Raw genomic sequence first — 72,089 nt, 5'->3', positions numbered from 1 at the left:
CATAGCCATCACTGCAACGGACTGCGAAATTGACTTCCACGTAAGACGTCTTTGTGCTGTGCTGTCTGATGCGTGGTGTGCAGTGTTTTCTGCCTCACCATAGTCTGAACTGGGCCTGCCTTTTCCCCCTTTCGTGGGTTGAGAAGGAGGCTGTGTTTTACCTTCTCCTCTCGGGGGTGGAAGTGAAGATGACAAACTTCATTGAACTCTCCTGGCCTCCACTGTTTTTTTTTTCAGCAGGCAATCCTGGGAAGGCCAGGACATAAAATGCGAGCGCCGAGGCGCTCCCAAAAAGCTCTCACAAGCTCGCAGAAGTTCCTATCATGTAACACGCTACCTGTATATAGGATAAAAAAGGAATGAGTTTTACTTCGCAATTTTGTTTTTTTGTTTCCTATATCTCTTCAATGCGACTTTAGCACCATGATTGCACCAGGATTGTGTTGCTTTCTATAAGCACTCAGGAGGCGATTTCTCTTGTTGATCATTTGTTTGATTTCCGGAGTAGCCCTTGGTTTATCACAGCGTTGTTTGGCAGACAAATGTTTACTCGGAACATGTTTGTCTACCATCTGCTTAAGTGTGAAGCAAAATGTATCCCACAGGGTGTTGCAATCTGCGGACTGTGCTAAATGATAAAATTCCTGCAGAAAAATGACAAGCTCATTTGATAACAAACTCTAATTTTCTTCAATCAAAAAGATATTTCTTCCTTGGCCGATCATGCGCACAAGGAAAAGGTGTTCATCTGAAGGTGGGCAACATTACAGTCATGATCTCTAATCCCAGGAGTAAAAGCGTTATCATGCACGAGTGATGGTTCATCTGATAAGAGCAAATCTAAGACGGAAGATCCAATGAGGCCACACCTAGTAGGTTCAGTAACAAACTGATAATTTCATTGACAATAAGCGCCTTATGAAAAGCCATATATAGGGCAGATGAATTACCAAGGAATGGTTTGTTGTCAACCCACCTGGAATTGAGCATATTTAAATCGCTGTCCATAAAATCATCATCATCAGCCTGACTACGTCCACTGCAGGACAACGACCTCTCCCATTTTCCGCCAGTGAACCCAGTCCTGTGCTTGCTGCTGCCAATTTATACTCGCAAACTTCTTAACCTCATCTGCCCACCTAACCTTCTGTCTCCCCCTAACCCGCTTGCCTTCTCTGGGGATCCAGTTAGTTACCCTTAATGACCCGCGGTTATCCTGTCTACGTGGTACATGCCCGGCCCATGTTCATTTCCTCTTCTTTATTACAACTATAATATCCTTAATTCCCGTTTGTCCCCTAATCCACTCCTATAAAATAGTCATTGTTCATTGTAGAGAGAAACTTGGAAGTGGATGTGAAAGACTCAAGTGATGCGTAGGTGGGGCAAAGTAAAAAAAACCAATCGTCAGAGACTGTCAAGTTTTAAATCTGATATTGCACCAAACTAACTCAGAACAATCAGATGGAGTTAACACGGGAGACAACTGTAAGCACGAATCCACAAAAAAGAAAGACATCACTTCCATGCGCGTAGCCATCAGAACGGTACGCGTGAAAACCAGATGGAAAAACCTCTGAGCTACCAACAGAGTCCTCTAGCCAGAATTCCGTGCCTATTATCATGGTAGGTTCGACAGAAGAGGTCAGACAAGCAAGTTCATTGGTCTTGTTCTCTACGCTTTGGCAGCTAACGACCAAAATGGTAAGTGCAGAATTCAGATGAGTAGAACGCCTTCTGCCGTCACGCAGCCTTGAGGAAACATTAATCGGGCACCGCCCTTTTTGCTATTTTCCCATTAAAGCGTGAAATCCTGCGTGCAGTCATACACGAGCTTTTTTATCAACAATTAGCCTATCGTATCGAAGCTTTCGTTTAATTTCCGATGAGTCGATCATGCGCACAAGAGAAAAGGATTGTCTGAACGTGGGCCACTAACAGTCATTCGAAACTCATGGGAAAACCGGTGGGTGGCCGGCCGGCTGCATGGGGATCGAACTCGGTACCGCACGTAACAGAAGCTGACACATGGAGCGCTTCGCCACCACTGCGGTCCCCGTCTGGCCTCATGTTCTTTTTTAATACTAATACTAAGAATATCGGAGGCTAAACATCCGCACACAACCATTTGAATATGAGAGACGTCGTGGTGGAATTCTCCGGAAATTTCGACCAACTGGTGTTTCGTAATGTGCGCTGACATCGCACAGCACATGGGCCTCCACCGTTTCTCATCCATCGAAATGTAGCCACTGCAGCCGGGATCGAGCCCGCGACCTTCGGGTGAGCAGCCGAGCGCCTTAACCACTGCTCCACCACGGCGGAGGGCCTCATCTGTTTTGTGTGGCCAAGTTGTCTAACGGTAAGTGCCAACTAGGCCTAACGGAAGTTCTCCTGCGGCATTAACTGACGAGGCCTTCTAAGCAGGAGGGCACTCTGTCCTTTCTTTTTGTGTGCGACTGGCTATGTATAAGCGCAAGTGTGTGTGTCATGCGAAGTTTGTGTACACCTGGCGATGCCAAACAAGGTGCACCTGCGACAGGCTGTGGCTGGCTGAAGGTTGGAAGAGCAGGTTCGTATCCAGCGCAAACTGTACCGCTGATTTCCAGCAGCGTGAACATAACACAGAGAGGCACACTCACATGGTGTGGTGATGGGGTTAGAATGTCTAACTTTAAATTATTTAGAGTCCTGTGAGACGCTGCTACCACGCAAAGGGCTACTCCTCCGTTTGGAGATGTATTTATGAAGTATAATTATCTCCAAGAGACATAAAATTTTGCGCTTATAGTTTCAGTTTACTAAGAAAAGAATTGACTAAAATATTCAGCAATTCATTGATCACAGAAGTCATTTATAGGGACCCTCGCCTTACCTTATCCACAAAGTTTTGCTCACTTGAGGATGGACCAACGGATGCTATGATCATCACCTGACAAAATCATGACGGTGACTTTTGAGCCAGAAATCCAGATACCCCGTGGGGCCTTATTTGCTATACATTTGCGACTTTCATACTTTTCTGGAAAAAACCCATAAATTCACATCTCACATTTCTGTGCTTCAGTGTAACAGTTGAGTAAACTTACTTTTTGTGGGGATTCGTTCTCTTTCTTTCATCCCGTAACCTTTCTCCATCAGTTCTCCAACAGTCCAGTGAATATCTCTGCACCAAGCATGGTCTTCATCTTCCTCTTCTCCTCCTCATCTCGAGGCTCTTACCCAATGCAGGGGATTGGCCGAGTGTTAGCTAATTTATTGTTTTTTTTGCAATACTACTCGTATTTTCCAGGGATATGTTACACAACAAATATTTGCTGAATAATAATGTTTAAATGTTTAAAAATATGAAGAATTCAGCTCTATATTCTCTTAGTCTCATAAATTCCTCCGTGGCATATCAAACATCCCTGTGACGGTTTACTCCAGTTTACTCTAGTTTTGAAGCTCTGCTTAAAAACTGGAGTAAAACCAGGCAGTCTCGCTGAGAAGGACGAGCAAAGGGAATCAGAGGCAATGCCTACACCTGCCTTTTGATTATTTACCGAAGCATCTGTGGCTATTATATCTTGTTTTCTGCATGCTCCAAGTAATCTATTGATATGTTATTTAAAAATTTGAAACACTGTAACTTGGCGTTTTGGGGGAAAACATCATCATATTCAATTGCAACGTGACAATTTGTGTAATTAGTCTCAATTAAATTTCTAATGTTCACATTTATACTTTGTAAATTCCTTTGTACAAACAATATCTAGGGTGTCTGAAACCGTGGCCGATGAGCCTGAAAGAAGGCGTCTGGGTGTGCGATAAAAGCGTATTGAGATCTTCTTGCCGATAAGCTATAAAATTTTAAAAATGCTTGTACTGTCAAAATGCGAAATCAACAAAGTAGTGTAGGCAGGCGCGCTTCCTGGTACAGTACGTTAATAGCCACAAAGCTAGGGAGTCTTTTCTTCTTCTTCTTCTTCTTCTTCTTCTTCTTCTTCTTCTTCTTCTTCTTCTTCTTCTTCTTCTTCTTCTTCTTCTTCTTCTTCTTCTTGTTTGTTTGTTTGTTTGTAGCCTCTAATCCATGGCTCGTACCCACTCTGAGGGATTGGCCAAGAGAACATATAGTCTCATACGAACGATAACTGCATTGTTGCTTACAACGAAAAAAAAAAGGGGGGGGGGAGATGTATAGTGCAGACAGTATGTTAAAAAAAGAAAGAAACCAGAGATTTAGATAGTGAGAAAAAAGAATCAACAAGAAAGTAGACACTAATAGCTATAACTTGATTTTGGGAGCCGACCAGACAGCTGGTTTTGCCAAACCCGATTAATTTGGTATGTCACGGATTTATCCAGATTTGAAAAGTTACTTTTCGACGCGGTTTTTTTAGTACCTGTTAACGTTGACCTAATGTTGAAAAACGTTGAGAGCCTTGAATAAACTTACACACCACATCAAATGCATCTCTGTGGCAATTTCCCAAAACAGAGGCACCTAAACTTAAAACAATTTCTCTGGTTAAATTTAAACCTAGCTTCGCAAATGGAATATCTAAATGTCGTTTCCTGATTAATGCATAGTTACGACATGCGCCAAATTAACTTTCAATAGTTTCTGATTCTTCGCAAAACGGACAACGGGGGGAAAGTGTCAGACCAGCTCTGTGTAAATAAAAATTTAATGGGGGACACGGCACCGGAATCTGGAGATTATAATTTCAAGTTTTTTTGACGGACTCCACAAGGCTTTCTATGTAAATTTGAGGTGCTGATAATCTGTCCATTGTGTGATATTTTCTAAACTATCTGTAAAAATAGCGAATTTCCTATATCTAACCCCTGATAAGTAGTCTAACTCGGGATGTACTGAAATTACTGCTCCATCGCGTGATGCTCGTGCCTAAGCATCTGCCAATTCATTTAATTGTAATCCGCAGTGACCTGGGACCCACACTAATTTGAGGAGTTTTAAATGCGGCAGTGCTAATGTTTGGAACGCTGCTAGGGCACGAGATTGTTCGGAGGTTGTCAGAGCTGCACACACCGAAAGTGAGTCTGTTAGGATGATTGCACTGGCCTCAGTCGTAGGAATTTTACGAAGAGCTAAAATAATTGCTACTAGCTCGGCTTCAAATAAAGGAGTGAAATCTGGAAGCCTTACAAAAAAGACCAGCCGAGGAAGTCAGACGCAATTCCTACGCCTACCTTTTCATTGTTGACAGAAGCATCTGTAGCTATTACATTTTGCCCCGCCGCGGTGGTCTTGTGGCTAAGGTACTCGGCTGCTGACCCGCAGGTCGCGGGTTCGAATCCCGGCTGCGGCGGCTGCATTTCCGATGGAGGCGGAAATGTTGTAGGCCCGTGTACTCAGATTTGGGTGCACGTTAAAGAACCCCAGGTGGTCGAAATTTCCGGAGCCCTCCACTACGGCGTCTCTCATAATCATATGGTGGTTTTGGGACGTTAAACCCCACATATCAATCAATCAGCTATTACATTTTTTTGTTTCTGCATGTACCAAGTAATCATTTAATGTAGTGGTCAAAAATCTAAGAGATTGCAACTTGGCTTGTAGGGGAAAGATTTCATCGTACTCTATTCTAATGTTGAGGGTTGAGGAATTAGTTTCAATTACTCTGCTGATGTCTACATTTATGCAATTCAGTTTCTTTTTAACGAAAATTATCTGAGGGGTATGAAATCGACGCCATTGTGCAAGAAAGAAAGAGTCAGGGTCACTGATAAATGCGTACTCTGATCTTCGCGCCGGTAAACTGTAAAACTTTAAGAAGGTTTGAACCGTTAGAATGCGGAATCGACAGAGGAGTGCTGGCAATCGCGCTACTTGATACAATATACTATTCGCCACGAACCTGGGAAGTCCCAGGCATATTCGCAGGGCTTCTCGCTCTAACATTACTAGCGGTTTAATTTTATAACCAGCGGCCCCCGAGAACAATACACACCCAAATTCCAATACTGGTCGCACATACATTTTATATATCATTAACATCGTGTGTCTGGGCAGCCCGTATTTTCTGTTCCTTAACCTGCGTAATAAACCTTACGCCCGTTGTGCCTTTGCTGGTATGTATTCAATGTGTGGGCTCCAATTTAGCTTTTCATTATAAATCATTAAGTACTTGATTGAATCTACTTGTGGAATAGGTTCCCTATTATACAATACAGAAATTGAAACTGTATTTGCTATAGGAAACATCAATAGCGCACTTTTACTGATGTTCAATGACAATGAAATGGATTGCAACCAAATTTTTAGTGCATTAATATATCTTTGCCGTTTTTGATGTAGTGAGTAAATGTCGCTCTCTGCAGCGAAGAACGCAATATCTTCTGCATAAATGTAGACACTAACATCCTGAACAATTGGAATAGAGCTCATCAGTATATTGAATAATGCTGGAGATAGGACTGACCCTTGGGGAACACCACATTTCTGTTTGAATTTATCTGAACAACAGCCATCCTTCACGCAATGCAATTACCTTGATCTTAGGAATTCCGCTATACACTCAGTAATATACTGAGGAAACTTTAGACTCTGCAAGGTGGTCAGTAGAATAGAGTGCTCGACACTGTCGTACGCTTTAGATATGTCGAGAGTTACTAATGCGGCGTACCGTTTTCCTTTACGAGCAAGCTGTATTCGACTCTCTAAATCCGCATGGGCGCACCAAATTGGTCCTTCACAACGAAAACCAATTTGATTTGGCTTTAATATGACCTTATTTGTCATTCAGGAGTTTATTCGGCCCTTTAGGACCCTCTCTATGAGTTTCACCATGTTCGAAGTTAGCGAGATGGGTCTGATATTTTCTATGGTAAAACCTAATCTTTGCTTTTTTATTAATTGGATTACCTTAGCTATTTTCCAGTCATACGGTATCCAGGCATTCTTTAAAGAGTAGTTTATAAGATTGAGGACGTCGCCGGGGGATAGCCTAAATGAAATTTTAATCATAGGAACTGTGATTCCATCTGGACCAGGAGCTGACGATAGTAAATCTCGAATTACTTTTGATGCTTGAGACAGCGTTACGTTTTCCAAATCAGTGCTTATGCTAGCTTTTTGCCAGTTGAAAGCCATAGTCAAAGAAAATCTAATTTCTAGACCTCTTCCAATTGACTCTAAAGAGTTCTTCGTTTCTTCGAATGATAATTTTTCATAATCAGTATTTATTGTAGACGGTAGGATTTTGCGAGATCGCATATATTGAAATAAAGTTTTCTTATTTCTAGGTTTCGAGAGAAAATCGAAATGTCTTTTATTATATTCTTCTTTAGCTTGGGCCACCGTGTGTTTAAATACAGCGGCAATAAATTTATAATCTGACCAGTTCTTAGGGGACTGATTATGTATTAGCTTCTTCCAAGCTGCCTGTCTTCGTCTGTGGTCTCGTGAACAGTTGGAATTCCACCAGGGGCTATAGGATACTCTCATCGCCGATTTAACAGCAAATTCGGTGTTTTTGTATGCACTTTTAATTACTGCGCTTAATTTCATAGCTTTAGTGTCATCTCCATCTTAAAAGGGAGCGTCTAAATCAGTTTTTAGGTCGTGTTGAAATTTTGTATAATTTATATAGGTCCGGGCATGGAAGCATGAAGGTTTGACGTGGCAAGCGATCTCGAACATTATTGGAAAGTGGTCACTGTTGGAGGGGCAATCAAGGGCTGTCCACGATGTACTAGCAATGGCCGAGCTTACAAAGCTTAAATCTAAGGCGGAGCGTGAATGACCTCGAATAAATGTGGGAGTTCTAGCGTTAAGGCACAATAAGTTGTTGTCTACCGACCTGTCCCACGACCGTTGTCCACACTTATCTGTTCTAAAACCCCAGCAAGTATGGTGAGAGTTAAAGTCGCCAACTATACTTTTTTCTTTACCGCATGAATTAGCAGCCATATCTAACAATCTCGTGCCTTGAATGCCTACAGGAAAGACGACGTTTATTAGCGAAAAAGGCAAGTATCCTGGCAAGGTAATATCTAACGCGAAAATTTCACAATCAGAAGGCATACATTTGTATAAGTTTTTGACTTTTAAACTAACTTTATTGTTTATAAACCTCCACCTTTGGATGGATGGTCTAGACGAAAGATTTGGAAGTCGGGTAGGTGACATAAATGAAGTTTGGAAAGCCAAGTTTCTTGTAATGCAATAGTAGCTGGATCGAATTTGGAAGAAAGGTGTGACAGATCTGTTATGGCTGAGTGAAGAGATCGGCAATTCCAATGTATAATTTTAAGAGACCCTATGATTTCGTTAAAATGGTTTCGGGAACTACCTTATCCAAAATACTTTCCGTTAGAAAATCGGTTTTTGAAAGGTTGTCTTTCTGGTATTTCTTGCTTTTTACTTGTTTCGGCGAGCCAGGTTTTTTCGATACAGGGGATCTAGAACGCTTTAGGCATTTGAGATCTGTGTCCATATCTTGTGTGTCCTGAGAAGCTTCCTGTGCACCCTCGCTTTGCCTCTGAACGCCTTCTCTAGAGGGGTCTGCAGACTGTGCATCCGGTGGAGTTATCTCAGATTCTGCCTCACTTGTCGGGTGTGCAGACTCAGCATTTTCTACAGCCGTACTTATATCTATCTGTGCTCCATAGACTTGTGCGATTTGGTTATTCACAATGTGCGACAGCGACTCACATAGGGTGGTAGCGAGGCATTGCATAGCCTTATTCACAGCCTTTTCGATCGATTCCGCAATTAATAGAAAAAAGGATGCTTCCATTGCTACGTTATGGCGGGCAGCTGCTCCTGCATACCCTTGAGTTCGGTCTTGGATTTCAGCAATGGCATCCTTTCAGGAGCATCGCCTTCTGTCTACAATTTCAAGGATTTGGATTTCACGTGCCTTGGCTTAGCAGTTTGGGTTATCAGCGCAGTGCGCTTCATGGCAAAAACAGCACTTTTCTTCATTACTTTTACAGTCGTTTGAGTTGTGCTTCTCACCACAAATTCTGCATCTAGGTACTGACCTGCATCCTTTCACTGTGTGCCCATAACGCCAACATTTGATACACTGTAGGGGACGAGGTGATAGTGGCTCCACTCTGTATAATAAAGGCCACGCTTTGATCTCGGTTGGGTGATTCGACCCGGCAAATGTAGCAATCACGGACTCCGTTGGGACCTTGTTCTTGTCCACAACTCGACTACATCTCTAGATAGCTATCACACCTGCTTCTGAAAACATATCTAATATCTCAGTTGAGGTCAAGTTGACATCGACACCCCAAACGAGGCCTTTGACGCAAGCTAGGTGAGGTGGAATGAATGTGCTCACCGGGTTGGTAGCGAATACCGAGCATTTTAGTAGGTCTCGAACACAGAGCTGGTCAGGCGAGAAGCAAAGAATGCCACCCTTTGCCGAACTGCCTGACCTCTGTGATGCTTTGGTAGTGAGTTGTAGCGGCTCTCAACTCCGTCTGAATCATTTTTAGATTCTTCATCCGTAAATATCATCGTTGTTTGGGACCAATGCCACAGGAACGGATGAGACGCCATTGCGTAAAAACAAGTCCACTGTCAATTCCTGCGAAGGAAGAGAAGCAGAACAGAGGAAAGCCCCTGGTCTAGGTGAGGAAAACGGCATCTGCCTGGTCGTACTATCTGAAAATACACTCGCTAATCAATTAGGACACTATAGAAACGCTTATGAAAAAAAGAATAACCAAAATCAATCACAACTACTCAATTCTTGGCCAAACCCTCAGAGCAGGCAAACGTCAGTCGCTGATCGAGCGCGGGTCTCGAGAATTCTTCTTCTTCTTCTTCTTCTTCTTCTTCTTCTTCTTCTTCTTCTTCTTCTTCTTCTTCTTCTTCTTCTTCTTCTTCTTCTTCTTCTTCTTCTTCTTCTTCTTCTTCTTCTTCTTCTTCTTCTTCTTCTTCTTCTTCTTCTTTTTCTTCTTCTTCTTCTTCTTCTTCTTCTTCTTTTTCTTCTCAATACTACTCGTAAATGATAGGGATGGGTTACACAACGAATACTTACTGAATAATAATATTTAAATGTTTAAAAGATAAAAGATGAAGAATTTAGCTCGATATCCCTTCAGTCCAATAAATTCCTCTATGGCATAGTAAACATCCTTGTGACGGAAGCCTAGAGTAGAGGCGCCGAATGATAGAACAACTTCATCCATATCCTCCAAAATACCCACTGATACGTGTTTTCACATCACTTCATTGTCGATATACTTCCCTATGCATGGAGTCTTCTCGTAATCATTCTCGTTAACTGTTTTCTGATAATACAATTTCAAACACCAGTTTTTCAGTGAACTTGTTTTGGTTTGTGGCCTGGGAGAAATTATCCACATGAGCGGTCTGCTAAACTGTCAATTATAAAGAGAAACCTAAATATAATGCAAAATTAACGGCATTATTGTGACAATGCGCGCACCTGCCGTGGACAAGAAAAGATAAGGAAGTGAAAAAAGAAGTTTGATTCCAGCCTTTATTGGCGGGTGAGGATGTCTTTACCTTTATCTAAAATTTCGAATCTTGCGGGGCCTCTTGTGTTTAGAATAATCGGTCAGGCTATTTTTTGCGTATCTCGAATGCCACAGTGAAAGTACTGCTGGGTACACGCCACTTTACCGTGTCTAGGAGTAACGACGGCGTTAGGCGAATGCATGCAATAGCCCGAGTAGTACGCATGGAAGCACACTTGAATACGAGTGATATGAGCGCTTGTGCGACGGCGAAGTGGCTATAATAATAATAATAATAATAATAATAATAATAATAATAATAATAATAATAATAATAATAATAATAATAATAATAATAATAATCTTTCATTGACCTTTTGAAAGAGCAGCCAAGTTCTCGATGTGCTATCGCTCTTACGACAAGCAGGTTTTGTTCACTGGAGATGACGACCGTAGATAGCGCTTTCTGTTTAAGTTTCTGTACATCTGAGTGATTCATAAGTAGAGTTGTTTGCGATAAGCGGGTTAGGATTTGTTTAGGGAGCGTCTGTGCAGAAAAGTGGGCATGCTGTTTTTTGAGTCCATAAGGAGTAAAGAGATGAGTAACCTCAACAGGGGCCCACCGTACTCGTTTCGATTATAGGCTTAGCATCATCACAGCTTGTGAGCATATGCGTGTTTACAAGCTTTTTTCAGCTATGTACTTGTTCGTGATGTCGTCAGTTACAACAGGTAACAGTGAATCGGGCAACGAACTTTCGCATGTAAGTGGACACAGACGGACGAGTTTTTTGGAAGCGAGAAGGTTTATACATGACCATCTTTATAAGCTTAATTTGATATCCTCTCCTTTGTGCAGTAAAAAAAGGAAAGCTTGAGGGCATTGCACAAGCACTTTAGTGTAAAAAATTGTCACGTTTCAATTTTCCTTAGTAGGTATTCCTTCGTTTTACCCTTGTACAGTCCGGAAGCCTTCAGGTCGCTAATGGAGCCACTCGACATGTGGGGCATCATCGGCCTATTCCTGGATGTCGCATTTTTGTTCTCTGGATCTGATGCCATCTCTAGGCCGACGCTGTTGTTGACGTCCAGGCCTGAAGGCATTCAACGTGAGTAAAGGAACTACTGCAATGAGCTGTCTCATTAAACTTTTTCGTAATAATAACAATATAAAATAATATTACGAATAATATAATTGTTATGGTTTTAACAACTCAAAACCACTATAATATATTAAGAGACGCCAAAAGTATCAATCCTGCACTTATTGAAAGAATGACTGCAGAAAATGCACGGCAAAAACGAAAGCTCATCGCATCTATATATGTTATTTACTACATGAGTGTTACCCGCAACTTAAACTTGTGTGCTCAATACCACAGCACCACTGAATTTAAACATGAATTAAAGTTCTGGGGTTGTACGTGAGGAAATAGCGGTACTCTATTATGAGACACAATAGAGTGGGCAACTCGGGATTGTAATATTGGCCATATGTGGTTTCTTAACGGGCACCTTAGCGATAGGTTCAGGACCTTTCTAAGTGCATTTCTTTGATGTAACATTCCTGCGAGCTCAGCACTTCAGCGGCATTGCTAACTAGCAACCAAGCTGGTGTGATAGCGTGAGCAGAGTGTTATCGTTTGGACATGGTTCAACAAGCTATGTTCCTGTAAGCATGACAAGCGGGATCTTGTGTCTCGTTGAACGCATGTCATCGTAAAACTAAGCTGAGTTTCTCTAATCCTCTCTTCTATGACTTTTTTTCCTTCAAGTTTTTCATTGCTCATTTTTCATTCGTCATTCGTGTACATACACCGTTTAGTTCACACTTGAGAAATGAGAAGTATGACACAAGCGGAGTTACATCACACACCTAAATTTATTATTTCAACTATGTTTACGAATTATTTCTTGTTATTCGAGGAAACGGAACGAGGGATTGGGAGCAAAAATGAACGACCTCATACTCGGTTGGTGATTAAATTATGCACCACAAAGCACCATATAGAAGTATTTCCCCATTAAAGAAGAAAACAGTGAGTGCCTGAAGGTAGTGAGAATCGATCCCAGTAGTTACGAAATCGGAGTCGAGTGCTCCAACTACAACAGTGTTTGAAACTCTCTTTTAGAGGCGAATCTTTTTATGGCATAGGCTAGTCCCGAGTCGGCGTAGTAGCCACCGTTAATACGCTCGCATAAATGCGCTCGCACTTCATGGCGCTGTGGTACTCTCACCACTAGTACTCGAATCGCTCACTAGATCGTGCTGCCGCACTCTCTCCACTCCAAGGCGTGCTCTAGTGTGAAAGGAGACCGCGTTCGCTCTTGCGTGAAAATGCGCTCGCTCTTGCCGCGCTTCCTCTTTCGCCGGCAGTCTGTGTGCTTCGAGTATGAGCGACGAAGGCAAGGCGGTGGATCGGAGGGCCCAGAAAACGGCTGCAGAACGTGCTTGCTGTCTTTACATGGTGATCGACTGGGCAAGATTTATGGAGGATTCATGGTTTACCTATATACCACCGGAGCTTACCGGTTTACCGATATACCACTGATCATCATTCACTCCGTGCATACCCTGCGACTATTTATTTATCATATTTTACTCACCTTCTCTTTCACCCTCGTTATGACGAGATGCGGTTCCATATACGGCTTGCTGAAATATGGGTTGTTTTTTTTTTTTTGCTTTAAATTACTAAGCCTCCCTTCTAATGCTTCTAACTCAAATATATTCCTCCACCTACAAAGTTTAGGTGAATATCTCAAAAAGCTGTACATGCATTTCTTGCAAAAGGATTTCTCGAAGTGCCAGTTGGTACATGATACTGAGGGGAACGGTGCCAAAAACGGGAAGCATGCCACATTTCGAGAGCTCGCTCAGTAGAATTGCTGCAAGGCGAAACGTGGTTCAGGACGCACCCAACGCAGGACCTTCTGTTATCCCTAACGTACACGGTGTGAGCCATGCACTCAAGGAGATTGTTAGCAAAGCAGGCGCAATACTCTTTTTCTCGGTTCCTCGTAAGCTCGGCCGTCTTTGCAAGAAAGTGAACGACGACATTCCCAAGGAGCATGCGTGTGTCAAGAAACACAGGATGCGGTGCGTTGACTGCGTGAGCAACGTAGTGTACGCTATTCCGTCATCCTGTGGTCTCTTCTATACTGGACGCACCGTTCGCTGTTTGAACGACCGCCCGAGAGAGCACGCAAATATTCTCAGGACTTCAACAAGCAGAATTTTGGGAGCCCATTGCTCCCTGTGCGGCTGCGTTCTACTCTTTCGTGAATGCAAGATACTCTCAAGTTATCGTAACAAGACAGAGTGCGAAATTAACGAGGCTTTTGATATCAAGACGAAAGGGACATGTGCGTAAGTGAGCCTTCACTCGCTCTACTGGAAAAAGAGATAATGTTTTTGAGTAGTTAACTTGCACTTTTTAACTCGTGGCACATTCCTTTTTGCCTTTCACTCTTATCTGCACGCGATGGTTTTTGTTCTTGTTTTCAGCTATATATTTCAAGGTGTAATAAATTTACACACAGTTGTTCGTCAGCGCTTGTTCCGTGTGTTCAATCTTTCTTCGTCCCATTTTTTGCGCTCTTCCCCTCAGCAGCATGATGATGATGCTCTTACGTGTTCTCTGTTATTTACCCTTCACAGGAAGTGTAAGTGGTTGCAACGTGACGTACTTCGCTTTCTATCGTGAGCAATGCGACGTGGCGTTCCGGCTGAGAACTCGACTCGCCGAGCGGGAAACCAAGGCTGCATTTGCATGCTCGTGAGTAGTGGTGCGTATGCGCTAACAACAGCGAGAATTTTATTAATTGGTTCTCCATGCTTAATATTACTGAGCGCGAAAACTTCCCGGCAAGAGACGACAATGAACACTAATGAGTACGAACTACCAAAGCGTAACCTTGCTGCGCATGCCCACGTTCGAAACAGTTTCTCACGTTTGGGTTTTCAATAAGCTATTCATTTGAAATAAAAATCACTTCTAAGTTAACACTCACGTGGGTTTATTGCTGCCCATTGTCTAAGAGCTTTTGCTTTCAGTATTTTTGAGTATGCCCTACAGCTTGGGTCGTGCGTACTCCTTGAAACTCTTGCGCTTACATCGCTTCAGGAAAGAAACTTTATTGCGTTGTTGCCGAGTCGAACGGTCACATGTGATCACATCTGACCTAATCCGGATTGAGGCACCTTATTACAAAGTCATCTCACGCTAGAATTGTTCGTAACAGTTTTTTTCGGCCAATCATGACGCTTGAAGTGCTATATTCACAAGTCAACGGGACAATAGTCATGCGCACATAAAAGCGGAATGCTTTGAAACGTCCACGCCGAATTTGTTATACTCGATAAAGGTTCATACCTGCCACAGGAGCAAATTTGCATTGAGTTTCAGTGAGCTAAAAAAAGGAGTGCTAATAGCGGTTGCATGCTACTAATCGAACGTTACTATACACCTAAGAAAGCTCTTGACACACTAGTCTAGACAGTACAAATGCTATTGCGGTTTCTTTGATTGAAATAGAAAATAAACGAAGGAGTTTTTGTCACCGTTACTTGGCGACGGCTACCCCTTTTCACCTAATTGGTACAAATAAAATTATGAAAAAAATAATAACATACATACATATATACAGTCCTACATGGGTGAGAGGAAACGTTCTCCTATATTGGCAGAACCAACACGTAGACGAAACGCTCACTTTTAAGTTTTGTACGCTCAGTATTCGTCACAAATCTTTGTTTCTTCGAAGAACTGTTGCAGCACCTTCATTGCTTTGCTTTTTGTTTTGGATGGCCACGGACCTAGTATTTTATTCAACCCGAATGGTCACTCAGGATCTAACCTATGCAGTTTTTGTTCTGGTCGCCTTCGGTGCGTGTCGTGTTTCGGACAGTCGAGCAAGAGGTGACAGATATCCTCGTCATTGTGGCCACATGAACATTCTGACGATGTTGCACGATTAATACGAAGTAGGAAGTGCTTTGTGTAAGCAGTTCCGAGTCGTAGGCGATGAATGAGTGCGTCGATACGTCTTGGGAGGTCACGGTCTGATTGGCATTCAAGATTAGGATCAACAAAATATAGGATCAATTCATTTGTTTTGTCTGTGAACCAGGTAGCCAGGCATAATTCACGTTTTGTTGTTCTTAAAATTCTACCTGCATCATATTGAGATACCGGAATGAAACACGTTTGCGTAGAATTTTGAGCGGTTTTCACCAACTCATCCGCCATTTCATTTTCCTTAATTCCGCAGTGTCTGGGGACCCACTGAAACGCCACTCGATGATTCGATTTAGTAGCTTCTGAGACCTCTTTTAGTATAGCGTATACTATACGCACATCAATGTGTCTTGAAGTGGCACTTTCCACACATGCTATTGCTGCCAGAGAGTCTGTAATGACCACCCATTTTCTTGGTGTCGTTGACAGTTTCATAAAGCTTATGGCTAGCAAAATTGCTACGAGCTCCGACGTTGTTGAAGAAGAGAGGTGTCCCAACCGACATGCATATTCTTTGTGCAATTCCGGAATTATGAATGCTGATGTCGCTGTCTGTTTGGGGGCAGAGCCATCAGTGTACACGTGAGTGTATCCTTGGTACCTGTCAAACATATGATGTGATGCCAACTGCTGAGCGGTAACGGTTGGCACTTCATGTTTGCTGCGAAGTCCTTCTATTGACGTTTCAATAGTTGGTAGCTCAAGCAGCCATGGGGGGTAGTTTTGGTCCAGTGGCCAATGAGTCGACACAGGAAGCCGGGACATGTACTGTTGATACACATGGTGTATTTGTGCTCCAGCATGGTTCACGATGTTGGATATGAGCGGATGGGAAGGGTGCTGCGTGACTAGACGAAAGAGGTGCGGACATGTCTCCACATTTCTAATTACTATAAAGTTGGGTTCTCCTGCCTCTTCCAGTGTCAAAGAACTTAATGTTGCCTGTGGAACCCCCCGACATATGCGTAACCTTCGTGCTTGTAACAGCTGAAGTCGGTGTAGTGACGTCTGAGAGATGTTGGGGAGAACTGGCGCAGAGTAGGCAATTTTCTGTCAGATTAGTGCACAATGGACGTGGAGGTGGAGGAGAGACGCTGATGTACCGCCCCATTTTGTTGTCGCGATGCAACGTATAACATTTATGGTGCTGTTCACTTGATTTTCTAGATCAGCAATATGCTGACTCCATCTGAATCGGCTATCCAAGGTAACGCCAAGGAAGCGATGCTTTCGTGCGAATATTTCTCTGGCCATCCACAAAAAGCTTCAAGTTTTTGACTCTTTCTCTCGAGAATGGCAGAACTACAGATTTGGCGTGAGAAATCTGCATGCCTCGCTCTTTGAGGTAATCACTTGTTGTGTCTAGTCTTTGTTGAAGCCGATGTTCGATCACTTCCAGTGATTTGTGAGACGTCCATCAGCATATGTCATCTGCATACATGGATATGTTCAAGGCTTCGGGCAGTACTTTAAGAAGACCTGCCATTGCAGCATTGAAAAGAAGCAGACTTAGAACGCTTCCTTTGGGTACACCTTTGCTAATGTTGAAGCGATCGCTGTCTCCGTGATTTGTTGAAATGTATATTTGTCTGTTACATAGGAAGTTGGCGATTCATTGAAGGATACGACCGTGAACACCTAGTGAGGTAAGCCCGTGAAGCACAGAAAGGTGGCTCACAGAGTCGAACGCCTTCTTAATATCTATGAACGCCGCAACAGCCATGTTTCCACAGCTCATCTCATGTTCTACAAACGTAACGAGGTCGGGGACACGGTCCATGGTGCATCGCCGTCGTCTGAAGCCAGCCATTTGTTCTGGAAGTGAGTTTATAGCTTCAATCCACCACTGTAATCTTCTGTTAACAATTTTTTTCATTACTTTAGATACACAGCTATAGTGAGGCTGACTGATCGGAATGAGTCTAGCGAAAGCAGTGATTTACCGGGCTTCAGTAGTGGGACGATACTCGCAACCTTCCAACATATTGGAACGTACGCCTTCGTCCACATGTCGTTATATAACCGTAGAAGAACTGGCGTGCAGTTGGGTCCTAGGTTTTTCAGAACACTGTACGATACGTTGTCGGGACCAGTTGCCATTCTTAAGCGGGTTAGTGATAGAGCAGCACGCAACTTTAATAGAGAATACGTGTTATCGAGTTGAACATGTGATAAAGTGTATGCGTCTTGGATTTGCTGCTCTGCAGAACTAGGCAGTGCAGTAGTGTTATGAACCATTTGCCCAGTTCCAGTCAGCATTGTGCGAAACTTATTGGAAACATTACGTTGGGATAATCCAAGAGATAAGGCCAATGCTCTGAATGGGTTTCGCTGGGATACTGGATGACTTAGGGCAGTGATTGTTTGCCAGATTTTTGGAAGTGGAGTACATTAGGTCAATGAGTTGCAGAAAGCATGCCATTTTTCCAACCTAACTTTTGCATGTGTCGGTTATATTGGATGTGGTTGGCCTGACTCTTCTTATAATCTTCAAGCCTCCCAGTGCGGTGATAGCGACGTTCTGCTCACCTTCTAATAGCTCGTAGGCGCTCATAGTCTGCATCCACACTGGAGTGGCCTGCTGGGACATCTGTAAACCTTGCCGCAAGGGAGTAACTGCTTTTAATGCAGGACATAATTGTATCCAATTCATTGACTCCCATCAAGTCACGTCCAGTATGTTCACGAAATAGTTTCCGGTCAGTTAGCTTTGAAATCGATGTGGTCGTTTGCACTTGCATTCTGGGGTGTTGCATAAGAACTGGGTAATGATCACTCCCTCGTGCTTCGAGGTCTGTACACCAGTTCATATCTCGTGCAATGTCAGGAGAGGCTATAGCCAAATCTAGACAGCTGGCATAATTATTACCTCTCAAAAACGTTACTGATCCATCATTCAGTACAACAAGACCACATCGATCAATTGCTTTTTCGAATGTTCTCCTACGTGAATCGGTATGAGTACTGCCCCACGTGGTATTGTGCTCATTGAAATCTCCGCAGATGAGGGCAAGCCCCTGGGCTTTATTGAATAAATGAACCAGAGATGATTCGGAGATGCGTGTCGATGGTTGCAAATAAACACAAATTACGGTGATGGTAAGTTTCTGGAATTGAATTTTGCACCCTACAAATTCTGTTACGTCCGAGTCCGACGAGTATAAAAAAAAAGACGGTATGTCACGCCGTACACATAACAGTGCCCTGCTTAAGCCTGGATTTCTTCTTGATGCATATGTCACATAGTTAGAAATCCTAAAGTCAGGGCCAACGTTGGTTTCATTTAGACACAGAATGGGGAAGCTATACTAGCAACCAGCTTTCTTAAGTCTGCGCTTTTGGACCTAAGGCCATTGGTATTCCACTGAAACACAGCTGTGTTGCGGAAACGGTTGGTCATTTGTAGAGCCATTTTGCTATACAGCAATTTTTTGTTGTACTGCTAGTGGTTCTAATGAAATGACTGCGCTTACCTCTGGTGGGTCATTGGCCTGTGGAAATATACGCAGGATTGCCTTCAAAGCAGGGAAGAGCATCGACATACTCATATCCACATCACTTGTTTTCGGTGCACGTTGCTGTTGTGCCTTTGGCTTTGGCGGGGTGAAAGGTGTAGACGCTTGGTTATTCCGAGCTGCTGACAGTTTCGGTGTCCTGCTGTCGCTTGTCTGCCTTTGAACGCTTGGCGATTGTCCTTTATGGTTCGTTTTGGCTGTACGTTTGTTTTTTCTGAGCTGAAGCACGCTAGGCTACCGTCGCATACGACAGTGTTGACGTACTCTTTTTTTATTTTGAAGTCACAGGGAGTGGATGCACAGTTTCAGAATTCGGACAAGGTGAACCCTTTTTTGGAGCTCTTCCAAGCAAAATGTCTTGTCGCTTTAGTCGAGTAGCTGCCTGGTGTTTCGAAAAACCAGCATATGACGCTACGTGGTCTCCATTGCAATTTGCACATTTGGGATGATTTCTAGATGCACATTCTTTGTAATCATGTGCTCCTGCACAATTTTTGCAGCGAAGTTGTCCATGACACGATTTGGCAACATGTCCATATTGTTGACAGTTGTAACATCGCGTAGTGGGCTATAGGTACTCTTACACTGAATGACTTGTGAAGCCTAGAAGAATACGGGGCAGCAGTGGCTTGTCAGGGGAGAACTCAAGAATTACACTGCCGGGTGATAGTGGCTCTGCTGAACCATCTTCACGACGAAGCCATTTAGTCTGTCTCCTGACTGAGATTAGACCGCTGTCTCACGAATATTCAAGCAGTTGATCTTCACTGTATTGCACTGGTACTTGTCTAATCTTTTCAAGGTTCCTCACGTATGACTGCGGTATACACGGTGCTACGTCAAGACCAGCAATATGGGTTAACTCAAGAAGTCTGGAGGATGCAGTAACTGTAGAGAAACTTACGGAGAAGTTGCCATCTCTGTTGACACGGAACGACTCCACTTCCTCTTTAGCAACAGATACTACTTCACTGGCTATTTTGTTCGGATTGACTTTCCAGAACGAGGCGCTAGGATCTGTCAGCTTGAAAATTATGGGGACCTTGCTGGTCTGTCTTTTTTGTACGTGACTGTTGTGAAAGGCCTGTCCGCTGCTTCTACATCACAGTTCATTTCCGCGGAGTCGATGATTGTTGCATCGCTGTGATCCTCTTGACTATCAGTTCGCGCCTTCTTCGGAGTAACACACTCGTCGTCGGCGTTAGGTGTTGTTGAGAAGCCGTCACAGTCCTACTCGGGTCCACGAAACACGGCACTATCTTGCTGTTCGGACGCATTCATCACTTCGTCTTCAACTGATGGGCGCCGAGAAGAATGGTCGCCACCAGTAGCCGAAGCTTTTGGACGTCGTGGCAGCCTAACATAAGGCTTCGACGCCTTGGAGACGTGGCGCCTGGTGCACCGTGAAGCTGGTGGCCGAATCTTGGCAGTAAGATGCAGAAGACGAGTAGGAAAACTTACAAATTTGGCGAAAGAACAGCAGCGCTAGGAAACTCACGCCCAGTGATTCTTCACTTCGTCTTCCTTCTTCAATTGCGGTTGTGGTTAGTCTCCGTCATTCACTGATCGTATGCAACTTACAGAACATCTCGGGGTCGTAGCTGCAGAGGCCAGTTTGCAGAGTATGCACAACATTTAATATTACTTCAATTTCACACCGTGTCCATAACTTAACGAAGTGCTGTACATCGGAGTCATGCAGAAAGGGGGGAGCGGGTTAGTTTGACTATAGAGCACCCGTACACCATCACATGCAGAGCATCACGAATGTTACGCAAGAGAACGGCGTACTCTGTTTTTGGTGTTATGCGTCGCATGCTCATCGGCGAGTACAAGGACTGCCTCACCGATCTGATTCGAGCAACGAAATGTGCCAACAGGGCTTTCCTCCTGGACCAGCTGAAGCCGATGCGACGCCACAATGAACTGAGCCACAGCCAGTGCAGATGTGAACAGAGGGGTACGCTCCACGCAGCCGTATTGTATTAGCCTGTCGGTTTACAGCATAGTGTGTATCACATGCTCTGCTATGCTATAGGGGAGGTAATGCTTTCAAAATAGAACAAAGGGAGAAAGAGGTGAGCCCCGCAAATGCCTGCAGATAAGTCTGACACCTCATTAGTAGCTCATGAGTGAAGTTGATAAAGAGCGACTAAAAGGAATAAAGTGAGAACTAAATAAAGAGAAAACAGAAAGATTGGAAGCTGGTCGAAGGAGTTCGATGACGGACGGGCCACCAATCGGCGAGAGCTCAGAGCCTCAGAAGTTCACGGACGGTGGGTCGATCGGCGAGAGCTACGCTGGCGCGTAGGATATCGTGGACGACACAACTGTTGAGCACGAAATTCACCGAGCGAGTCCGCTATGCTATAGCCTGTGGGCCCTACCATCATAATCACCGTCACCATCACCCTGAATGCGCCAACTGCATGCAAGGCAGAGGCCTCACGGGTGTTTCTCTGGAGTAATCCTGCCCCGTTCTTGCTAAGGCCACACCACAAACTCCCTATATCACTGCGTGTGTGTGTGCGTCACACGGAATGAAACCTCTCGCCGGAATTTAAACGCCTGCACAGCTAGCTGTTTAAACTTCGCCAGCTCATTTGCCGACACACAAGGATCAACCCTACATAACAAAAAGTATGATCGAAAATTTGGTGTTATGTCCCCCATTAACGTTGCACATCTCCGATGAAACTTTGTCATGACACACTTCCTCGCACTCACTTGAATCTGAAACCTTTTCTGTGCCCTGTCGGTGTATACAATGAAGATCACGTTGGCTGGAATAGAGGAGAGGGATACGTAATGCCGTCATTACTTATTCCATTGCAGGAAAGCAAATCATACTTGTGTCATGCTAATCTATCAGCCTGTCTGTCTTTCTAATGACAATTAAATAACTGTTTTACTATGATTTACAAAATAGATTGATAAACAACACTAATTTGCTATAAGAAACATGCTGATTTACGTTATTTTTTGTTTCATTGAACATAAGGTGTACATGGCTACTGCGTTCTTTTATTACGAAAGAAATTATTTTTGATTCACTAGATTTTTTCGTGTGTTTTCCTTCCTCCATGTTTGCATAGGATCATCAATTTTTCTGCCTGGAGCCCGAACCCTTGTGATGCTAGCAGGGCGGCATCCAATTGATGACACCAGTCACACATCACAATGTTCACAGAAACTGTGATCACGTGCTCAATAGGGTCACCTTTAGCCGGGATGGAACATTCTTGTTACGTGCTACGTCAATATTATTTAATAATAAATAACAAGTTTTTTTAGTGTGGACCAATGTTTAAAATCAATTTACAAAAGGCCTACTCATGGAAGGTTACGTTTTGCCAACAGGCAAAAAATGAGTTTTCCACACGCCGTGATGGCTAATGGTGGCCCTAACTGATGCTCCCAGATTTGAATGCACGTAATATATTATATAAATGGGACGAATAGAAGACTTCCACCGTAGCTCAGTGGTAGAGCATCGGATTCGTTATTCGAAGGTCGCAGGTTTGGTCCCTGCCAGCGGTAAGTTATTTTTTCGTCCACTTTTCATTCTTCCCATTCACATTGTAATTACTAATGACATTTCTGGTTGGAGCCATTGCCTGTTCTCATTGTTATTGTGTCTAACTAAAAAATAAGCCCTGAATTTCACACTTCGTTTCGTACGGAAGATCAAGTTCTCATAAACGCCTTGGGCGTTTGTTGCTACACGTCACCTGATAAGCTGCTTTAGCGTGCTTCTGACAGCGAGCGTTTCGTGGCATTCAAGAAAAGGTGTAAAATGTAATACGGGCTTTTAACGGTGCTCTTTTCAGAAGCCAGGCTCAGAGGCAGAGTTTGCGTGAACCCTGAATCGACGAACCGAGAGGTAAAGACATGGCTGGCGCAATTCCTCTGCGCCGAGAAATTCCAGGCCAACCTGAGAAGAGGCAAGCGTGGTGCCCCCGTGGTCGACACTCGTCAGATTTGCTGGTATGCAGGTACAGATATAAGATGCACTAAACGTACCTTTACAGTAAAACACCCACTAGTTGCAGTTTCTCATGCGGAAACCCTGCGGTACGAAACACGCTTTTCATTGGACCACTCTCTGGCAGCAACGGGTGACTCTTTTATTGTATTCAAATCATATTTTGTGCAGCACAGATGTTCGGTTTTCCCCATACAAAGAAAGTGGTGGTTTTTGATCAAGTTAACAGTTGGGTAAATATTAGTCACAGGATAAGTCTTGGATACAGTTGGATATTCAAGACATCTCGCAGCGGAGCTTGCACTGATAAAGTGCTGATTACTTTAGGGGCCTGTGGTGTCGTACGCTGTCGCAGTCTTATGTAGGTTAGCGTAACGATGAAAAACTCGCGTACAGCATAGCAATCCGAAGCATATTGAGAGCGCGCTCGTACCAAATAGAAGTCTTCTTTCTCTTTTTTTTTCAAACACCTTCATGATGAAATCAAATACGCAACATTTTAGGGGCTCAATTTACTGGATGCTTTCGTACGCTGTCGTTATTCAAAGTCACTTATTATTCCTAAAGAATAAAATGCGGTTACGCCATTATGTTTTTGCTTCTTCCACCTTCTCAAGAATATACAAACGAGGGTCCCATGGGCGAAGACTGAAGCGGGACCCTCGGGTGATAATAGTCGACAAGAAGTCTAAAGAGAAAAAAACAGCGAGCAGCTGAACAACAATAGACGAAAAACTCTTATACCACATAAGTGATTTTGCTTGGCGTAACGCAACCAAAACCACTCCATAAAATAGAAAAACAGGGGAAGCAAACTAGAATTACAAAGCAACAGAACGAAAAAGAACAAAAATAGAAATAAACGGAAATTAATTCCAAATTCAAACATAAACATGCGAAAAAGAAAGTATGGAGATGATCAAAGAGAAACACAAAAAGGCTACCTAACTCCGCACTTCCTTCATGCTTCGCGAAAGGAGCGTGCAGCTGCCATAGTTATTGGAAGGTATGTGTTATTAACTTCTAGGATGATTAATTCAAATAAACTTGTTCAGTTAATTGCAAGAGGTTGGGAGTAGCGGGGTATCATTGTGGCTCCCGACGGCACAGAGCTGAGCAACGTGCTTTTTTATGCATCCTCTGAGATTCGTTTCGACGCTCTCGTTTGAATAGATCATTCTGCTTGGTGTTGGTGGGTCATACTGGATACATGTAGTGAAGAAGCATGAGTGTAGTTAAGGTAAGTGCCAATTAACTGCCAGAATAATATGTGTAATTTACTTTTGAAAGAATGTGAACAGCTACGATGATTGCGACACCTGCAGGATCGAATACGAACCCCGCTCCCATTTTTTTTTGCGTGGCCCTTGCTTTGGCTACATTGTACTAGAAGAGGGCAGTGGAGTGAGCGAGGCGGCCGCGTCGCATCTCGGCTGATTCTCCGGTGGGTGACAGTAGCGTCGACGCTGTAGTCGCATGATACCGAAAATCTCAGGGGCGTCTGCATTGGTAGCGCGCGCGCCCAAGCCTGCGAAAGCGTGTAATTGCTCGTTTTTAGCACGTTTAATGCGCTTCTGAATCTTTATCAGTGGATGCACCAGCTATGCGCCATGGTGCTCGAGTGAATATGCAGACATGCCTAAATTGCGTCGAGATATTGACTGTTTCAAAAGCCTGCCGACCGAAAAAGAAAAATGTCAAGCGGGATTTGCACAGATCCGCCTGGCTTCTTACTCAATCAGCGCTTTGAGCTGCGTTACATCATGAGTGGCTACTGGTGAACTACAAAAAAAGGAGAAGTATCAAAACGTGATTAATTGATATGCTTGTTTTGTTGGTTGTCTCTACGATATCCAGAGCAGAGTGTCCCTCACATGAGCCTACATGGACTCGATTCTTTCATGAGAATCCCGAATATAAGTAACGTTGTCACAACATTAATCTGTGACGACTCTGTTTTATCATGCTAGTTTTGCGGAAGATACTAATCATTGCTTTCCGAAAGGCTTAATATTTATTAATCTTATTAAAACGACACAAAAACATATTAAAAACTGCCAATCGTATATTGCCGCCCACACGTAGTGGGTTGACTGCAAGAGCGGCTCTACCATCTGGAGAAAAGAAAGAAGATTTGCGTGTCACTTCTCGGCTCGAGAGCCAGCCACGACTGAAGCATCGTCCTAGAGCTAGCTACCCGGTCGTTCAATATATCCCCCAGTACTAGTGACTCATCGTGACAAACTGGTGGAAGGTGCTGGGTAGTCTCACGGATGCTGCAGACCCCCCAGGAAGCCGTAATACGAGTCCAGTGCCAGTCAATACTCCCGTGCATCGGACCAGCCACCGAATCAGGGAATTGCCTCCGGAAGTCAACGATACTGCTCCCACCACGTCAACAAACATGACCAGCACTTCGGTACAAAACTTGCCAACCGGCACGGGAAGCACGTCGTCGAACCGATATACGTTGGAAAGCCCACGGGCACCGACGACGTTCCACGGTACAGAGAGCGAAGAGGTTGAGGACTGGTTGGCGGACTTCGAGCGTGTAGCCAACTTGAATCAGTGGGACGACGCGGCGAAACTGGGTCGTGCCTACTTCTATCTCGAAGACGGGGCTCGCACGCGGTATCAAAATCGAGAGGAGCAGCTGATGACGTGGCCTGAATTCTCTTGTAGACTTCTGCAGACATATGCCAGCGCTGACCGCCAAGAAAGAGCTGAACGAGCTATTCTTGCCCGCGTCCAGTCGCCAAACGAAACTGTGACCGCGTACGTCGAAGACATGACGCGTCTCTTCCGACAGGCAGATTCAAGAATGACGGAGTACAAGAAGTTGCGTCACTTGATGCGTGGTGTTAAGGACCAGCTTTTCGCCGGCCTCGTGCGAAGCCCTCCGAAGACGGTCGCGGAGTTCTTGTCTGAAGCCGTGACAATGGAAAAAATGCTACAGCAGCGATCAAACCAATACGACAGGCAAGTCAGTGGCATGTCCACTGCTGACATTTTTGCCACCGCTGGGACCAGCAATGACTCCTTACGTGAACTCATCCGTAATATCGTACGTGAAGAGTTTCAAAAGGCTGGTGTAACACCTCATCCTACGGTGAGCTCTATTGCAACGGTGATCAAGGATGAGCTGCACCAGGCCCTCCGGACACCTTGCCTCCTGATACAGCTGCGTCAGCTCCTGCTGAATACCACCGCAAGACAACCTACGCGGAAGCCTTGAAACGCCCTGCTGCATCACCGCCATTGCTCGTTCATCCTGTCCCTGCAGTTTCACACGAGTCAGCGCAGCACATATCATACTACGAAGGCACGTACACGTTGTTGCGGATCCCACCGCCGAGGACCCGTTGTTGCGGACCTCGGCGCTGTTCACCAGTTGTTGCAGGTCGAGGCTGCCCGGTCTCTTGTAGCTTCGTATCCCACCGCTGCCACCAGTTGTTGTGGGTCGGAAGGAAGGTCGCTGGAGGATACGAAAACAAGCAGGTTTATGGCACTATTTACAATTATTTACAGCATGAGGTTAGGAGTTCACAAAGCACAAACGTGGTGGTTGAACCGTTACATAGTTCAGAGCCACGTCCTGCACTCTGCGGCGTCGTTATAAGCCCTGTCGGGCTCCTCCTTCTTGAGGAGAACACCAATCACACACACACAACAGGCGAGGGGTACGAGCACACATGGCCCACGTGAACATCCAATATTGAGTCGTGATCACTGCACTGCAAGGTGGCGCCAGAGGGGTTCTTCCTCGTCGTGTGTCTGCCGCTGGTCGAGGGGTCCCACGCTCCTGACAGCAGGCATCAAACGGTCCGCCGATTTGTCCGCTTAATTAGCAGGGCAATTTGTGGCCGCGGCCGCGGTTTCTTCCAAGGAAGACGCTGTCTTTGTTGTCCTCTCTAGAATGTCTCATCCTCCGGCAAGCAGGGACAATACCTGGCGGGCATAGGCAGCCGGCCAGTCGGCTACTTGTTTGAGGATCAAAAGAGCGCTGCTCCCCCGTCAGCTCTGGACGCTGGTTCCGAGAGAACTGGGATTCCAGGCGTGGGAACACTGCCCGGCTACGCTTCTCAGCGATAGCATGGCGCCTACTGACGACGGTCATAACAGCTTCCCCCTCGCCAGATGAGTCACGGAGGGCAGCAGTCACCGCTGCTGCTCGCAGGGACGACGAAAGGGTTCGTAGTCGAATCCCAGGAACTGGCCTTCGCTTGTGGCATGGTCTGGGTAAATGCCGAATCTTCGACACCGTTTCTGAAACTGGACCACATGCACAAGCAAGCACTCGGCACCCTTCGAACAACCGCAAGCCAAAAGAGCGATGGGAAACCAATTTTCATTTCCTAGCTTTAACAAAAGCTCACACTCAAAACTCTCAGGACTCACTTGAGCTGAAAAACCAGACGTGCTACCTTACAAATTTACATAAGATGCACGAAAAAAACTAAAATATCAATTTCGATACATCAAGAGCACCCCAGATCGGCTTAGAAAGAGCGGCTGAGCGCGTCAACGTTTTCATTCAATTTGCCCTTCACCTGATGCCAAAATTATGTTTTCGAAGAATCAAGCTCTGCCTCACAAGGCGACTGTTCTTTGATGTCACGGTTTGCAGCCAAGTGAGAGGAAAATGGTCTGTCCCTACTTTAAATTTAGCCCCTCCGAGATAACACTGCAACTGATGAGTGGCCTACACAATGCAAGCGCACTCCTTTCCTGAAGCACAGCACGTTATCTCACGAGAGCCCAAATTCTCGCACAAGTAAAGCGCAGCTTTGCTTGATACCACTGTCGTCGTGATATAAAACAGCAGGCTCTTTTTCATCGCTGACTACTTTCATCGGTTCTGTCCCGCTGAGAGCATCAGTCCGGAAATCGGATTCAGCGAGCGCTACGAGTGTTCTAACGTCAGTCTTTGTTTACGGCTGCCACTACTTGTCGGAAACATTGGGCTATCTAGCTTTTCTGAATCTTTGGCCTACACTGTGGCCAAAATACTCTTCGTTTGCTCAGCATTAGTAAAAACTTACTGTGCCGCTAATATGATCCCTTGATCAATCTCTCTTCAAAGTATAGCCAACAAAATATTGGAGACAAACAATGCTTTCTTGAAGGTTCATTTGGTTAAAGTTACCCGCCTATGCAAATACTTCTGAGAGAAAAAGAAAAAAAACCACAGGGCTCACCTGAGCTCTACAATTACCCCCATTACTACAGCATTGCAAATTACATGGTACTATCAGCGAAACTCTTAAGCCTTCAAAGTTTATCTAATTACTTATCCTTACGTTACGTTTCAACCCACCGTGTACAACACAAAAGTAATCTTAGGTGCAATACTCATCAAAAGCACCATACTACACTTGCACTGGTTTATGCTAAAACCGTGCACCAATGGCTCTCAGTTCTTATATCGCGCTATGACACTCCACTGTGTTGCGCCGAACTTTATCATTTTACGAAATCATTCGGTTCATTCTAACATCATCCTCAATTGCTCATTTATGCCACATCCACATGACAGTGAAGGCATACATTACCCTTAACCTTTGAAAATACTAGAAAAATAACAATATTCGAGTTTTTACCTTCGGCACATATTAGCCCTAATGATTAAAGCACTTCGATGTTAACTTTTAGCCTTCGGTTCGGCGGTTTTCCTTTTAAAAAATGTACACCGCATCACGTTACTTACAAAATTAAAAGGACTGAAATTACATCTACAAAGTAAAACTAAGTAACCATGCTGAATACGCATGTGTTACTCAATCTGACCACCCCCTTTTCTCAACTAGATTCGCTTGAATCGCACAAGATGGGGTCGCGGTCCTGGCAATTTTCCAGCAGGCCCGAGGCTACTAAACACACGAACGTTAGGCTGTGTTTTGCCGTCGCATCTCATTCTGCACTTCGGCCGGCTTTTTTCGGTAATGTGAAAGGGGTGCCAGGAGCAGGAGGGAAGCCTGTGCCATTTTTCTTTTGTGTTCTCCCCTACGCGGTATTTAGCCACTCTGCCCTTTCGACTCTGACCCTTCGGCAAAGGCCGCTTTCCCGAAGTTGTCGAACTGAACTGCACGCTGCGTTGGGGTGGCGTACTTCGTTTCCTCCCTCTACACCTGGCTCACCGCTTGTGCTTCCCTGAACGCCACCATTGACGTTTCTTGAAACGGATTAATGGCCTACCCTCTCGTCTTTCTTGCGACTGAGTGGGGCCTGACCTAGGCTTGCGCAATGACGAACGCCTCCGCTTTTTTCTTTTTCTGCGATGTTCGCAAATCACCTCGATAATAGGGCTGCACTGCTGAAGCATGGCGTTCTTGCTCTCACCAGCCACTGCGCTATCCATGCCTACATTTGACCATGTCGAAACGTCCTCTTGAGGCATGAAGAAGGTTTCCAGCCTCTTACTGGGCCCATTAGGGCTGCTGGCACCCTCTTCATCCACGCAAGGAGCGTCTCTCGACATCGTCCCCACCTCCAGACCAGCCACGGCCTCGTTCTCAGCATACTCTACCTTGATGGATTCTAGAATACGTGGGCCCTTCTCTGGCACGATCTCTGTTTCTAGCGCTTCATGACGCGCCTCAACTTCCAGTGCTTTGTGACGCACCTCACTTTCAGACTGCGGTGCGAGTCTTTCTTTCTTTTTGCTAACACAAGTTCCGATATCTTCAGATCAGCTCTGCTTTGATAACTTCATAGTTGTTCGCGTGCTGCTCACTGAGTCGCGCAACAACAACCGCTGCCTCGCAGGGCAGAACCGTGCGTAGCTTCTGAGACCAGGTTTCTCGCTCACATTTCAGTTGACTACACTTTCGTTCAAAGAGTCTACGATACAGGCCCATATCCCATGATACCTCATATGGCTGCCTGTACCTAGACATCTCGAACTCTGCCTCATTTTCGAAAAGTACTCCTCGCTGGGGTCCCAACCTCATACTCAACTCATAGTCTTGTTCGAAAAACTTTGTCTTGGGGCCTTCTCTTTCGTCTCCACTATTTCCTTCCATCTGAGCTGCTCTTAGTTTTCTTTCGATGATGAGGTCCCATTCTTCGCTTAGTTCCTCATCATCAGCCCCCAAATCATTAATCGATTGCATGATTATGGGTTTTCGTGCCAAACCCTTTGTATCGATCCCCAATTCTTCACACAACAGCAACAAGTCTGACTTCTGCAGCTCCCGTAAGTCCATGATCGTACTGAGTGCTCGCTACTTCCAAAACAACTTTCCGAAACGGGGAAACTGAGTCTTTCGGCAAAGTTAACTACCAGTTCTAAAATTTACCCTCTTTTAGAACCTGGTTCACTCAAAGGGAAAGCCAAGCACTCACCCATAAGTGATCCATGTCTCAAGCCAGCTGCTTCTCTTGGGCCGACTGTTGTTGTTCCTTGTAGCTTCGTATCCCACCGCTGCCAAGCAGTTGTTGCGGATCCCACCGCTGAAGACCCGTTGTTGCAGACCTCGGCGCTGTTCACCAGTTGTTGCAGGTCGGGGGCTGCCCGGTCTCTTGTAGCTTCGTATCCCACCGCTGCCACCAGTTGTTGCGGATCCCACCGCTGCCACCAGTTGTTGTGGGTTGGTAGGAAGGTCGCTGGAGGATACGAAAACAAACAGGTTTATGGCACTATTTACAATTATTTACAGCATGAGGTTAGGAGTTCACAAACCACGAACGTGGTGGTTTAACCGTTACATAGTTCAGAGCCACGTCCTGCACTCTGCGGCATCGTTATAAGCCCTGTCGGGCTCCTCCTTCTTGAAGAGAACACCAATCACACACACACAACAGGCGAGGGGTACGAGCATGCATGGCCCACGTGAACATCCAGTGTTGAGTCGTGATCACTGCACTGCAAGGTGGCGCCAGAAGGGCTCTTCCTCGTCGTGTGTCTGCCGCTGGTCGAGGGGTCCCACGCTCCTGACTGCATACATCAAACGGTCCGCCAATTTGTCCGCTCAATTAGCAGGGCAATCTGTTGCCGCGGCAGCGGTTTCTTCCAAGGAAGACGCTGTCTTTGTTGCCCTCTCTGGAACGGCTTACGGTGTCGTGGCGACACGACGTCTCATCCTCCGGCAAGCAGGGACAATACCTGGCGGGCATAGGCAGCCGGCCAGTCGGCTACTTGCTTGAGGATCAAAAGAGCGTCGCTCCCCCGTCAACTCTGGACGCTGGTTCCGAGAGAACTGGGATTCCAGGCGTGGGAACGCTGCCGGCTACGCTTCTCAGCGACAGCATGGCGCCTACTGACGACGGTCATAACAACGCCACCGCCCCTGCCCTTTGTTTGTGGTGCTTCTGTTGCCCATCGTTCGGTGCAACCGGTCCAGTACATCGACGATCGGCACTCGTATCCTCGGAAGTCTGATGTCTGGCGCACACCCGACCACCGGCCTCTATGCTTTCACTGTGGAGAAGCTGATCACTTGTACCACCAGTGTCCTTATCGCCGTCTTGGGCTTCGCGGCTTCTCTGCGTACTCGCCGCCCCCCCGTTACGGTCAGAGACCACGCGACATCCAAAACTACCTCTCCCAGCAGCATGCCCCACCGTCTTCCGGGCGCCAGTCGCGCTCGCCATCACCGAGGCGATGTTCATCAATGCCCGAGCGGTATTCTCCCGCACGATCTCCCAGCCCCCGCCGGGAAAACTAGCCAAAGCGACCTCTGGGGGCGGGGTCGCTGAACGTCGAAGCGCTGAAGACCTCCTATTGACGCAGAACCGTACAGAAACTGGTCCAACATCACCTGCTGCTGCAAAGGATAGCCGGCTTTCACTCGACATAGCAGTAACAATTGATGGTTGTGTAGTTATTGCGTTAGTGGACACCGGCGCAGACTATTCCATACTGAGCGGGAAACTGACAACGCGGCTGAAGAAAGTAATCACGCTGTGGCATAACTCGCAGATTCGGACAGCTGGTGGCCATGTCGTAACTCCACTGGGCGCCTGCACAACTAGAGTACAGATTCAAGGGTACACATTCGTAGCAAGCTGCCTTGTTCTACGTGAATGCTCCCGTGACGTAATTCTGGGAGTCGATTTTCTATGGAAAATGGAGCTATCATTGACCTGCAAGAGCGCCGCGTCACTTTCTCAGCCCAGCGAGCAATCAACGTGCAGGATGACGGAATGCGTGTCGACGTACTCTGTATTTCTGAACAGAGCGTGACGCTTCCTCCCCGAGCCAGTGTTCTAGTCGATGTAACATGCTGTGGTTTGAGCGATGGCTATGTGGTGGCCGAGACAAATTTAGAACACCTCCTGCAGCAAGGCATATGTGTAGCGAGAAGTGTAATACACGTTCACGACGGCCGATCTGAATTGCTCGTTACCAACTTCAGCAGCGAGCATCGACACCTTTTCCGTGGCACTTCGATAGCGTTTGCCCACGAAGTAGCAAACGGAACCAACTGTCTCACGTCAGAAATAGAGGATAACGCAGACACATCAATGAGCAACATTGACATCAATCCTGATCTGTCCAATGGTAACCAGACTGCGCTGCGAGCGCTCTTGTTCCAGTACAGGTCTTGCTTCGCAAGTTGCTCAAAGATCCGCCAGACGTCCATCACTAAACACAGGATCATCACGTACGAGGACGCACGCCCAATACACCAGCACCCTACCACGTGTCGGCTAAAGAACGTGAAGCGATACGTACGCAAGTTCGCGAGATGCTTGACGATGGTGTTATCGAACCATCCAACAGCCCGTGGTCATCTCCAGTCGTGCTTGTCAAAAAGAAGGACGGGTCGCTACGCTTCAGCGTCGATTACCGAAAGCTTAACCACGTGGCCAAAAAGGATGTGTACCCGCTACCGCGTATCGACAATTCGCTGGATAGACTTCGTCTTGCCCATTATTTCACTTCTCTCGATCTCAAAAGCGGGTACTGGCAAATCGAGGTAGATCAGCGAGACCGCGAAAAGACAGCCTTCGTGACTCCAGACGGCCTATACCAATTTCGAGTACTCCCTTTCGGCTTGTGTTCAGCGCCGGCAACTTTCCAACGAATGATGGACACTGTCCTCACAGGGCTCAAGTGGTGATGATGTGGTGGACCACCACCTTGATGATGTGGTCGTCTTCTCTGCCACGTTCGAGCAGCACCTACAGCGCCTGCGCATCGTGCTGGAGGCTATCTGATTGGCGGACCTCACTCTAAAGCCACAGAAGTGCCACTTCGGCTATGAAGAACTGAAATTTCTTTGACATGTAGTTAGCGCCGAAGTAGTCCGGCCCGATCCAGACAAGCTTGCCGCTGTTGCCGAATTACCAGCTCCTGTCGATAAGAAAGCCGTCCGGCGCTCCCTTGGTTTGTGCGCCTACTATCGCCGGTTCATTCATGGCTTTTCACAGTGTCACAGAACGAGCGCTAATATGGGCGCGCCGCCAAATTCTTGCGGTAACGCGCGAAAGAGACGCCAGGAGGTCAAAAGAAAAAAAAAGAAAACAAACATCCAAGGCTCCCCGGGCGCGCGCTCTCCCCTTGGAAGCGTGGCTTCGCCGACGAACCTCCTCACCCCACATCGGCGGCCGAGATAGCCCGCGAAAGTTCTAGAACGAAAGGGGCGTGGTCATACCGAGTTGAGTCATCGGCCGCGGAGGGCATTCCAACCGTCTCGCCCTCTTCCCAGCCTTCGCTGCGTATCGCGCCGACGAAAGGACGAGAACTCTCTGGAATGTCGCGCGCAAGGTATTTAACCGAGCAGCCGAGATGAGAGATCAGGAGAAGACGGAAATTAGCGCCAGAGTGCGAAGGGATCCCGCCGTGTAGTCGGCGAATGTTTTGTCCGTAGGGGCAAAGCAGGAGAAGAAGAGGATTTCCACCTGAGGGGTGAAGGCTCGAGCTACAGGCAAGAGCGTGAGTTTACCGCTATCGAGCGAAGACGCGTGGCAACAGCTGCGTGTGTGAAGCCGACGTGTTTCCGAAGAAGTTTGAAGCTTGGAGAGTGGCCTATTGAAGACGGGAGGTTTCCTAGAAGAGAAACTTCGAGAGCTGCGGAACGTCAACAACGCTGAACTTTGAGTGAGTGATTCTCGGAAGAGTATTATCTAGACTTTGGTTCCAAGAACTTTGCACTGAATGGGTTCTCTTTCCCTTTAGTCTTTAAGTGTCTTGGTTATTCAATGCATGCGACTGCATTGTAGTGCGTATTGTTGTCTGTGTCCGTTGTTTCGAGAGTGGTTGATTGTACTTTGTAGTACGTTGTTTGATTGGTGACGTATTGTATGTAACTGTTGTGGAGTGTGCATTCTTGTGTATTGTTTTCGATCTGCCATTTTTGAGAATATAATATTTGTTTTGTTTATCAACTCTCGGCTCTGACTTGTTCTTTGGGGCACAACCGGCGTCCGCTGGCGCGCCAAAAAGGACCACTTCTAAATTGTCCACGATTTCGTGGTGCGGTTTGGGTGGCCAATACTTTGGCCCTTGGAATTAGTCCGGCGATAGCCTCCCTAATTAACGGGACCGGGTGTGACAATTAATCTGGCGTCCGCGACAGGACCCTTTGGTGCACAGTGTGTCCAAAGTAGTGAGAAAGAGCCTCGAGTTGTGATAGTGCTATCGGAACGATTTTGTGTGTTGTTCAGTGTTCTCGTTAACGAGTGCAGGGGAGTGTTCCGATAGACTGATTTAGGCAGATACTTTTTGCACGCGGCAAGGTTTTATTTGTGAGTTGCGAGACACAATGGATCTCGAAAAGTTAGTCGCTCTTGGTGAGAAGATGGGTCTTTCTGGCGCCGAACTACGGAAGTGGGTCACCCAGAAGGAAAAAGAAGAAAAAGAGAGGGCCAAAGAAGAAAAGGCAGCTGAGCTGGAAAAGGAAAGGCTGGCAGTCGAAAGAGCCAAAGCGGAAAAAGAAGCTGAGTTGGAACGAGAGAGGTTGGCAGCTGAGAGGGCCAAGGAAGAAAAAGCAGCTGAGTTGGAACGAGAGAGGTTGGCAGCTGAGAGAGCCAAGGAAGAAAAAGCAGCCGAGTTGGAACGAGAAAGGTTGGCAGCTGAAAGGGCGAGAGAAGAAAGAGAAGCAAAGGAGCGACAGCTGAAAGAAGAAAGAGAGCAGCAGTTGAAGTTGGAGCTGGAGAGAGAAAAGCTGGCCGCTGAGAGGGCGAAAGAAGAAAGAGAGGAAAGGGAACGGCAGCGACAGCACGAGATAGAACTCGAGCGACTCCGTTTGCAACAGCGAAGTGAAACTCCCGTCCAACCTACAGTTGAAAGCAGCGAACGGGAAGATCATGGCTTCCGCTTGAACCCAAGCAAGCTGCTCGTGGCGTTTCATGAAAGGAAGGACGACCTTGACGCGTACGTTCACCGATTTGAGACGATTGCGAAGAGCCAGAATTGGCCGGAACCTCAATGGGCAACTGCTTTGAGTACTTGCTTAAGTGGTAAAGCGCTCAGTGTGTACGGTAGGCTGACGCCGACCGATGCAGCCAACTATGCAAAGGTGAAATCTGCTTTGCTGAAGCGATTTAGATTTACTGTAGAAGGATTCCGGGACAGATTTCGGACAGGAAAGCCAGCTGATGGTGAGACGGCTACACAGTACGCCGCCCGTCTTTGCCCTTATTTCGACAGATGGATTGAACTTTCAGGGACAGCGCAGGAGTACGATGAACTTAGAGAGCTCCTAATTAGAGAACAATTTCTTACTAGTTGCCACCCAAGCCTGTCGCTGTATTGGAAAGAGAGGAAGGCTGAGTCACTTGAAGGAATGCTTGAATTGGCTGATCAATTCTTAGAAGCGCAAGGTGGAACTAATTTGGCCAAGGTCAAGAAGGATTGTACTGACGATTCGAAGAAATTGGCTCCCGAAGAAATGAAGCGTGCACCAGAGAGCATTCCGCGATGTTTTCTGTGCAACCGAGTGGGTCATCGCGCGAAAAACTGTCGAACGATCTTTACGAGCCCTACGGCAGTAAAATGTTTCAAGTGTGGTCAGACTGGGCACAAAGCAGACGCATGTCGAAACGGAGTGAGTCAAACTCACCAGGTATCCTGTGTGCAAGCGGCACCGAAATCTGATAATAATGCCGTCACCGATGGATTCGTAGAGTTGAAGAATGGGGAGAAAATTCCTATTGTGGGTGCGGTAATGTCAAAACAGCCAACCGGTGTTACGAAAGGAATGCCGACGCTGCCAGGAAAAGTTGCGGACAAAAAAATTACGGTGTTAAGAGATACCGGCAGCTCCACTGTTATCGTGCGGAGAAACTTGGTACGGGAAAGTGAGTTAACCGGCAAAACGAAACCGGTTTGCTTAATTGACCGTACAGTTCGGATGCTTCCCGAAGCAGAGATTGAGGTTGAAACCCCATACTTCAGCGGGAAGGTTACGGCTCTATGTATGACGACCCCCCTTTACGACCTTGTCATCGGAAACATCGACGGGGCGCGAGGACCGAATGATCCGGAATGTTTGGGAGAAGACCTTAAGATAGAGCCCTCGCCAACCCAACGACCGCGAGATACAGTGGAGGAGCAACCCGTGACGGATCCCACTCGAGCCCAAGGTGAAGCCGCGGTGCAAGGGACTATGAATGATAAGATGATCGTGTTGAACGAGTTCACGGGCCGGGCAACTGTACTTACGTCAGCACGACCTCAACCGACCGACAGTGCAAAGAAGACGGAGTTGGCCAGCCAGGCCAAATGTCGGGACGTGAACAAGCGGGTGACAGGATCGGTTGAGCGTTATCATCCGTTAACAGTGTCAGAAGTGACAACGATGGCTGAGACGCCGCCTCAGACCCCATCGTTGGAGAAGGCTCGCCGAAAAAGAACAAGGAAAAACGAGAAGAGATCGAGCGAGCACCGCAAGAAAGGACGCAAGCGCAGCTCGAAATACACAGGATAGGTGCTGAGGTGGAATCGAATTGTGTTTGGCAGGGCTGAGTGCCATATGTTGCGTTAATGTTCTTGTTGTCCTGTGTCGCAACTGTATGTTGAGCGAGTCAAAATGTTTGTTTCGGGGATGTGATGTATAGTAATGATGTGAGTATAGTAATTGTTGTAATGAGAGAACTTTGTACGTTTGTATTGTTCGGAATGTGTGATGAAGTGTTGTAGTCATGTACCTGTGGCTATATTTCATGTGTCCTGGAATTGAATTACAATGTACAGCTGTATTGAGGATCTATTCCGAATGTGAAGTGTCATGAGCGACGGTTTGTGTTACAGTCTTTCGGAGCGTGTGTTGACTGTTCGCGCTCGTTTGTGTGGTTTGGAATATTATGAGATAATATTCTTAAAGTGGGGGGCAGTGTCACAGAATGAGCGCTAATATGGGCGCGCCGCCAAATTCTTGCGGTAACGCGCGAAAGAGACGCCGGGAGGTCAAAAGAAAAAAAAGAAAACAAACATCCAAGGCTCCCCGGGCGCGCGCTCTCCCCTTGGAAGCGTGGCTTCGCCGACGAACCTCCTCACCCCACATCGGCGGCCGAGATAGCCCACGAAAGTTCTAGAACGAAAGGGGCGTGGTCATACCGAGTTGAGTCATCGGCCGCGGAGGGCATTCCAACCATCTCGCCCTCTTCCCAGCCTTCGCTGCGTATCGCGCCGACGAAAGGACGAGAACTCTCTGGAATGTCGCGCGCAAGGTATTTAACCGAGCAGCCGAGATGAGAGATCAGGAGAAGACGGAAATTAGCGCCAGAGTGCGTAGGGATCCAGCCGTGTAGTCGGCGAAGGTTTTGTCCGTAGGGGCAAAGCAGGAGAAGAAGAGGATTTCCACCTGAGGGGTGAAGGCTCGAGCTACAGGCAAAAGCGTGAGTTTACCGCTATCGAGTGAAGACGCGTGGCAACAGCTGCGTGTGTGAAGCCGACGTGTTTCCGAAGAAGTTTGAAGCTTGGAGAGTGGCCTATTGAAGACGGGAGGTTTCCTGGAAGAGAAACTTCGGCGAGGTTTCCTGCAAGAGAAACTTCGAGAGCTGCGGAACGACAACAACGCTGGACTTTGAGTGAGTGATTCTCGGAAGAGTATCATCTAGACTTTGGTTCCAAGAACTTTGGACTTAATAGGTTCTCTTTCCCTTTAGTCTTTAAGTGTCTTGGTTGTTCAATGCATGCGACTGCATTGCAGTGCGTATTGTTGTCTGCGTCCGTTGTTTCGAGAGTGGTTGATTGTACTTTGTAGTACGTTGTTTGATTGGTGACGTATTGTATGTAACTATTGTGGAGTGTGCATTCTTGTGTATTGTTTTCGATCTGCCATTTTTGAGAATATAATATTTGTTTTGTTCATCAACTCTCGGCTCTGACTTGTTCTTTGGGCCACAACCGGCGTCCGCTGGCGCGCCAAAAAGGACCACTTCTAAATTGTCCACGCTTTCGTGGTGCGGTTCGGGGGGCAATACTTTGGCCCTTGGAATTAGTCCGGCAATAGCCTCCCTAATTAACGGGACCGGGTGTGACACACAGATAACAGAACCTCTGACTCGTCTCACAAGGGACGACACGCCGTTTGCCTGGGAAAACGAGCAACAAGCAGCTTTTAATTAACTGCGACAGCGCATGCAATCAGCACCAGTTCTCGCTCATTTCGACGATGATGCTGACACGGAGGCACATACTGACGCTAGTAACGCTGGGCTTGGTGCAGTGCTCGATCAGCTCAAGACGACATCGAAAGGGTGATAGCCTACGCCAGCCACTCTCTATACCGTGCCGAGATGAATTATTCTACTACGGAGAAAGAGTGCCTCGCAGTCGTGTGGAAAATCACCAAGTTTCGGCCGTACCTTATGGTCGTCCCTTCAAGGTAGTGACGGACCACCATGCCCTCTGCTGTTGGCAAGCCTGCGCGACCCTTCAGGACGGCTAGCACGGTGGAGCTTGCGGCTGCAGGAATTTGACGTCACCATCGTCCATAAGTCCGGCCATAAGCATGAAGACGCTGACACACTGTCACGCGCACCCCTTTATGTCGTCAATCAGGAAGCAGAGGAAGATGAAGGCTTCCTGGGCGCCATTAGCTCATCACACTTGAGTAAACTGCAGCGGGATGACGCAGAGATTCGTCCGATCATCGATCATTTAGAGGGCCAGGAAACAATCATACCACGTCATTTATCCCGCTCGTTGCCGTCGTTCTGCCTTCGAGATGGTGTGCTGTACAAGAAGAACGCTCGTTCGAACAACCGTACCTACCTCCTGGTGGTTCCTCGAGACATGCGAGACGACGTCCTCTTCGCTTGCCATGACGAATCCACATCCGGTCATCTGGGCTACTCACGGACACTTCCCAGAGTGAGCGAGAGGTACTATTGGCCAGGACTTTCGGCAAGCGTCAAGAAGAGCTGTCGGGAATGTCAGCGCCAAAAACAACCATCTGTTAAGCCAGCTGGTTTGCTTCAGCCCATTGAAGCCCCCTGCACGCCATTCGACCAAGTCGGCATGGACATTCTCGGGCCTTTCCCCTCATCTGCGGACAGCAACAAATGAGTGATCGTCGCGACCGACTATTTGACACGCTACGCTGAGACGCAGGCGATCTTACGAGCCACGGCTTCTGAGGTAGCACAATTTTTCATGCGCCACATCGTGTTACGACACGGTGCTCCTTCCATTACAATAACTAACAGAGGGACGGCATTCACGGTGCATTTTACGGACGAAGTTTGCAAACTGAGCAACACCAGACACCGAAAGACAACTGCGTACCACCCGCAAACCAACAGACTTACCGAGCGACTGAATAAGACCATCGCAGACATGATCTCAATGTACATCGACGTACAGCACAAAACATGGGACCGGATCTTACCTTACGTGACCTTCGCGTATAATACCGCCGTGCAAGAGACCACGCGACTCACGCCATTTCGGCTTCTCTACGGCCGCGAAGCGTAGACTATGCTGGACTCTTTGCTACCGTGTCAAGACGAAGACGAGTTGGCAACTGACGCCGATGAATTCGCAGAGCGTGCTGAGGAAGCCCGGCAGCTCGCGCGACTACACATCGGCCAGCAACAGCAGGCAGACGCACGGCGCTATAACATCCGCCACAGTGAAGTATTTTACAACCCCGGAGACCAAGTTTGGGTGTGGACGCCCGTCCGCCGCCGTGGCCTTAGTGAAAAGTTACTGAGCCGGTACTTTGGCCCTTATAAAGTGTTACGTCGCGTCAGTGACGTGAACTATGAAGTGGTTCCGGACTCAACATCGCAGGCACGGAGTAGGACACGACCGAGGTCGGATGTCGTTCATGTGTTGCGCATGAAACCATTTATTGCGCGTTGTTCATAACTTCTTTCTTGCCGTACACTGTTCTTTGTGTTATTTATTTATTTTTGTGAACTTTCTTTTTTGTTCACTGATTTTTCCTATATTGGCACGCTCGTTAATTTCTATTTTTACTTTATCCGAATTTCCAATTTCTTTTTTTTCCACGTGCCTATGTCGTAACATCGTGGTGGTGCTATGTACTTTTTGTTCCCCCTTTTGGGACTTTTTTCTTTTCGAAAGGGGGCATAATGCCACCCACACGTAGTGGGTCGACTGCAAGAGCGGCTCTACCATCTGGAGGAAAGAAGATTTGCGTGTCTCTTCTCGGATCGAGAGCCAGCCACGACTGACGCATCGTCCTAGAGCTAGCTACCCGGTCATTCAATATATCCCCCAGTACTTGTGACTCATCGTGACATTATATTGTAACGATGTTGAAGGACTCGGGGTATAATAAAACGTATTTATTAAAAAGCGAACCTGTGCCCACAACTCAAAGGGACTATGGTCGTAGCACGTTACAGCAGAACGGCAAGATGTCTTCTTCTTCTACTTCTTCAAGAAGAGTCCCAAGCGCGTGGCACACATCAGCAGGGGCCAGCTGGGTTCTCGTGCTATCATCATCGTCTCTGCGCAACACTAGACGGCGCCCATGTATGTCTCTGTGCGCGTGGTGATAGGCGCGTTGTTTGAATGCAGGCACTATGTCGTGGCATAATCCCCCTCCTCACACGCATCGTCCCGATGCGTCAGGCAATGAATAGATTCGTGGTAGGCGTAGGCGTCACTGGTCTTCCGGTGGTCTTACGTCGACTACAATATAGCTTGCCTGTTTCTGCGTAAATTCATTGTAACCAGTGCGCATTTTGTATCGAACTTGAATTGTGTTACTTTTCAAATATTCTATTGGCGTAACGCCATTGCAAGCTAGCAAATTAGTGACAATGTTTTGTATTATAAGCATAGTTTTATTATTAGCATCAAAAGAGTAGGTAGGCAGTGGTGCATCTTGTTTTCAGAAATCTACCTTCCTTTCTCTCTCTCTCTCTTACACACACACATACACACACACGCACACGCACACGCACACGCACGCACGCACACACACACACACACACACACACAGGTACGAAGGAGCGCGTGCTCCTATACTGACGCTTCCATAACTTGGAACAATTGTGATTTGTAAGACTTGAGTATATTACACTTTCTGACAAAATTGAGACAACGCCACAAGATAACTAGGCCCATATTACGAACTTAAGTCATCGCAACGTATACACGCGAGGTGCAAAAAAAAATTCGGCAGATCCCACGTATCTGAGAATCGACGTTATGCAAAGCATGCGAAAGGAAGGTGACCATGTTGCAATTTTTTTATTGAGTGAAACGTCATGAAATCTCGCTAAATAATGCCCCGTTCCATTTACCAAGTTTTTGTTATCATCCCAAAACACCACACGATTCTCGGCGCAAACCGCGCCTGCAGTTTTCTAGAAGGTTCCGGACTGTAGTAGATCATTTTGATAAGGTCACGCCCACTGTGCGAACGGTACAGATCGTTCTGGAACGTACGCCACCGCCAGCGATAACGCTAGAACATCCTATGGCAAGAGTATAAATGCCGACGCGCTTCGCCGTTTGTCAGTTGTTGATCGAAGGCCGACGCTCCGTTCGCCGCTATCAGTTCGATACTGCTATCTGTGCAAGACTACTGCTGTAATTGGACTTTCCGTTTACCGCGCACAGGTTTGCCCAAATAAACAGTCTCCTGTCTTCGGCCACGTCACGACCCCGTGACATCTGGTGGAGGAGCTCTTGTTTCTGGGACACGTTATCAGCAAGTCTGGAGTTCGTCCCGATCCGCGGGAAACAGCCGCCATCGCCGACTTCCCGCCGCCCACTGAAAAGAAGGCCGTGCGCCGATTTCTGGGACTGTGCGCCTATCATAGGCGGTTCGTTAAAAACTTGGCCCGCATCGCCGATCCTCTCACTAACCTTACCAAGGCCGACGTGGAGTTCAAGTGGGAAACGCCTCAGGAACACGCTTTCCAGGAGCTTAAACATCGCCTCCAGACGCCTCCGTTACTTGCCCATTTCGACGAATCCGCCGAGACAGAAATACATACTGACGCAAGCAGCGTAGGTCTTGGCGCCGTTCTTGTGCAGAGGGCTGACGTACTTGAAAGGGTTATTAGTTACGCCAGCCGATCGCTATCCAAAGCAGAAGCAAATTATTCCACAACAGAAAAGAAGTGCCTCGCCATCATCTGGGCTACGTCAAAATTTCTCCCCTACCTCTACGGCAGGCCCTTCAAAGTTGTAAGCGACCACCACACCTTGTGTTGGCTAGCCACCTTGAAGGACCCTTCAGGTCGCCTCGCTCGATGGAGCCTGAGACTTCAAGAGTATGACATTTCTGTCATTTACAAGTCCGGCAAAAAACACTCCGACGCCGACTGTCTCTCTCGTGCGCCTGTCGACCAACCGCTACCCGACGACCCGGATGACGAGTACTTCTTGGGAACGATAACTACCGACGACTTCGCTGAACGACAGCGGGCCGACCCAGAACTTAAGGCCCTAATAGAATACCTCGAAGGCAGGACCGCCGAAGTCCCGAAGGTATTCAAGCGCGCACTTGCGTCGTTCTTTCTACAAAACGGTCTTCTACAAAAGAAAAACTTTTCACCGCTTCGAGCTAAGTACCTCCTTGTGGTGCCTTCAGCTCTGCGACCAGAACTCCTGCAGGCCCTGCACGACGATCCGACGGCAGGGCACCTCGGTGTTTCTCGCACGCTCACGAGGATACAAGAAAGGTACTACTGGCCGCGTCTTACAACCGACGTCACTCGTTATGTGAGGACATGCCGGGACTGTCAGCGACACAAGACACCGCCGACAAGGCCAGCGGGACTTCTGCAGCCAATTGATCCACCTTGCCGACCTTTCCAGCAGATTGGTATGGACCTACTGGGGCCGTTCCCGACGTCAACATTCAGAAACAAGTGGATCGTGGTAGCTACCGACAACTCACACGCTACGCCGAGACAAAAGCCCTGCCAAAAGGCAGTGCATACGAGGTAGCTAAGTTCTTCGTCGAAAATATTGTCCTACGTCACGGCACCCCAGAGGTCCTTATCACCGACAGAGGAACGGCATTCACTGCCGACTTAACTCAAGCGATCTTGGCATACAGCCAAACAAACCACCGCCGGACGACAGCGTACCACCCACAGACCAACGGCCTCACCAAGCGGCTTAACAAGACGATCGCCGACATGCTGTCAATGTACGTCGATGTCGAACACAAGACGTGGGACGCCATTCTTCTGCATGTGACCTTCGCATACAACACGGCGGTTCAGGAGACGACGCAGATATCTCCATACAAATTGGTTTACAGAAGGAGCCCGGCAACGACGCTCGATGCCATGTTACCCAACGTCACGGACGAAGAAAACCTCGATGTGAACGAATACCTTCAACGCGCCGAAGAAGCCCGACAACTTGCGCGTCTCCGTATCAAGAATCGACAGACGACCGACAGCCACCGTTACAACCTACGACGACGCTTCGTGGAATACCAGCCCGGTGAACGTGTTTGGGTGTGGACGCCGATACGCCGACGTGAGCTAAGTGAAAAGCTTCTGCGACGGTACTTCGGACCGTACAGGGTGGTTCGACATCACGGCCCACTTGATTACGAGGTTGTCCCCGACGGCATCACGAACTCTCAACGATGCCGATCGTGACCTGAAGTCGTACATGTCGCGCGCCTCAAGCCGTTTCATGCACGTTAACAAACTGAAACAGTGTTTCTTTTTGTATTATTGTTGTATCGCAATTTATTCATTGTACTTTCTTGCATTATTATTGTACCTTCATCTTTAGTTAAAGCGTCGGGACGACGCCTTTTTTTTCAGAGGGGGGCAATGCCACGTTCCATTTCCCAAGTTTTTGTTATCGTCCCAAAACACCACACGATTCTCGGCGCAAACCGCGCCTGCAGTTTTCGAGAAGGTTCCGGACTGTAGTAGATCATTTCGATAAGATCACTCCCACTGTGCGAACGGTACTGATTGTTCTGGAACCTACGCCACCGCCAGCGATAACGCTAGAACATTCGACGGCAAGAGTATAAATGCCGACGCGCTTCGCCGCTTGTTAGTTGTTGATCGAAGGCCGACGCTCCGTTCACCGCTATCAGTCCGATACTGCTATCTGTGCAAGACTACTGCTGTTATTGGACTCTCCGTTTACCGGGCACAGGTTCGCCCAAATAAAAGGTTAAATCCCAACACAAAGTCTCCTGTCTTCGGCCACGTCATGACCCCGTGACAATATATGTACAAATGTTGCACGCACAAACATATGTTGAAGAGTCACAGATAAAAGCAGTTGTTTGCCCTTGCGCAACAATGTCATCTGTAACATGTTCATTAGTAAGACCAGAAGTTGATGCGAAGCCCTGATGCTCGCGAAGATGCTGGCCCTGGACAGTGCTACAATAATCAACTTTAGCGCATCAAAGAAGAGAGTGCTACAATAATCAACTTTAGCGTATCAAAGAAGTTCATGTGTAATGTTTAAAAATTTGGTAGGTAGCACTGCAACCACTGTTGACCTTTCATGAATATTGGCGTCTGTTTGAAAATACTTGCGTTATATACCTGCTGAGACCTCAAACTTTATTATTTGCATTCGTCGGGCGGTCAACGCTGCCTTTGTCAGGTTTTTCTAAACACTGACACTTATTCTTTACATTCGTTGGGTCGACGCTGCCAATGTGGGGTATTCCTTAACGCTCGCGCGTTAAAATTGCCCTTGTGAGTTCGCGTCATTCTTGGGTAAATACTATGTGTCAATCCCGCGTGGCGCATAGCCACACACTAGCGGCACATACCCGCCCGTGCGTATTTTTATTTATTTACAAAAACTGTCAGCCCTCCTTGAGGGTTTTTGCAGGAGTGGAAAAGATACAAACTTTTTACAAGCAAGACAATGCAGTGGCAATAAAAGAAGAGTACATAAGAAACGAACACAAGAATAATGACATCATGACGTGCAAGCGTCGCGATCATGGTACTAACTTATGCGTATTCATCATACAGGAATAGCAATATATCGCCTACAGAAAAATGATAAAGAAAATAAAACAAATTGTTAGATTGTTGGTACTTTCACCCGTATGCAATTAGGTTAGCACATAGAACTTGCGAGCACCGACATGAGATTTCCCACTATTTATAAAAGTTTTTGGAGTCTTGGCTGTGCTACAGTAGCTTAACCAAGCGTATTCCACTCTCTTATTAAGCGAGGGAAAAATGAAAACCTAAAGGTATTGTTACGGCACAAATATTCTTCGAAGATCTGGTCGTGTTTTTGGCGCACTTTCGCTTTTGCTTTTATAGTGGCGAAGGCGAAGGCATTAGTTTTAAAGTGACCGTTCAACAATTGGTAAAAGAACTTCCACCGATGTATTTTTGCTCTATCGCAGAGCCTAGGTAGATCTGCTCTGATCAGAAGCTCGGAAGGTGAACCCGTTCGCTTGTAGCGGTTAAAGATAAATCTTAACGCCTTGCGCTGCATGCTCTCGAGCAAAGCTATGTCAGTATTTGTTGAAAAAAGAACACTATATTCGCATATTCTAGGATAGGTCTTATAAAGTTAATGTAGGATAAGTGCTTCGTATCTGTGCTAGCGTAGCGTAAGGTCCCTTTTAGAAAAAACAACTTGTTCATTGCCTTTTTCGTCACTTGTACATGCGCAGTCCATTTGAGGTCAGATGATATTGGAAGCCCTGAATATTTATACTGAGTTGGTTTGCGAAGGGTGACACCATTAAGCGAGTATGGAAATAATAGTTTGCTTTTCTTCCTGCTAACGTTCATCACGACCGTTTTTTTTTTCAGAATTAATAACCATCCGCCGATCTTGGCACCACTGGGCTACGTTGTTTAGCGATCGGATAAGGGCAATCTGATCGTCAATGTTTTTGATTTCACTGTAAATCATGCAGTCATCTGCAAACGGTCATATTTAACATTTACTGATTTAACAATGTCATTAATGAATAACAGGAACAAGAGCGGAGCGAGAACATATTCCTGTGGAATGCCCGAAAGGACTTTAACATTGACAGAATTCTGTTCATTATAGTGCCCAAACTGGTGGCGGTCTGAAAGGTAATCACTAATCCATTCAACTATTGGACCATTGCCTAGTTTTTCTATGAGTTTAGTGATGAGTTTATAGTGGGATAAACGGTCGAAGGCCTTAGAGAAATCTAAAAAATTTACATCGATTTGCGACTGTTCATTTATTGCCAGCCCGAAGTCATCTATAGCCTCTGCGAAGTGAGTGACAGTAGATAGCCCACTTCTGAACCCATGCTGAGAAAGAGAGATGAGGTTGTTTTCTTCTACATGCTTGGTTATTAACATTAAGATAACATGCTCGAGAATTTCGAAACTAGTGCAACTTAAAGAAATTGGGCGGTAGTTCGGTGGAATAGAAGTATCACCAGATTTGTGCACTGGCACAACTTTCGCTGTTTTCCGCTCCGCCGGAAGACGGCAATCGCTAATTGACTTTGCAAATATCAGATGGAAGTACTTCCTAATGGGTTCAGCATAGCTGTTAAGGAAGGTGTTTGGTATTTCGTCTGGCCCACTACTTCTCTTTTCATCAAGGTCTAATAGCTGTGAAAGAATGCCAGGTGCTGTCATATTTAAAGATGGAAGTGATCTGCCTTGGTCAACGTGACGGGAACCCGGTGCAACCTTTCCGAGGTTATCAGTGCTAAAAATAGAGTAAAAGTACGAATTGAAATTATTCACATTTATTTTGCACTCTTCAGCTTGAAACACTGATTATGTCGACTGCTTTACGCTTATGTAACGCCAGAATGTATCGGGTGCGCTTCTGATAAATTTTTGTAGGGTGTGTCTATAAAAATGCCGTTTTGCGTCTCGTATCTTTTCTTTTAAAATCGATGTTAGCGTTGCTATTTGTGAGCTAGCGTTTTCAAGCGTTTTTTTTTTGCCTTCGTTACTCGCTTGATTTTGCGCTTAAGGCGAATTATGTCGCGGGTAACCCATCGGTTTTTCTTTCTTGTAACCAGTTTTCATTTGGGAATAAAGTTAGAAATACAATGCATAATATGATACTTAAACTGTGTCCACACTTCATCTATGCTCGCGTTTTTATCTGCACATGGTTCAGAAAACTCGGGATACTCGTAGGATAAGTAGTTCATTACTGCCGCGTCATTAGGTTTATTGAAAGAGGGCACATAGTTTACTGGGCCAGATTGCCGTATTGGAGTTACTAAAGGCAAATTGCACACTATTTTATGATCCGATATGACATAAATTGTTTCAACACTTGCACTATCGGTGGAAAAGTGATCACTTGCAAGTACAAGGTCTAAAACTGAGTGCGACTGTCCTTGCATTCGTGTATTTTCTACAACAAGCTGAGTTAGATTGAAAGCAAATAAGTATTCGATGACAATATTAATCGACAGGGGGCCTGGAATTAATGAGGATCAATTTACATCAGGTAGGTTGAAGTCACCTCCCATGATAATCCTGCCACCGAGCGTATGCAAATTCTTATAATTCAGAAGGGGGTTTAGGTACGTGGCATCAGCGTTCGGGGGCCTGTAAACGGCGTCAACATTCACGTAGCCGTCATTCAGGACAAGCTTGCACCAAACCCCTTCGACACTGTTCACCTCTGACGTGACTGCGTAAGCGATTCCCTGCCGTAAAACAATTGCTACTCCGCTGCCTCTAGTGTCCCGATATTTGCGGACAATTGTGTAGCTCGGTGGCACAATTTCATGGTCATGTATATTTGAATGTAGCCACGTTTCACTCACAGTAACAATATCGGGTTTTTCGGCCACTGAAACAGCTTGAAATTGTTCTGCATTGTTCGCAAGACATCGTGCGTTAACATTTAGAAGGGTTATGGGCGTTGTCGTCGAGAAGACTGCGCCTTTGGTAGTTGCTCTTCGTTTTTTATTTACTTCTATGACATTTTTACTGTCTTCACCCCAAGTAAAAAGGCGACCGTTTATCTGAACTTTGTCAAATATAAGTCTTACCCTTTCCCCTCTATCGCCGTTTTCTTTCGCGACTTTCCACAGTTTTCTTTTAGTTTCACGCACGCCAATCTAGTAATCCTCGCTTATTGAATAACCGCTCCATTTGAGTTTGCACAAGACTGGAGTATTTTAACTTTGTCGCGGTATTCGAGCAACTTGAGAATTATTGGCCTCTTTTTCGGATCGCCTTCTCTTGTTCGACCAAGACGGTGAATACGTTCAATGCCTGCAGTCTTTACGTCTAGGTATGTGCCACTGTCTGGCGGTAAGTGTTTGGTGACGTGCTCGACCATGTTGGCGCATCAATCATGTCTTGACCAGCACGTTATATTCATCAAACCATCTTGCCCCCCCATGCTAATTTTGGTTCACGCCAAGTTAAGGGTGTGACCACTAGAGCATCGAAACGTAAGTGGCTGGATAGATAGATATACAGGTACACACACCGCACGAAGCAGCCAGTTACTAAAATAGATAGATAGATAGATAGATAGATAGATAGATAGATAGATAGATAGATAGATAGATAGATAGATAGATAGATAGATAGATAGATAGATAGATAGATAGATAGATAGATAGATGGATAGATGGATAGATAGATAGATAGATAGATAGATAGATAGATAGATAGATAGATAGATAGATAGATAGATAGATAGATAGATAGATAGATAGATAGATAGATAGATAGATAGATAGATAGATAGATAGATAGATAGATAGATACGCTCAAGGTCTCCGAAATTCGCCATGAATGCTTCGCATTTAAAAAGGCTTACTGGCTGGGAAATGAAACACAGCCGAACGACGAGTTCCTACATTTGGCATACGTTTTGACTTGTGCTACGTCTCATTTTCTTTGCAGTGTACGCTACCTTATTGCTGGTTATGGAAACGCCTAAACGTGGACATACATATAAGTGTTGCAGTATGAAGGGGGAACACTGTGATCAGTTTAACATGAAATTTACTGAGGGAAAGACAAAAGTGACGTGGATGAGGGTGGCATACGAATAGACAGATTGGTAGATCTCTTACCAACACGACTGTAGTGGCTGTATTAATAACGAAGATACTGCATTTATGCAGCCAGTCTTGGCTAAAGTTTTACGAAACATGAATGCGTGTGGCGATGGTCTGAGCTGATAAATGTATTTCAACAGTTCTGTATTGTTTTATCTTAGCTAGGGACTGTCAGTATATGACTGTTAACGACGAATAAGTAATATAGATGCATGGCATGGCAGAAACAGGTACTATAAAAATGAACTGTCTAACAAACGATCACAGAATAAGACTAAGTCATGAATTGTTAACAATGGAAAATATAGCGGTAAGCACTGAACCAAGAAACCAAAACCGAAATTTTCGAACACGTCTTTTGTGGATGCAGGTACCTGGGCCGCCAACAAGGCTGCGTCAACACGATGCTGCACGGGAAGCCGGCCAGCGAGAACTTGGAACTCGTGGTTCACATGAAGTACTTTATCGGAGCGCTGACACGAAAATACCAGGCGATGTGCTTTGACACGCATCAGCTTACGATTCCCACGTTTGTCAAGTGACTGCAAGGTGAGCCTCGTTCCTTCCGATGTCTGGCGTTGTCGACATTTCGAGTAAACTCAATACGTCCAAGCCAATGCGAGTTTAATCATTCCTGAACTTTACAACGAGAGTGAGCTTAAATACTTCACTGTTGTTTCAGCGATAAAAAAGTTGCCGAAGATTGGCATACTGTCCAATGCCGATTGTGAGCGCAGATATTGAGGTGTTTTTATTTTACGATAGGTTGAGGAGTGACTGTTTCGCTAACCGGGAGACCGCTGAAGGAAGCACGTCATCGCGTTCCACAACAGCTGCCTCAGACAGGCCTCGGTTTATCCGGCACTTTTCATATACGGTGTCGGTGGCCGCCATCGCTCCGTACCGTAGTGACGACGTCATCAGCGACCGCAGGACGGCGAGCACAACTGTAGCGCCGTGGGTGGCCGCCGCAGAACCTGTCGTCTCGCAACTGTCGTTTCCTCCTCATCGCGTTCTTCTCACTGTCGCCATCATTCATTCTTTGTTGTGCGCCACATTCACTCTCTTTCGTCCTCGTTTGCTCTGCCGAATTCAATGGCACTGACGCTCAACGCCAGAACGGCTGCGCCTAGGAGCCGCACTCCAACGTATGTTAGTACTGCATACGTCCAAAGTGCGAGACTCAGTCAGTGTTTCTCATTATGCACCGACCATACCATATGGGCAATCCGGAAAATGAATGGCACTAAGTCAGAAAGGTAGAGAACTCGTAAGCTACATAATTACTAACGCCGCAGCATTTTATGGAATCCAAGCTTGAGGCTAGTATTAATTTATAGCCTTTTAGGGCCCAACAGCGTGATACTACTATGAAACCCGCTGTAACGAAGGGCTCCGGAAAGTGCGACCACTTGAGACACGTTAGCGCATACACATCATTCCTAATTCACGGGCCTCTAGCACATCACCTCCACTGAAATATGACCACCGTGGCAGAGACCAAGTACAAAGAACTCTGCAGTAGCAGAAGCTCAACAGCTTCCTGCGTACAGAAACGAAAATCACAGCGTATCCACAGAGTGCATCATTATGAGTGGGTCGATGCAACCATCAGTTCGTCCGCACTTCCGTTCGTGGGCCCGTGTATCTATGCGTCTATCCGTTTGTCCGTCCATCGCTCCGTGTGTCCATTCGTTCGTTCGTGCATCCGTCCATGCGTTCGTCCTTCCGTGCATCTGTCTGTCTCTCCGCCCGTCCATCTAGGGAACACTCAGTACTACCATCTCACATCTTTTCATTGTATATTCATCAAATGGAAGAAGCGCCATCCAGCGGACATTCCAAGAACTGAACGAGAGGTGGCACGGCCATACTGTAGGAGCGGCACGTGCGCACTTTCTTACGGCTTGCACTTCGTGTCTAGTTTCCATCTTTCACCACCTCTAGTTCTTGGCACTGCGGCCCGACCTTCACTAAACCTTCCTAAAACTAAGGAGGTTACGCCAGGCGAGTTTATCGAGGCGACTGACCCTTTCTGGTCAGATAGTGCTCAAAATGCGTCCTTTTTATACTAGTTTTGTTTAGCAAGCATCAAATTCGAGACAAAATGTATTGGAGATTAAGTCCCCGATACCCGCTTTTGTAGGTTGTTTCATCAGAAACAACTATCTTTTCATTTAGGATTAACGTCCGCCGATGTCCTCCTCAATTCAAGTGAGCGCGCACATGCCCTTCTCTAGTCCGGCCGTGGAGGTGGCTACCTACTACTGCTACATACCTCGCGGACGCACGACCCACGGCTTAAGGAACCTCACCCCTAAAACGGGGCTCCTTATGATATACTGGCCTGTCTAAACGAATCTGGGTGGATCATTTTCGCATGGCACGTGTTTTTCTGTATTCTGTTCTCATTTATTTTCTCTCTTTCTTTTTCTTTCAACTCCCTATTTCCTACCATTGCAGTGCAGGGCAGCATACCGGATCCTAGCTTCGCGTTAGCCTCCCGTTCTTCCTGTTTTCTATTTTAACTCTCTCGACTCTTTAAGACGCTCGGACATACCAGTATTGTAAAAGATAAAGAGCTTCGTATTACAACGTTGCGGGGTTGACAGCTTCGCACCTTCAGGACAATTCTCAGCCCCTTGTGCACTACTTTTTTTTGTCGCATTCTGCATAGCTGTGTATGGGCATGTTTTCATTTTTGGCATCACTTCTTTATCAGCTAGTTTTCTGGTCAGTATCGAGGACAGGCATGTAGCCCTGGGTTCACTCACGTAGCGGGTTGAACTCTTCTTCACCCGTGAAACTTGCCAAAATTACTGCACGACTTTTGTACGTAGCATTGTTATGCAGTCACGTGTACGAACATTTCACTTTCACGGAAATCCTTACATAAAATTGCTTCAAAACTTCTGATGAACTACACCAATTTTTTTTCATAACTTGGTGTGTCCCGTGAAATAATTGCCTTTGCAACTAAGATCACCTAACCATGTTCGTCGCATTCTCTCACGTGCAGAAAGAAGGTTTTGTCATCTTGCGAAATATGTGTGCCCATACCAAAGGTGTGGTGCGCCAATGTGAGCGCCCGCACACGCATAGCATATGGTAGCCTAGCGAAAGCCGCTATACCTACTGAAAAATACAGCAGTCTATTGATCTGTGGTGCTTCCTCCTCTCACAGGCTCCAAAGCAAACTGCAAGGTTGTGGCGCGTTACAGGGGGTGCCGCTGTCGCAAGGGAAAGTAAAAAAAACCCAACAGGCCAGGGAGGAGAGCAGACGGCGGGTGGTAGTTAAAAAAGTACAGTGTTCTTTTTATCTGCACTACTTCTTTCCACCGGCTACACAGAAGGACCTTCTCTTCCCTGCACGGCACCACACCCAGATCTTCAAAATGGTTTTTCGCTCCCTTGAGGACAAAGGACTAGACAATTGGCTACAGAAGCTTGATATTGATTGATATGTGAGGTTTAACGTCCCAAAACCACTATATGATTATGAGAGACGCCGTAATGGAGGGCTCCGGAAATTTAAACCACATGGAGTTCTTTAACGTGCACGCAAATCTGAGCACATGGGCCTACAACATTTCCGCCTCCATCGGAAATGCAGCCGCTGCAGCCAGGACTTGAACCCGCGCCCTGCGGGTCAGCAGCCGAGTACCTTAGCCACTATACCACCGCGGCGGGGCCAATCGGCTACAGAAGCCGCCCGCCACGTCTTTGGTAATGGACGCCATTTCTCTTTTTCTTTCTTCTCTACATCTTTAATGTCATCCTCCCATCCCTACAGGTGCTGAGCCATGCTCCCAGTTAGGGCTGCAGAAGTAGCGTATTTTCCTTTCCTGAACCTCTCTCTCTCTCTCTCTCGGCTCGAAAGTAAACTGCAAGCTCGTGGCGCGTTACGTGGGGTGCCAATGTCGCAAGCAAAAAAAAAGCAACGCGCCGGAGTGTAGGCAGCAAGGAGGAGAGCAGATGGCGGTATTTTAATGAAGTATACGGTGCATTAGGCCAAGCTGATCAGAAGCGCCACCTGTGGTGCTATTATGGCAACTCAACTGAAGGGCCAAGCGGGGTCGGGAGTCGATAATTTCCCTCGCACCTCCGGGGCAGACGGCACGTTTTGAGTAGGCTCGAGTAAAGTGCATTCTTCTCGCTTAACCCTGCCTCGGCCTTCATGCCCATAGCCCTCCGCGCCCTCACACCACAGGTTTTTCAGCAGCTGCCACTACGGGAATTTCCAAGGCCACGGCAGCGAAACTTCGTAGTGCACGTGAATTTCAGGAGCTCCGGTGATGTTCTCTTTTGCTTGATCTTTTGTTTGCAGCGAAGCTCCTGCGCTCTATGTATGGTTTCGGCAACAGCTCTTCGCCCGACGAACCAGGTTGCGACCTGCATGACAACACAGCCGCCTTCTTCGCGTTCGGCTTACAGTTCAGCGAAATCGTGAGCTACAATCCGCCGAAGGAAAAGGTCTGCATGTGAGTGCTGATATGTCTCCTCGTTTTAACAGCCACAAAATTTCTTTAGCTAGCTTGATAGATTAAAGTTAAGCTTGATCTATCTATCTATCTATCTATCTATATGTGGTGGTTCTTGGACCCTCAGACGCAGAAACCCAAGACAAGGACAAGAGAAACATCTATTGACTTCACACACAAAACGATCACAACACGGTGGCTATCTGTACAACACACTGGCTCCATAATTCAGTCATACAGTCCTTATGTCTACGCGCCCGCGAGTAACCCACGCGTCCTCACTACTCGAAAGTCTAATTCCGTCGGGTGCCACTCACGCTCCCGCTGGAGACGATGGCGTCGACGACGCAACCTCGCCACGGGAAGGTTGCCAAGTGCACGGGAGCTCACGAGCAGACCATCAGCTGCTCGTGCTGGACCAGGCAGCCCCACGCTGCGGCCGACGCAACACCGAGGTCGCACCTTCAATTGGCGGTTGTGCCGGACCGGCTCCAACGTGGCACCGTGGCCACGATCTCGGTGACTGGTTGTGCCGGACCCGAGTCTGGACAGGATCAGCCGCTTGCCCTGGCCCGCACGCTCGTCCGCCACAGGAACAGCATGTCAGGCCCGGCCCGGAACCGCCACTCGCCTCAGGAACATGCCACGCTCGTCCCGGTTGGGTTGGTGACACCCGCTCGTTGCTTCGGTCCCCGGAGGCCCAACGCCTAGCGCTCTTGCTAGCTGGCCGCGTTCTTCCTCTGCCCGTCGCTGTTCCGAAACTCGCGCGCTCACGTTCGTCTGACCCCGTGCACACTTTCGTCTTCGTCGGTTATTTTCCGCTGTCGGTTTCACTTCCAGTTTCGATTTTGGTTGTGAGAAGCACTCTTACCACACTCCCCCCAACTTCCAGTACGTTGTACACACGTAACACACAGTTCCCGAATATAACAAAGGTTCCGCACACTTTAAATGTCACAGTTTAGATGTAAAGAAAAAAACCAATTGCACTATGATGACAACATGATAAAAAAAATTGTGTACAACGGCAATAAGTCACTGCTCGGTAAAAGCCGCATGACTCATATAGTCGGCACCAACGTTGTTCACACCACGAATGTGTTCCACGTGAAAGTCATATTCCATAAGAAGGAGACTCCACCGCAGGACTCCATTATTTAGGTGCCTAGCTGACTGAATATAAGTCAATGGCTGGTGGTCACATTGCAACGTGAACGGGTTGCCATAGAGAAAAATGTGGTATTTGCGAACAGCCCAGACCACGGCAAGGCCTTCTCTTTCAATTGTGGAGTAGGCTGCTTCGCGGGGTAGTAATTTACGGCTCGCGTAGGAAACTGGGTGCAGACGGCCTTGGTGTTCCTGGAGCAATACTGCTCCTAAGCTCCGCGAAGACGCATCCGTGCGCAGAACAAATGGCTTATGCAAGTCGGGTGACTTCAGCACAGGCTGCGTGGACAATAGATTCTGCACTTGTCGAAACGCTCTCTCATGTTCTTCACCCCATAATAACTTATTGGGGTGGCCTTTCTTTGTAAGTTCTGTGAGCGGAAATGTCAACTCAGCGTAATTGGGCAAAAAGTCGCGGTAATAACCTGATAGGCCGAGAAAGGCTTTCAATTCCTTCTTGGTGCTTGGCGGCACAGCTGCTTGTATCTTATCAGTAATGCTCTTACTCGTCTGCAGCATACCTTGCCCAACAGTGTGGCCCAAAAAAGTGGTAGTCGGACAGCCGACCGCACACTTCGCTGGTTTTATAGTTATACGAGCTGCTCTGACGCGCTCAAACAATCTCTTTAGGGTTACCAAGTGTTCTTCCCAAGTTTCAGTAGCGACGAGCACATCGTCGAAGTAATATAGCACATTGGGAATCCCCTCGGTGACGACTCACATTAACCGATTAAATACTGCCAGCGCAGTCTTGATGCCGAAGCGCATAAAGTTGAAGTGGTACAAGCCAGATTCACATGAGAAAGCCGTGAGCTCTTTCGACTGACTGGCCATAGGTACCTGCCAGTATCCTTTAGTAAAATCAAAGCGCGAGAAGTAGTTGCATCCCGTAAGCTTAGCGAACATCGTATCTGTGCGAGGGATCGGCTCACAATCCGGAAGTGTGACCTTGTTCAGTTGTCGGAAGTCAATACACAAACGCATGGTGCCATCTTTCTTCTTGACGACCACTACGGGCGAGTGATAGGCTGACGTTTACCTTTCAATGACACGTAACTGCAGCATGTCCTTCACTTCCTCCTCGACGGCACCTTTGACAGTAAAAGGTTACGGGTACTGTCGGACCTGTATGGGAGCCTCTGATGTAAGCTTCAACTGACAGTGAACAATGTCAGTCTTCCCAGGTACATCTGAGAAAACGTCTCTGAATTCTTTAAGAACCGCTGTGGCTTGCTGTCGTGCATCAGCGTTGAGCTCCGATGCTATGGTAACATTCGTCTAGTCCTGTGTCTGTTCTAGTGTGATATGGGGCACTTCGTCGGACTGAACCTCGTCTGTGTCACTTGTAACGTCGTGGTAACGCTTGCAACCGTTCGTTGGCTTAGTGGCTTGCGCTCCTCATACTTCTTTAACATGTTGATGTGAAAGAGCGTAACGTTGTGGCCCAGGTTTACTAGGTAATCCAGTTCGCTGCGTTTCTCAATAACAGGGAAGGGGCCCTTCTAGGAAAGCACCAGCTTGTTAGCATCGGCTGGTAACAACACCAGCACCTGGTCACCAGGGACAAGTTCGCGCTGTCTCGCTTTCTTATCGTAGTACCCTTTCTGCAGCTTCTTCGCCTTCTTCAATTCTTCGTGTGCGAGCGCACAGGTGCGTTCTAAACGTTGCCGCAGCTCCATCATATACGTGTATGTCGTCTTGGTCTCGTCATCGAGGCGAGGGTTCGTCCAGAGCTCCTTGAGAACAGCCATTGGCCCTCGCACGTATCTACCATATAATAATTCAAAAGGAGAGAATCCGGTGCTACATTGGGGAAGCTCTCGGTAGGCGAACAGTAACGGACCACAGTAACGGTCCCAGGTTTTCGGACGCTCTTGACACATTCGCCCTATCATGCGTTTTAATGTCCCATTAAAACGTTCAATCAAACCATTGGCCATCGGATGGTATGGCGTAGTAGGCAGTTTGAATGAAAGCAGTCGGCTGAATTCCTTCATAACTGCTGACATGAAAGACGTGCCGCGATCACTGATGATCTCTTTAGGTATGCCAACGCGAGAGAACATTTCCAGGAGACCTTCCGCAACCTGTCTCGCTTCAATGGAGGGAAGTGCTACCGCGTCGGGGTATCGCGTCGCAAAATCTATCATTGTCAGTATGTAGCGATTGCCCTTTTCAGATGTTGGTGACAATGGGCCGATAATATCAATGCCAACTCTCGTAAACGGTGTCTCGATGATAGGCGTGGTGCCCAAGGGAGCGCGTCTCACCAGGTGGCGTGGCACCATCCGTTGACAGATGTCGGAAGATTTCACGAAGCGTTTTGTGTCGGATTGGACACCCGTCCAGTAGAACTCTCCAGTGACCCTGCTTACTGTCTTCGTGATACCTTGATGGCCGGCTAAGATGCCTTCGTGGGCTAGTTTCAGCACCACCTCACGCAACTGTTGTGGTACAACAAGTTGCTCCAAATTAGTTCCTTCTGGCAAGTTGTGCTTGCGGAATAAGGTTCCGTCCCGAATGAAAAACACCGTTTCTCGATCGTTCAACATGATTTTCTTGCCAACCGCCTCGAAACACTTTCGCAAAGTTTCGTCATCCACTTGATATTTTTTAAGCGCCTCACTTCCCACTTGTAAAGCAGGCAGAGTCATCACAGGTAAAGAAGTGTGCTTCTTCGTTTCTCTTGCTTTTCCCACGAGGACTTCTTCGGGTAGGGGCCACTTTCCCATGGCTTCATGCGGTGGCTCATACGCTTCCTCCGCATTCGATTTTGGTTAGGTTGCGTGCAAATTGCCAGATACATCCTGCTCACCATTGACAGCATTCCCTTTGCTAGAGTCTGTGCATGGTGCACGCCTTGTTTCCACATGGCCATGGTCATGCTGTGGTGCTGACTCATTCATAGGTAACGTATGCGGCAATGCCGCGCCCTTGATGTTGCCCAAAATTACGTCGTATAATGGGTCGGTCATACACTTAACGAGTACTTCCCCAGTAAACAATGTACATTGCAAAAGGACTTTTGCCTCTGGGAGGTATCGCACAGTATGGTCGAGTAAGTACACTGGGCTCGTCGTTCGCGTGAACTTCTCCTTCGGAACCAAGGATTGCCGCACGACGACCGTGTTGCAGCCGGTGTCTCGAAGCACATGCACTGGTCTGTCCTCTAGGAACATCTCCACAACAGGCATGTCAGCGACTCCAACGTTCGCGGATAGTCGACTTGATGTGGCATTGACGATGGGTATTGTTCCGCCGTCTTGGAGAACAATGTTGCCACTCTTATGGTGTTCAGGTGTCAAGTCTTCGCGTTTTTCCGATAGCATACATGATGCCTGGTCTTTGCCAAATTTTCTACCGGGGCATCTGTCACTGCTGTGTCCACTTTGTTTGCATACTCCGCATCAGCTGAAAGTATTCCCTTTCGTGCGGGACTAGCAGTCGGCTGCGCGATGGCCTGCCTTGTCACAAAGGAAACAGCGACTTGCAGGCTTCTCCGTCTTCTTCACGGACTCCGGCTTGGACACCGAAGGTCCCGGATCCTTGGGAATCCGTTCTCTTCCTAAGTTTGTGAGCGCCTGTGCTTCCATGAAGTTATCGGCAGTCTCGCAAAGCAAACTCAGGGTTTTGCAACTTCTCTCCTTGAGAAAGATCCTGAGTGCCGGAGAACAACCCTTCATGAACTGCTCACTTATCGTCAGATCTCGCAGGCTAGCAAAGCTTGTCTCTGTTTTTCCCACTTCAAGCCAACGGTCAAAGTAGCCGGAAAGTCTTGCAGCATACTGCAGGCCAGTCTCGTTTTCTTCGTGCTTCGCTTTACGAAATTTTTCGCGGTAGCCTTCCGCAGTATAGCGGAACCTCTGTAGAAGCGCCGCTTTCAGCTGATCATAATTCAGCACAGCTGTTGGATCTAACCGGCCTATGACTGTTAGCGCTTCTCCTGACATGCATAGGCTAAGCGAAAGAGCCCACTTTTCACGCGGCCACCCTTGACCCGTGGCGACCCGTTCAAATTGCTGCAGGTACGCGTCGAGGTCGTCCCGAGCCTCATTGAAGGGCGGAATCAGTTTATGAGGACTGCAGACCTCTGTTATTCCTCTGGCGCTCATGCTAGATCCTCCTTGTTCGTCAGCCACCATTGGCTGTACCCTGCTTGCGCTCTCCTGAAGTCGAAGCTTCAGTTCGAGGATCTTCAGCTCTTGTTTCTGCACCTTCTGCTGCTATTCTAACAGCTTCTGCTGCCTCTCAGCGTTTTCTTTCGCGATCTCACGCTCCCTAGCACGCTCATCTCGAGCTTCAACGCACTCTCGCTCAACCCACTCTCTGAGCGCCTCGTTCTCCAACCGTAGCTGTCGGCCAAGTGCAATAAATTTCTCCCTGTCCATGACAAAGGCTGCGTCTGAGTAATCGCTTTAGATTTTAATAAGCCATCCTGGAATCTTCTCATCCTGGCAGGCTCGCCAATTGTGGTGTTTCTTGGGCCCTCAGACGCGGAAACCCAAGACAAGGACAAGAGAAACATCCATTTACTTCACACACAAAACGATCACAACACACTGGCTCCATAATTCAGTCATACAGTCCTTATGTCTACGCGCCCGCGAGTAACCCACGCGTCCTCACTACTCGGAAGTCTAATTCCGTCGGGTGCCACTCACGCTCCCGCTGAAGACGATGGCGTCGACGACGCAACCTCGCCACGGGAAGGTTGCCAAGTGCACGGGAGCTCACGAGCAGACCATCAGCTGCTCGTGCTGGACCAGGTGGCCCCACGCTGCGGCCTACGCAACACCGAGGTCGCACCTTCAATTGGCGGTTGTGCCGGACTGGCTCCGACGTGGCACCGTGGCCACGATCTCGGTGACTGGTTGTGCCGGACCCGAGTCTGGACAGGATCAGCCGCTTGCCCTGGCCCGCACGCTCGTCCGCCAGAGGAACAGCATGTCAGGCCCGGCCCGGAACCGCCACTCGCCTCAGGAACATGCCACGCTCGTCCCAACCGGGACGAGCGTGGCATGACGAGATATATATCTTAGTTACCAGCTGCTTGGTGTGGCGTTTATACCTTTCACGCGCACACATACACGCGCTAGTGATGCCAGCGCTCCGGATATCCACACCGAATGAACATAAGTGAGAGATCGAACGTTCGGCAACTTCACACACTGTGTTTAACAATACAAATATAAAGCCTGCTTCAAACTTAGCAATGTACACTTTGGTGGATTAGTGGCTATAGGGTACTCAGCTACTGACCCGAACACCACGGTTTCGATCCCGACCGCGATGGTCACATTTCGATGAAGGCGAAATGGTGAAGGCATGTGTACAGTGTGATGTCAGAGCACGATAAAGTACACCAGATGGTGGAAATATTCGGAACCCTGTGCTACGCTTTTGCTCGTATACATATCGTGGTTTCAGACGTAAAACTACTCGTATTGTCCCAAACCAACATTGATCATGAGAAACGCGGTAGTGGATTGCACAGACAATTATTCTCACCTGGGGTAGCATGAACTAACACTTGCCACAGCTATATCTTTGTAACAGAGCAGCACACTTCTTACGCTGTTGTTGCAGCGAGCAATGTGACCTTCGATCTCTCTGGAACTTCAATGCCAGCACAGGACGTACAACGCCAGCTCAGGGCGTAAGGGCCACCATGATCACGGGATAAGCGTGCGCGCAATGCAACGCAAGGAGCGCACCCTTGCGCCATCTTGGTAGTGATTATGAAAACGCTCTGAAGTCACCGAGCTCGGAGTACCACCGAGGAAAAATAGTGTTTATACATAGCTCGCCAATCCTACTAAAAAAACTGTGGTTAGTGACCGAGCCGTTTCGCACCACCGCGCGCTGTGGAGCGAGAGGTCATAGGTTTGACTCCTGGTTGATGTATATTTTGGAAACTCATTTTCTTCTCAGAAAAGCGTCAGTGGAGCCGCGGTGGGCGCCGGCATAAAACTCTTTCATGTTGAAAATAAGATGGCTCTCCCACTGCCGCATTTCAGCAGAGGCAGAATGGTAGGGGAGCGTGTGCGGTATGATGTGAGCGCAGGTCAAAGAACTACAATTGGTCAAAATTTCTGGAGCCCTCCTCTACGGTCGCTCGCATAACCATATCGTGCTTTTGGGGCCTAAAATCACAGATGTAATTACTGCTTTCACTTTCAGGTGGTCTTACGCAAATGTATGAAGAACTATGCAACTTCTCCCTCTATTATTCTCTCTTTTCACCGTGAATACAGGCACCTTCTTTTGTACTGCACCTCGTGAAGTCACGGCTTACCACCTCCATTCGATCGCAGGGGATACTATGACTTCCACTGCTGCACAAAGCGCGTGCACTGTCTAACCCTGTCCGACTTCAACGTTCACTCGATGCACGTGCTAGACGTGCTCCTGGAGGCCTATGATGTATATTGCCAAGGATACGTTCCAGATGTACCTGACCCTAATATCGTGACGGTGCGTGAATCTCGTTTACAATACCCTCGTAGCGCAATGCCTACAAGGGTGGACGCAGCTTGGTTTCGCCAGACATTTGGACGTTTTCCCTTGGGCCAGTTGGTGCAAATCTGTAACCAGATTCGTGGCTGCGCTGAAGAACACAGACAACAGATGAGACGTCCTGCTCGTGTCCTTTCGCGCAGCCATGAATGAAGATACAACCTTTTCCACGTTTGTACACAGCAGTACGTGCCGTCGACATATCGAGGTGCTTGTAGCTATGTCGCGGCTCGTAGTGTTCACCCAGCAAGCGTGCCACTTTTCTCTTTGATCACGCCTCAACTGGCATAGCAGCTGTAAAACTGCCTCTGAGCACATTGCCTCGGGAAGCCTGTCGCGCGTACAGCCCTGTCAGTTGTCATGAGATCATAGAGGGCAATGGCGAGCTTTATATAAGCTGTGTGGAGCCTATGCACCACAGCTTCACTACTACCTCTTCACTGTGTCGACGGCGCCTACCGCTTCTAGCAAACTTGGAATAGGTTTAGAGGATGACCTGGCTGAACCTGCTGCATTCACACAGACCGAGTGGCTGTATCGTAGAAGAACTCCGCTTGTCGAAAAGTCGGCTTCAACGCATCCCCTTTTCCAGAATGTTTTATCATTTAAAGCTTCCACTTTCCCCCGAACTTGGGTCTTTCCTGTGTAGTCAATATGTCTTGACTTAAGCTCAATGCACTGTGATCTCTTTGGTGAATGCACTACGCAGATTATCGGGTCGTACGACGTACCTCCTTGCAGAACCAACGTCAAAATCATTTTGCAATTGCACGTGCACATCTTCAACTAACGATATCAATCTTTTAGACAAAAGTGCAGCTTTATTGACTGAGAATAATTAAGTATATAGCTGCAGCTGATACCGAATATTTATTGAAACTCGCATAAAACAAAGTTTTACTTCAAGTTTTTGTTCTTCGAGTGTAATATGAAATGATTCATTGTGCTGTACGTACGAATTCTAGAGCAGCACGCTAGCACGTACACAAGTCCTGCATGACGTTACTTCTTCACATGTTGAGCGGTTCTTTGGCGAACGCGGCAGGAAGTACTACGTCAGACGTACGATGCAGAAAAGAATTCAGTCGGGGTTTTCTGAAGCTGCTCTGCATCTGCGTTTTTATTCAGGACCATCAACCAATAATGTTGTTGATGTTTTTGTTGTTGTTGCTGATGTTTGGGTTGTTGTATTTCTGCGACCGAGATGTTTACCTGAGCAGCTACTTCAACTGCGGCCTGAATTTCGCGCTCAACATGGATACCGTCAGCCCCGGAGCAGGTTCGAATGACGAGTGCCACGTGTGCAGGTGAGACGTGGCACTTCGGTCGCTTGCCTATTTAACGCGCAACTTGCAGTGGCAGTAATACCAGCAGCAGTTGCACTGCCACTGTTGTGCTAATTGGTACTTGCAGACAGCAGTAGTTGTACAGTAGAACGAGAAGTAGTAGTAGCAGTAGCAGTAGTATTAGCAGCACTAGTAGCAGTGCCTGTAGTTGATAGTAATGGCAGAAGTACCTCTACCATGTACTTTGCAAGAGTGCTTTAAGGTAATGGTCGTAGTCCTAGTCATGATTAGGGGAATTTATGTTGTTGCTTTTACCATGTACAAGCCATTACCATGTACAAGTTATTTGCCTGCAGGCATCACGCCAACTGACAAGACAGTTCTACTCTCACCATAATGGATACAGGTGGCACTGACTGATGCTTCCACCTTTAGATGAGCACATTTACCTTATGTAGTGGATAGAGGGGTGACCACCGCCGTAGCTCAGTGGTAGAGCATCAGGTGGGTCATTCGAATGTTTAAGGTTTGGTCACTGCTGGCGGCAAGTTACCTTTTCGTCCACGTTTCTTTCTTCACATATGCATCACAGTTTATTCTAATAGCATCCCCCATACTTACCCTGGCATTATCGGCTGTTCTTATTATAGTTTGTCGGACAAAAAATCGAGCCCTTAGTATACCCTTATTACCTTATATCGCTTGTGTATGCCTGCTGTTGAGGAGATGGAGAATTATGTACCAAGGTAAGAATTCGGGCTCCATAGCTGATTCGTAAATGTGTAATGCGGCCGTGGTCTTGCCTTAATTTATAGGTATATTGCTACTAGATTACTATCTATTATATTTAAAGGAATTAAGCTAATTTTATTAAAGACGTGAGAAAGCAGATTGAACTGACAACCGTTTCACTTTTAGAAGTGTTGTAGAAATACAACATTGCGTGAATGTTGTATGAAAAGGTTTTGACATATCACATCGTTTCTTTTGTTTGGTTTTTCGGGGGAATTAGCATCTGTTTCATTACGGCCCGTTATTTTTGCAAAATAATGGCTCATGATTTTAGAACTGAACCGCTTACTGAGTATGTAGTGGGCTTTCGCCTTCGAGCATTGCAGAGCGTGATATGCTGCCTGCATCTTTTATTTTTCCTCTTTGCAGCATTGTGAAGGAGCACCAAGGTTGCCTCGCTGCGGTCACGAAGACGTCTCATTGTGATGACTACGACATCGCAATCATGGCGGTTCTTCACTACGTCAACCAAGAAACATGGTCTATTGGAGGCGTGTGCTGTCCCAAGGAAAACTGCAAGACGAATACCAGTAATTTTTATTACTGCTGTCTTAAAGAGACACCGAGGAGCAGAAAAAGTTTTCGCGTATCAGTAGAGTACAATTTCACAATCCTGAAAACGCCACTCTTACCGGGACTTGAGGCTTGGTAAGCTGGAAAATGCGAGAAAAAAAATGCGGGCGCCGACGCCATCTTGAGGTTCCCGCGCCAGTATACACGACGTAAACGAATTTCAAACGTGTCTACTGGCTCCGGCGTACATTCAAGTCGATGAAACTGAAGCTTCAACGATTTGCTCCGCTAATAACTAAATTACGATAATGCAACATATGATATTAGTATGAACAGTGTGCAGTTTATTTGTCAACTAAATCAATGCATTGTTCGTCTTTAGTGTCTCTTTAAATACTTCTTCTGGCCAGCTGTATTTCACTTGGAGTAACAGTTGTGTTATCAACGTTAAAAGAGCTACGAATTAGTCATCGCACCAATCTCAAGTCTGTCGTTGTCATTGGGATTATCATCTGTAGAGTTAGTCACAGAGATTTTAGGCATACATTTCTAACTTAACGTGTCAGATTTAAAAAGAGCTATCTCTAACCTTATGTTACCCACAATCTTTCCGCCAGTCTGATGGGTACTGCGTGACGTAGAAAAATGTGGAGCTACCGCTGTGTCACCTGGTGTTGCGTTCTAAGCTATACGCGCAAACACTGTGATATGATTGTGAGCTAGGCCTAAGCAATGACACTCCTCGTCATTTTGGGCAAGGGGGATTCATTGACGTGCATCAAAATTGTAAGCACTCATTAGTAAAGTGCAATTTCATAGTTCAGAGAACACTAATCTCACCGCGACATGACGCTTGGTAGGCTAGAAAAGCCACAGCTTTGCCACGAAGACGAAGCAATGCACGCGATAGCAACGATTTGAAAGGTCACGCGCAGAACAGAAAGCAGATCGACACGTGACCCGCGTTTCTCGCGCACAAGTTGCGCACGAAACGTAATCACAGGTACGGATGCACGCGAATAATCGTCTCATTTGTTACTTAGGTAAGTCTGAAAAGCGCGCGCCGGGGTTTTCGCGAACAGAGACTGCAATGATTGCAGTGATCTTTGTGCGCCCGGTAACTACAGCGGAATCGTTCCACATAAAGCCCGTGGCCAGTCAAGGCGTCCTGCCCTCCTCGCCACCGCGAGTTGAGGGCGCGTGAGGGAGCGTGGCTCCCCTTCTCTAAGCTGGGCAAAGCACGCGTAGGAGATTAGAGCAGGCAACGCTGCGTGATGAGGCGACGTGGGCTCCATGCGCCATCTTTCTGGTAATGCGTAAAACAGCGCAGCGGTAAAAGGTAGATATAAATAGCTTCCCGTTTGATCGGTAAGAGGCGTTCTCAGCGGTAGCTTAGGGATTAGCGCCTCGTTTTCACGATGGAGATGTCCTACGTTCGATTCCGTGCGCCAGAGTGCTTTTTCTGAATTTCCTTTTCATTGCTTGCGTTTTCACATGTATAAATACGTAAACATATATGATGCATGACATCGACGACGGCGTCCACGCCTACACCAGCGGCAAAATCCAGCTGAGAGGATCCATATAATTGCTATCGCAATAAAACACGCGAAACAAAAATGCGGGGACAGAAGCCACCGTAAAATTCCCGCATCAATCACCGGGACGTAGTACATATTCAAGGCGTCTAATGGGTCTTGCATAGCCTTTATTTGATACAAAAATAAAATATTGTCATCTGTTCATTCCGTATATCTAGCATACGAAGTTTCCGAAAATTTCATTGAGCCTATGTGGTGGAAATGCGAATCATACATTTTAAATGCGGATCAATTCTTAGTCTCACGATGTCGCGTTTCGGCGGCGGTGCCATCTCGTGCCGTCCCAAGAAGCCAACCGAAAAACTGTCGCTCCCCTCCCTCTCTCTCGTCTATATGTAAGCACTGGATCGCACATTAGGAATTCCGTCAAGAATGCCTTTACTTGGCTGTGTCTTGACGTTGGAGGCGACGCTTTTCCTTCATTCAATACATAATAATAAAGACGAAATAACAATTAGGCCCTCTCAAACCATACCCAATTACGCAACATTCACGCGATACACCCACCCCTCTGCGAAGTGTTTACTCGTGTTCCCCCCGTGAGAAAATGTTGGTGGCAATTTTCGAAATTTGCTACGTCACGCGTGAAGATTTCCCATGAAATTTAAGAGCGTAAATTCCACCTTTATTTTCTGCTAATAAGAAAATTATCATAAGTGAAACTTACGGCATTGGAGTTCTTAAAGTGCAGTTTATCCTTCGAAACCACGCCATTGTTTTTTTTGTGTCCCTTTAAACCACATCGAAATGTGGTCTAGTAGCAGGGATTTGAACCTAAAACCTTGAACTTAGCAGAAACTTGTGTGTTGCGTCTTAAGGTGTATCTTCAGGGGTTTGGCGGAAGCACGACTCATAACACGGCATGCTAAATATGTTTTCAAGAAAGGCTCCATAGGTGCCGCCATGCTCCCTGCTGAGCTGAGTGACGTCTCCATCTCCTGGACCCTATAAGAATGCACTGGTGAGGCAGCGACGCCACGCGCACCCACTGCAGCGTCTCAGCGCGGGGCTTTTTGACGCGGTGCCGCGTCCTATCTCTATAGTTGGTGATAGTGTTTAGAACAGGAAAGAGACACCTAATTTCTGCAGCCCGGTAGAGAGCACAGCGCAGTGCCAGTGTGGAAGGAAAATTGTAGAGAAATGGAAAGAAAAGGAAAAGAATATTAAGCAACGGCACAGTCGCCTTCAACACGAACAGCAGTCCGGCAGCAAGGATGGGCGGGGGGGTTCCTGTTCAAGGCAAGGTTCCTGTTCTCAGTGGTAGGTATCTCTATAGAGAAAGAAGGCGCTTGGCTACGTGATGTTGCCCACTCTCCCCATTATGAGAGGACTGGACTCCGCGTCAAAAAGCTCCACGCTGACGCGCTACAACAGCTGCGTGTGGTCAAGCCTTTAGCTTATCCAGAAAGGAGGTGCTTCCCTTCTCGGTTAGAACTCTACCAATGCCGTATTTCCAGCTCCCGTTGTCGCTTTCGTCGCGTGCGACGGGCAGAAGGAAGGCTGGAGCAAGTGCTTGTTGGTTCACGTGAGATGTTACATCATCATGCGGCGGCGCATCTCCAACATTGACTTCCTTAGGTTTGTGTGGAATGAATATGGTTCTTTACACTTACCATATTTATGCAAAACGAATATTAACGTTTGTCAACCTTACACGAGTTGTAGGAGCACTTACTAAAATCCTAAACGATAATGTAAGACATATTTTCAACGGAATAAATTGCTACAGGCCCATGTACAGTGCGATATGAGTGCTCATTGAGGATCACCAGAACGTATGAATTTCCGGAGCTCTCTCCTATGGCGTGCCTCTTAATTATAGCATGCTTTTGGCACGTCAGAAAGCCCGAAATAATTATTGACGACTTCACGTGCATTTCAATATTGCATTCACAGTGCTGTACTTTCGTCTTTCGCCATTGCAGCGAAGGTGTGGTTCTGGTCCTCGCTGCAGATCTCTCAAGTGCGCCAGTACGCAGGAACTTACTTCCGGTGTGGCACGACCTTCATCAAGAACCCTTACCCAACTCGCCCGCCGGTTGACGAAGACTGCAGGTCGGCTAATCCCTAAAGTTTCGAAATATTTGAACGTGATATTGTTCAAGGGACCGTGTCACAGACTCTGACGTTGAAGTCAGCGGAGTTCGCTGTGAGCGATAAATCCTTTTTTATCCGTGAACGCGAAAAATCGTGTTTAGTGCAAATGTTCAAAAAGATGCACCGACGTACCATACTCCCCGATGGGAATTGTGAGCGCAGCTTCGTGTCTGGGCGATGTCAGCTGTGTGTGAACTTCTGGTTATCCACAGCTAAACCAATGTAATATTCGTTACATGTTGCCACAGCAACTGCCAACACTCAAGTGCCACGCGCATCACTCTCCGTTAAAAGTCTCGCGAACGAAGTGAAACTCCAACAGCCCCGCTAGCTATGTTACTCTATGCCGCTAAGACGAGCGAAGCAAGCCGTGGTGCACGTGCCAGCCCGGCATGCGTATGAAACAAAGAGGTTTGAAAAGAGTTGTCGGAGTGGAAATTCTTGCCCACTAGTGAGGCCGTGCCAACCGTGAGATGGCGGCTGCGGCAGCTATCTTACTAGGGGCATGACGAGTTGTCGACGTTTGGCGATTGAGAAGTCGTTTTCCTCGAACGCCCAACAAGTTTAACGTGGCAACCTATTAGGGTCACTTAGTAATCACAGTGGGTCCTTGTGTTACTAGTTTTCTTCAGGAAGCGTCCAATTCTAGGCAATTTTTTTTGGAAGTTACGTGACTGATACTAGTCTATGCTCATTATTTATTCGGAAACAATTGTCTTTTAATTTATAACTGCCGTAGCCTTTAGACTAACAAATCAAAGCCACTTGATGTCTAAGTGGGCACCACTGGGAAATGGCATGTTTCTGAGATCTTTGGGGGGCAAGCTGGCTTCACTACTGCTGGCAAACCATTGCGGGAGCTTCCACTAGAGCAATTTTTTTAAAACCTTCTTAGTATAAAATACGAGTGAGGGGCCAGCGCACGTGACGGAAAAAGTGAGTGAGATCAACGGCCATTAATCCGTGACACAGACTTCGCAAGTTCACTCTCTTTCGTCCTCGCTCACTTTCTGGCGTCCTCGTTCGCTATCGGTCATGCCACCTACGCTAGCCTACGGTGATGCCGCCCAAGCAGGATTGATCGTCTTGGAGCTGAGCTCTAAAGAAAGCAGTGGTTCGGGCTATAGTAAAAAAACCAAGGAACTGAGCATGGTCGTCGTGTGTTCAACCATTTCCATGCGCATGTCTCAGGGGCACAAAGGCTTGGGGTAGTTAATTTAATGCAATCGGTGATTCCATAGCTAGTTCTGGAAAGCCAGGAATAGAGGAAGATGGCCGTACGCGCACGTCCGTCCTTCCTCATTCCTCCCTGTCGTTCCACCCCTGTGGTCTCACTGCTTCGTAATTTTTTAGCTCTATGCAGGTGTCATGTAATGCGAGGAGTCGAATTAATTGATGTGTCATCACACGGCGGAAGTGCCCAATCGCACCAACTGTGCGAAAGGCACGTGTTTTAAAGGCCAGCCCGTCGCAAATCACTTGCGGAATAATTAATCATCATCATCAGCCGATCAACAGCAATCAATAAAGTGTAAACCTGCATACACCGATGTATTTCCTTTCAGACACACAGGGGTAGAGGAACAGTCTTGTAAACTTTTTTTTCCAAGCTTGACATTTTTAGCTTGTATGTGCAGCTACATACACGCAGACACACAAACGCACAAGGATGGTCTTATATGGTTCGGAGCAGCGCTGGAATAAAATCTTGGCTGTGACACTCCACGGTTACATGTCATTTCAGCAGAACGGGTTAATTCATTCTATTAGTTGACGGAACACAGTTGCTTGCGCTGACATGTAGCGCTGTTGCGAATCGATAGACGAATGGATCTACGTGAGGGGGCGTCGTCTTTGAATCGTGGTGACGGCAAGCGCCACCAAGGTACTTACGCACCTTCTCGGTGCTTTATAGCTCGTACCACAAAGTTTTGTAACAGCAATCTAGAGGGTAATGTGGCGCTCTTGTCCGTTGACGCACCAACGCAGTGTAATTCAGCCTGCATGGGAATGCCATGGGTGGTACACGGACTTGCCTAAGCTTTTTCGTGACGACTCCTCTTCGCTCTTGTAGCTTGCAGCCGCTTTGTCCCTAGATGAGCTTCCATAACAGTTCAGCTTTGAAATTCATCCTTACAGACTGGTCCATTCAAATCAGCAAACTAGGTTCATGACAAACTTCCTTCCAAACAAGAGCAATAAAATACATACAAAATTAGGGCAGCTTTGTACTAGTAGTGCCAAGCATTAAAAAAATGCTGCGTTGGGCAGCCCTGTTCGTTCTTTTTCAGTTTTTATTATCTCCTTCTTTATTTGCTGCCTTTCCTAGGTTTCTGTATTTTCTGTCTTCCTAATATATATTTCTGCCTCGTTATTAATTTTTTCTTGCTGTATCTATTTTTGTTGATATAATTACCCTTTTTTTCTCTCGCTTTTTGTTTCTAGCTTGGTTCCTTTTAGTTTCTCTTTTTTTGTGCGTCCTCTTTCCTGCTTCACGCCAAACGACCACAGCATACGAAAACCCAGGCCCCTAAGGTGCTGTTTACTTAGTCTCATCAAGGCACTCGAGAAAGGAGAGGAAGGATACTTTTCTTCGGCCTCTAGCACGTGCTCAATATACTATGGAGGACTGTGCTGTATGTGATTTTGCGTCGTGACACCAAAGCACGACGGCAGCAGACGACAACCCGGACCCCTGAGGTCACCACTAGCGCCTCGGAAGCTACAAGCATGAAGACTGGGCAAAAGCGTGCACTACCCATCTTTTTCGTGGTGCATGAATGGTCGCAGTGCTGTATAGTTATTCTTGTAGTAAATATTGTAGCAAATTATATGAACGGTACAAATCGTCTATAAATTATGACATTTTCTGGTGACCTTCTTCTGCCGTTTCTTTTTTTTTTCTTTCAAAGTCCATTCGCTGCGTTGCTCGCGCTGCTGTTAAAAGTTTTACGTGGAGTTCCTGTCGTGCATCCAAGTGCTCGTGCAGTGCCACTCTCCCAGCGACCTCCAACCTCCCAGCGACCTCCAAAGCTTACAAAAGTGATGAGGAAAGACAATGATACGCACGAGAAAAAGAACACCTACAAAACAAACTATTTTTAAAAGAACGCTACACAGCAACTACAAGTAAACATAACGCGGAATGTTAATAAAATAACAGCACATGATGGAATGAAAACGATACAAAAGAAGAATTACAGAAAGGTCATTCTCGCGCTTCTGAGTTTTCACATGTGACGCAGCACACACAATGCAATTATTGAAAGCAGTGCCCAGAAGTCTGTTCCAAATACAAAGGCCTCCTCTTTTCCACGAAGGGGTGCGCAGGCGAGAATTCCAGAAGTTTTGGACATTGTTTTACCCAACAAGTCAGCAACTTCTGAAATACTGCTAGCGCCACTCTATCACCCCTGTCCTACACGTCAGCTGTGTTGCTCTGATGATACAAATTCATGACTAAAAATTCGAACCAATCACACTGTCACCTGGTCAGGACATTGACGACGGAAGACGAAACTCTTTATGCGGGCGTACTTGGGCTTGTGAAACGAACGCTTCAAACACGGCGATACGTGTTTTGCATGATGAGCAATGACAACAGCCTTCGGCCATCGAGTTATCTGCCACTTGGTAAAGCGCGTCGAGTTTTTATACATGCGTTATCGCGCATCTCAGCATTATCACTGGTGGCCACGTAAGCTCTCGTATGAACTAGACTCTTCGCGTCCTGTGCGCAACCTTGACCGAACGATGTCAAACAGTCGCGAAGTTTTTGAACTTGAAATTTAAAATCGAGAAAAGAACATGAAGTTTGGACGCATCAAAATGACATGCGCATCATTATATTGCCTTGTATCTCACTTCTCTTTTTAACAAATCTCCTCTATTCAATACAGTGCTCTTTAGCTTGGGTATGTGAATAGTTTACTGAGATAAACTGCGCTCGCATCACGCGCATTTTAAAACGCAAGTTTACAGAACTTCATTTTCACAATTTTTGATAAGCACAGTGTTCTTCTGTGTTGATTTCAAGTTAGTGGTTTCTTTCACTTAATATCGGACACTGCAGTATTTACAGCCGCGATCTACGGTCTCCTTTCTCAAGGCTCTTTCACCACGTGTCAGATGAAACCTTCTTGTTAATGAGGCCATCAGCAAAGGATTGCGCAATGTAAAATGAAACTAACTAATAAGCATTGATTACCGCGTGATGAGTGGCAAAACTTTCGTATATAAGAGACATAACATGCGCGATATATTGTCACACGGTCACAACATT

The sequence above is a fragment of the Rhipicephalus microplus genome, unplaced genomic scaffold, assembly GCF_043290135.1.
Source record: "Rhipicephalus microplus isolate Deutch F79 unplaced genomic scaffold, USDA_Rmic scaffold_24, whole genome shotgun sequence".
NCBI lineage: Eukaryota > Metazoa > Arthropoda > Arachnida > Ixodida > Ixodidae > Rhipicephalus > Rhipicephalus microplus.
This window is presented reverse-complemented; position numbering follows the sequence as displayed.